Here is a 72,089-nt window from a genome sequence, read left to right as displayed (position 1 = left end):
AGTCAGCAACAAACATCTTTAAAACAGGAACCACATTTTTTCTTCATTTTATTACCCACTGTGTTTAACAATGCCTTGCTCACACTAAAGCTTAATCAATGCTTATCGATTGACTATAGTTAGAAATACCTACTCAGTCATACCTTGTCCAATTCAGCTTTATTCTGTACGGGACTGAGAAAAACATCTTTGTAACAAACAGTTTTATATTTTGTCTGAGATACGAGGTTGTAAAGAAATACTCAGTCTACATAACTTCTCATGGCTGCACCTAAAACCTTCAGAACTTTCTAACTTACCAGAGGTGATGCTGTATGGACTGAGTCAAATCTATTGGGAATAATTATAAGCAGTGAACTGAGGGATGAGAAAGAAAAGGAAGGTAACATGAGTGGCAAAGTTGGAGAGTGTTTCTGTGATGCAGGCTCATGGTCAGGACATTTGGGCACTGGGACTGAACTGATGGATCTGAGTTGGAATGTTCTACTGTGTTCTGGTGGGCTTGGTATAGAGTCATCACATAGAAGCTAAGGTTATATAACTCTTTACAGTGGGATGAAATACTAAAACCAAACCCTTGCCAAGACCTGAGTATTCTTCAGTCACATGCTTAGAATATTCAACAAAAGTGGCCCACATTTTTATCTCAGGGATTCAGGTTATCCGTATGGATCACAGAAAACAGAGCCATAAAGGTAGGCTTCATTACTGTGCTTCCAGATTTACTTCAGAATGATTCAGTTGAGTCTGTAAAGGCATATCTGCAGTCTGAGTCATTTATTCAACAAATGTTTTCTGAGCCCCTACTTTTGGCCAGAAACGATGCCAAAAATGGAAGAAACTATTACAAGCGTTGAAGATAAGCTCTTCCATAGTTAATCAACCACAGAAGGAAGAGATGCATAAATAATTATAATACATCAAGTGATAAAAGAGAAATCTTTTATCTAATGTAAAGGTATTACATTATCACCAAGTACAGAGCAACCAATTGTTTGGGGGCTGGGGGTCTACTGAGTGATGCAACGGGGAGAGAGGGGAGAGAAGCTTGTAGCATCTTGAGACATGCACCAGGAGATGCCCAGTATGTACTTTACAAGGAAGGTCTGGAACTGAAGACATATATTTGAGAGTTGAGGCCATGGCAATGGATAAGACTTCATAGGAAAAAAATAAATTAAATGCAGAGAAAGAGGAAGTGGAAGTGGGGGAAGAAAAAAGGCAGACACCAAGCAGTCTCCCCCATGGAAGGAGCAGGTGAGACAAGAAGAGGTAGTCAAAGAGCCTGGGGATGAGAGAAGGTTGGAGGTGGACCAGGAGAGAATATGGCTCCATTGTGTGTCTACGAGAAAGGAGGGGGTTTTAAGAAGGAAGGACTCATCAACACTGGACATTTTCAAAGGTGAGAGAGGTTAAGAGCATACAGTTGTGCTGTAAGTTCTTTGAATTAAGACAAGTTTGAAGACCTTTGAAAGCAGAAGGGCAGAGTCAGAAGCAAGCCATGTTGTAGAGCAAGGTGGGGAGCCAGGCAGCGAAGACAGTGGAGAGATGACAAGCCTTTCCAGTTGCTTTGCTGGAAAGAGAGAGAAAGCAATGCGATTGCAAAGTAAGGGGAAAACAAGGTGGAGAGAGCAGGTTTTTCTTCTCGTTTTTGTTTTGGAATGGGTGATAGAGGTAGGAGCCACCATTTACATCGTCGAAGGAATTGCTGAATGGAGATTCCCGGAAACTCTGGGCACACTGGGGAGGCTACATAGGAACAAAGTACCCAGAGAAGAAGCCCCAGGCAGGACAGCCAGCACAGAGTCCAGTAGAGCTGGTTTCAAATCCTGATTGGCCATTTTCCTAGCTGTGTGACCAAGCAGATTCAGATTCAAACCTTTGCAGGATTCAGTTCTCTCATGTATGTCCTTAGAACAGAATCCCCCTCAGAAGCTCTGGTGCAAGGTGCCTAGCACAGTGACAACCAGGTACACGAGCTTCCCTCCCTTTCCTTTTGTTCTCAGCAGAAATCAAAAAGGATTTAATAAGAACATGTGTTTACTAATCTTGAAAGAAATATGTACATGGCAACTGAAATTTACAGAAGTACCCACCCAGTAACTTTAGATTTGAAATGTAATAATGGAAAATATAAACATTTGATATTCAGAAAACCACCTGAAACAATGGAAATATATAATAGGTATCTGTAAATTTGATGAACAAATGAAATAATGCAACTATAACTCCTACATGGCATGTTAGCACACAGAGTCTGGAAAAGACAATTTGTTAATGCTTATCCTGGCTAGGGGAGCAGGCTGCTGACTGACAGCCACAAATTCTACCCAAGATAAAAGAGGCTATTCATGGGGCCCTACTTGTCCTTGCTGATACATCCCCGCCTGGTTGGCAGATTGGTGTCCAAGGAGGGGTGTTGCAGAGGTAGTCCTGTGTGGACTGTGGATTTGCTCATGTGATCTGTAAAGTGGGTTCCAAGCCTAAGGATCTATGATATGCAGACTTTGGGGTCTGGAATATGGGCCCCAGTCAGTTTCCCCTACCCAAAAAGGAAGGACAGACAATTGAGAATGCTCTCTTTACCAGCGAAATCAACTGTTGAAATGATTATTCAGATTCCCTGATTCCCTGCCAGCTTATTCAGGCCAAGGCAAGAGGGCTTCTGTCAAGTTACATGTAGGTAGTATGAGTGGTGAGCAGTTACATCCACCATATCAATCCCATTTGCAAATATGTGCAGCATTATTTAGACTGCTAGTGTTCCAATGTCTAATCAAGCATATCATTCCTGAATCCAGATCTCCAACCCTACCTACAGGTTGAGCAACAATCTGCTTTTTTAGAGGCATTTGAGGGGTACCCTCCTGGGTCATCCAATGAAAACATTGTTTCTAGAGGTCTAGAGAAATCGACATATGCCCTCTCCATGAATATATCCCTGAAGACTTGTTTGTCAGATCATCTGGTACTTCAAAAGGCTGAAAAAGAAAGAAGGCACACAAAGATAAGAGAGGCAGGCAAGACACGTGTGTGTGTGTGTGTGTGTGTGTGTGTGTGTGCATGGTGAGGTAAGAGCTGGCAAAAACATAGAGGGAGCAGAGCAACACAATTATAAGCTCTTAGGAGTGAGGGTCAGGAAGAACAAGTCTAGAATATTCACAATAGCCAAACTATTGTGGAAAGCAGTGGTGGAGGGAATCTGGAAATCCACACCGGATTTTTTCTTTTGGCTTTGAAATACATATTATGATATTTTTGTAGCAGATATACCTCCAGACTTTGTTGTGGCTTAACACTGAGGACAGTTGTCATCCACCAAATACATAACAGCGGAATAGGTGGGGGGAAAATGGCTACAAGCATGCTAGATGGCAGTGGAAAATTTAGCTAGGATCCAAAATATCTCAGAGATAATGCAAAGCACAAAATTGCATACTCAAACACTAGTAAAATGGACTGTATTTGTGTGGCTTGTATTTGTGTGTGAACAAAATGCCTGCACTCATTTCAGTGATAGATGTTCCTACATTTTGTGTATGTGTTTTCATGCCCTCTCTTTCCATTATCTAGAGGTGCTTTAAAGAAATAGATCATGTCTATGTAGTATTTCTTTTCTACTTTCCTTAAATACCTAGTTCAGACATTATTAGAGTATAAGTGCCTCAGAACTGATTTTTTTTTTTTTTTTTTTAGTAGGCTCCATGCTCAAGGTGGGGCTTGAACTCAAGTCCCAACATCAAGAGGTGTATGCTCTACTGACTGAGCCAGTCAGGCACCCTTGTGTCCCCAAATTTTAATTTACCTCTTTATGAGCTTGCTTACCTTTATATTTTTCTTTAACATACCAGTTTTTAAATGGATGTATAAGTAATTAGGTAAGAAACAGAAGGAGACATTAATTTGCTCAGTAAATATTGTGTAAAAAACTAGAGATACCCAGGAAAATATGAGATGATCTCTACGATACTCATCACCTAGAAGAAACACAGATGGAATCAGAACCGAGTGCTACAGGTGTGCAGATGGAAGTCAGTACAGGTGTCACATGAACATGGGAAACCTTCTAATTCTGACAGACACACACCTGTACTTGCAGTGACAGTCATCATCTGTGCAGCGGCCAGAAAGGAGGAAATATTTATTTATTTATTTATTTATTTATTTATTTATTTATTTTTAAATTTTTTTTCAACGTTTTTTATTTATTTTTGGGACAGAGAGAGACAGAGCATGAACGGGGGAGGGGCAGAGAGAGAGGGAGACACAGAACCGGAAGCAGGCTCCAGGCTCCGAGCCATCAGCCCAGAGCCTGACGTGGGGCTCGAACTCACGGACCGCGAGATCGTGACCTGGCTGAAGTTGGACGCTTAACCGACTGTGCCAACCAGGCGCCCCGGAAATATTTATTTTTAAGCTGAATGAAAGCCATTCTCCAATTTTTATTTTATAGGAAATGTACACCACATTAAAGGCAGGAAATAATACATAAAAGGGTCAACAAGATTTGGCAGTAGAAATGGGTATGAAAATGACCAACAAAAAGGATTCCTATTTATACCACCAGTCCCAATTTTATATGATTAAATGCTAGATGATTGCATGTGGCGTCTAAGTCAAAATAAGCTTTCGTTTACAGCTACATGCCATCTGTACTACTTCCTATTTTTATAATGGCAACATGTTCGAAGAAGCATTTGGTTTTAAAAGAAATGTCATATCTACTTTTAGAAGTATTTTCCTACATAAAAGGCTGGAGACAGCAAGAAAGCTCAAAGGCATCGGTGGCTAAATAAAATTTTTCAATGAATAGAAATAAACTAAACATCCCTAACATTTCCTTAAAATGTCGTATGTTATCAGAACAAATTGAACAAGTTAATGCATTGCTCATGCACAGCATAATTTACTTGTGGTATAATGACTCAGATTTGGTGCTTGGCTAGTAAATTCAACGTCTGCATTTTTGTTCACTGCCCGGACATATTATTTTTCTGCCATACTGACTTAATCATTCATGAACAAAAGAAGATTAACATGTTCGGAAGAAAACAAAAATAAAGGCTTCTGCTACATAGAACAAAGGAGTTTTTATTAGAACAGTCTTACAAATAGGTGAAAATTATATGCTGAAACAATAGTTAAGGAATTTCATTAATTTCACCATTTATGTTCTTCTGATTAAAATAGCACAATGATAAGAAATGTTACATGCAGTTATTTGCAACACTGGTTCAGAAGTCAGAACAACAGAAAGAATATATATGCTTCCAATTCACCTGTACAGGTGATAATCATGTAGATTGTCCATCAAACATAACGGTAAACAGAATTCCTCTTTTTCTCTTCAGATGGCCAGGCCAGTTCAGTCCAGAACCAGAATATGTTTTTGATCTGGGGTTCCAGGACTGTCTCTGGTTGTTCTAAAGGTTTTTCTGGAAGAGATCGACCATCTGGATCTAGTCTAAAGATCACACTGGCCACCCACACTTCCCTTGAGTGGCACTGAATCCTCAGAGAAACTCTGTAAATTCCTGCTGTTCATAATTCACAGAAGGAAATCAGACTTATTTTTGTGGTAAAGAACACAGGTTCTGGAATTAGCCCCCCCCCCCCCCATCCCCCACCAGATTCAAATCCTGTCTCCACATGAACATGGTTTGGGGCAAGTTCTTTGAGATCTCTGTGTGCAAGTGTACTTGTCTCCAAAATGAAATGATAATAGTACCTACTTCATCGAGTTATTATGCAGATTAATTACATAGTGCATGTAAAACTGCTTAGCAAAATATATATTCACATATATACTTATTTAATGTACACTTTATATGTGTATAGATGATAGATACATGTGTGCATTTATATTTTTTCAGCTTTATTTCACCTAGGTATTCACCCCACTTTGTTCTTGCCAATATTATACACAAAATATTTTCTGATATTTCCTCCAACATTGCACTCCATTTTGTACTGCCCTTTCCTGAATGAACACAAGTAACCTAATAAGAAGGAGACAGAAAAAACAAAGCTCACATCTTAGAAACTGTCCATTTTTTATCCATGTCAGTTCTTCTGACATTTCCCTCATTGCTTGAAATAACAAGAAGAAAAATGAAAAATAGCTTGGGTCACCGATAACGTGCTTTTCCTTCACTGATTCTAATTCTGAGATTCTAGACCATCTTGTAGGACCAGCTTTCTATGGGTTTTCAGAAAACATAAACAAACCCACATAGCTTTTATTGTCTGCAGAGAAAATCCTTTCTCTTATGAACCTCAACTTATTTTTTTTAATCTTTTTAAATGTTTATTTGTTTTGAGAGACAGAGCATGAGTGGGGGAGGGGCACAGAGAGAGGGAGACAAAGAATCTGAAGCAGGCTCCAGGCTCTGAGCTGCCAACACAGAGCCTGATGCGGTGCTCGAACTCACTAACCACGTGATCCTGACCAGAGCTGACGTCAGACACAACGAACTGAGCCACCCAGGCGCCCTGGACCTCAATTTAGTTCAAAAGCCAATCTGACTCTAATCCAAGATAGAACAGGATGGAAAGTTTTTGTTTTGTTTTGTTCTTAAGTTTATTTATTTTAAGAGAGAGACAGAACAGGGGAAGGGCAGAGAGTAGAAAGAATCCCAAGGAGGTTCCAGACACAGAGAAGCTGGGTTCTGAATGCTGCATGTCTGGTGTTACCCAAACTGTCTTGCAGCTTAGCTGCAGAGAGATGTGCTCCCTGGGTTCCTTCTTAGCCTCGCTGGGCAAAAGGGGCTGCATGAATTCTGAAGAGCAAGCTGTCACATGGTGATATTAGTTTCAAACCTTTTCCGGCACAGAGCTTCCAAAATCCTTGGAATTTCCTAGGTGACCATAGCTATAAACGAGTCTTTTGTTATGTTAATGAATGATTGTTGGAAACTCCTAGGTCACTTAAGGACGGGAGCCTGGTTACCAGAGGAACCTACCACGTGATTAAAAGGTTAAAACTTCGGAGCGCCTGAGTGGCTCAGTCGGTTAAGCGACCAACCTCAGCTCAGGTCATGATCTCGCAGTTTGTGAGTTCGAGCCCCACTTCGGGTTCTGTGCCCGACAGCTCTGAGCCTGGAGCTCCTTCAGATTCTGGGTCTCCCTATCTCTCTGTCCCTTGCCTGCTCCTCATGTTCTGTCTGTCTCTTAATAACAAATAAACGTTAAAAAAAATTAAAAATAAAGTAAAAGGTTAAAACTTCTGGGAGAAGAGCGAACAGGAGATTGAGTTCAATCGCCAATGGCTAATGATTTAATCAGTCATGCCTGTGTAATGCAGCTTCCATAAAAATCCAGAAGTCTGGGGTTTAGAGAGCTTCCATCAGCTCCCATAATAGTGGGGGTTTTCGCACGCTCTGCAAACAGGGCAAGAAGAACCTGGAAGAGGAGTCTCTAAGCTAGAGACCAGAGCTTGTTTTGGTCCCACTGGCCATTTTATGGTGTAAAACTTTATTCATTTTCCCAACACCATTAGAAGGGTATCTTTGCCTAAAATAATGCATTCCTTGCTAATAAATTTCTTTCTTCTGCCCCTTCCTGGCTTTAGAAAACTTCCATTTTCTACAGCTTCCTGGAGCTTTCCGCTTCTTGGATCTAGATGGGATCTTGCCTGATTATGAATCATTACATAAAGCCAATTTGATCTTCAAATTTACTTGGTTGAATTTTGTTTTTTAATCAACCCAAAGAGGGAGTCATGGGAACCTCTGGTTTATAGTTGGTCAGAGGCAGAGGGAACAATCTGGACCCGCAATTTGGGCATCTGAAGTGTAGACAGTCTTGTGGGGCTGAGCCCTTAACCTGTGAGATCAGATACCATCTGAACAGAGTTGAATTGTAGGACACCTGGCTGGTGTTGGAAAGTTGCCTGGGTGTGGGAAACCCAAACAATGTGACTGGAATCAGAATCAGAACCATACAAGTCAAGATAAAGAGCTGCTGACCTAAAAGTGCTATAGAAAACTGGGATCAAAAGGCCAAAAACAAGACAGTGGCCCAATGGCAAGGTTTAACACAAAATGAGATACTTATCATCTTCTTCCCAGCAGTTATCATGACTAAACCATGAAAATCTGGACTAGTCAGTTCTGGTTGGAAGAGTGCCATTGGAGGATAATTTAAGGAACCAGATTAAGGAGAAGCAACACCACAACCTGAGAGGAAGCTGTCACAAATTTGCATGTCCTTTTCTCCTCCTGACTGGGCCTGGCAGTGAACCAGTCCTGCCAGGGTTGGGATTTGAGGGGCTAGAAGTACATGTGAATTGCCTGAGAAAGCTAAAGTCAGGAAAGCTTAGAAGAGGAAGTATAAGCCATTGTCCCTTGGAGAGAGTGAGAACCCAGCTCAGTGGCAACAAATACCAAGCAGGGGCTTGAAGTCTCAGTGAGCCAGAGTTCAAAGATGGGCTGAGAGAGCAGGAACAAGGGAGGACCAAATGGAATAGGATGATTGCCAGGAAGGAGCCAAGCTTCCTTTCAAGCAAACAAACTGCCAAAGGCTCTCATGCCCCATGAATCTTCAAGACTAGGTCAGCTGCAGGGTGTAAGGCTAACAGATATGCAGAAATCAAAGACAGTTCAAATTAAACATCAAATTCAAAGAGTCTGTTAATATGATATCTGAGCCTTGCTTCAAAATAATGGGGAGAGGACCCCGTGTGTACAGACTAAACAAAACTAGCCTTCCCAACAGTATGGTATGAGAGCTCTTTTTTCATTCAGGTTACATCATTCTGAATGGAGATGACAGTAGCTAAAAATTAAACACATTCATGAGAGGTATGAGCTAACATTGTTAGTGAGGAAGGAAACATCCTGTAATTCAAAATTTCCCCTCAATTTACATCTACATAAGAATAAGAGAACATTCAAGGAAGGAACCATCTTTATGCAGAGATTGAGAGCAAAATCATAACGTTTCTTTCCTAACACTGACACTTTTAAATAAAGGACAATTCTACCCTTGAAGCTTAAGGTCTTATTTTTATAGTTTCTATTACCAATATTCTATACTATCTTACAGCAGCCCTGTGGGAGAGACAGAGCAGTGCTACTATGCTTATTTTATGGATGAAGAAAGTAAGGCCCAATGGGATAGAAGACCTTGTTTCAACCCAGCTGCCTTCATAAGTAAAATAGTCAGGACTCTTGAGACTTAATTTGTTGGCACCAAATTCAGGCCCTCTTTGCTATGCCATTCTACTTGGCCCAATTTCATGGGATTCTTCTAATTGTCAGTTGGTATCCCAAACTGGTACTTTGCCTTGCTCTGTCTTTCCAACCTTGACCTAATAAATGATTGAAATGTCGTTTTGCAGTACAGCTGACCCTTGAACAACATGGGTTTGAACTGCGTGGGTCCACTTATCCATGGACTTTTTTTTTTTTTTTTTGCTAAACACAGTACAGTCCTATAAACGTATTTTCTCTTCCTTATGATTTTAATAACATTTTCTTCTCTCTAGCTTACTTTACTATAAGAATACAGTAACACATATACAAAATTTGTGTAAATTAATTGTTCATGTTATCAGTAAGGCTTCTGGTCAACAGTAGGCTATTGGTAGTTAAGTTTTGGAGGAATCAAAACTTAAATACAGGGGCGCCTGGGTGGCGCAGTCGGTTAAGCGTCCGACTTCAGCCAGGTCATGATCTCGCGGTCTGTGAGTTCGAGCCCCGCGTCAGGCTCTGGGCTGATGGCTCAGAGCCTGGAGCCTGTTTCCGATTCTGTGTCTCCCTCTCTCTCTGCCCCTCCCCCGTTCATGCTCTGTCTCTCTCTGTCCCAAAAATAAAAATAAAAAACGTTGAAAAAAAAAAAAAAAACAAAAAACTTAAATACAAATTTTCAACTGTGTGGGGGTCGGTGCTCCAACCCCCGTATTGTTCAGTGCTCAACTGCATTCTGGTATGCCGGAATATCAGGCTATTTTTTTGAAAATCCAAGTATCTTGTGGTATTTTTCTTAGTGTAGTCCGATTATTTCAGTATTTCAAAAATCTAACCTCTGAGTTATGGACATTATGATACATATCCAGAAAGTTCTATACTCCATTTACATTTTGTATTAAATAGAGGTGACTTGCTAGAAATCTCTCTCACTGCATCACTTCCCTTTTAAAATCTGTTCAAAAAAAAAAGAAAGGAAAGAAAAGAAAAGAAAAGAAAAGAAAAGAAAAGAAAAGAAAAGAAAGACCTGTTCAAAGTATCCTTTGGTTGCATTAATTTCAATGTTCTAAATTACAGATGAAGGTGAGCACTTTGTATTTCCCAGAGCTAGTTTGGGCCCAGTGTCCAAAAGTCCCTGATGGAATCTGGATGGGGGTGAGGGTGGGGATAGGGAGTTAGGAAGGGGTCCTGGGGAATATGTAGTATGAGGGAAGGCATAGGGTGAGGAGAAAAAGAAAAGATAAGGAAGCTCTGGATTAAAGGTTCCTCCCTTTCTTTCCTGAGAGCACCAAACCCATTTTCATACAAACAGATGGTTCTCCCCTAGGATAATTTATTCTAACTTCTTCCAAGCTTACCCTTTCTAGAAAGATTTAGGCTAGAAGGGCACAGGAACAACAGTCCTTGGCTCTCTCTCAAGTTCATGATTTTCTCATGACAAAGTGTAGATGATGACACCATACAATTATTTTCTTAAATAGAAGACTGCCAGTAATACCAACATTTGTGCCAGTATTTCAGGATTAAGAAAATGTAAATATGGCCAGTCCTGTTATTTCTCTCCAGTGTTGCAGTTACTAAGCCTCAGTCCTGGAGCTTACCAAATCGACTCCTATGGCTCCTCTCATGGCCTCCCTCTGCGTGAGGCCACCTGCCAATGCTGTCACATCCAAATATCGATGGCCCTGATCACAGTTCCCAATGCTTGGCAGCTCTCTGCTGTTTCCACTGCCACAGAGTGGATACTGCTCCAGTAAGAAATACTCCTGCTCTGGGCAAAACTGGGATTCTGATATAACCATCCTATTCTCATTCTGTATACCTTGGTACATATAATGCAATGAATTTTTGCAAGAGCAACTCAAATTTCCATTAACAAAGGACGGGTCGATTCATTTATAGTACATTCACACAGTGCATAATTATAAATCATTAAAAGAGTGAGTTACACTTGTATGTACGGACATGAAAAGTCAAGCTGGACTGTTCTGGTGAAAAAGGCAGGTCTGAACAGTTAAGCCCATTCATGTAGTTAAACATATAATCTCATTCATGTAACTGAAACTTCATAACCAGTGTTCTGCCAGGCTTCTATTTCTCAATCAAGTTGGTTTTCTCTATGTCTTTACAAAAAGAGTTCTGTAGAACTTATTGGTCTGCCTGAGAATACTTAAATGCACATAAAATTTACTTAGCACACAAATAGATATAGTATCCGATTTCTTTAAAGTGTAAAAATAAATTAGGAGGCAAACTATGAATTGAATCCAAAATAGTTTTTTGGCAGGGAGGAAGCAGGCTGCCAGCCAGTGCAGTGATGCTAACTTCAAGGAAGCCAACAAAGCGAGGAAGTGTCTCTAAAAGAGTGAAGCCAACTGCCCCGTCCATAAGGCGACTCTTCCCACAAGGGACCAGGTGCTCAGTGTCCCCATCGTGATAACAGCAACACAGCTGCCCTCTTTTGTTAACAGTCCATTACTGAGTCATATTCAACTGAATCCAGTGGTTCTCTCACACCCTTTCTCTCCCCCTTCCTTTTATGAAGAGTCAGTGACAATTCTTTAATCTCTGGCTGAGGAAAAAGAGGAAGCAGGTCAGAGTGATCATTGGCCATTAATTGCAGCATTGCTGCTGGAAAAGGGGACATTGGTACCCTCTTTTCAGTAGCTGCCACTGCAGCACGCTGAAGGATGGGCCACATAACTTGACCATCTCACTCACAACACAAGGAGGTATTTAACCTAAAGTTCAAGGTAGGAGTCATAATATAACAGATTTCACAGACACTAATGTCCATTAATGTTCATGCTTATTATACATATTTTATGATTTGCTTGCTAATTTTCTTAATGACTGCTAAGAACTTAGTCTTTTTTTTTTTCCTGGTAAATTCTCTCTCTCTACACCCACCCCCAATTATTTTAAAATAGTCCTAACTTTTACTCTGTATCCTAAGTGTTTATTCTATCAATAATGTTTCTATGTACAACAAAAAGTTATACAGCTTTATTTGTTAGTAGATTCTTACTTTACTTTTTAAAAATGAAGACAGAAAAAAATGTAAATGTGTTATTCTCACATGTTGTGTCTATATACCTGAAAAACCCAAGATAATTAACTTAAAAGCCATTATAAACAAGAAGAAAATTCAGCAAGCTGTCTAGTACAAAATTAATGCAGAAAAAAACCAATAGCTTTGCAGTGTGCATATAATAATTAACTAATAAATATTTTAACCCTATTGGGAAACAAAAGCAAAAAGAAACTATTGGGACCTCATCAAGATAAAAGCCTTCTGCACAACTAAAGAAATAATCAGCAAAACTAAAAGATAATCGATGGAATGGGAGAAGATATTTGCAAATGACATATCAGATAAAGGGTTAGTATCCAAAATCTATAAAGAACTTAACAAATTCAACACCCAAAAAGCAAATACCGGTGAAGAAATGGGCAGAAGACATGAATAGACACTTTTCCAAAGAAGACATCCAGATAGCCAACAGGCACATGAAAAGATGCTCAATGTCACTCATCATTAGGGAAATACAAATCAAAACCTCATTGAAATACCCCCTCACAATGGTAAGAGTGGCTATAATTAACAACTCAGGAAACAACAGGTGTTGGCAAGGATGTGGAGGAAGGGGAACCTTCTTGCACCGTTGGTGGGAATGCAAACTGGTGCAGCCACTCTGGAAAACAGAGTGGTGGTTCCTTAAAAAATTAAAAATAGAACTACCGTACAACCCAGCAATTGCACTACTGGGAATTTATCCAAAGGATTCAGGAGTCTTGATTCAAAGAGGTACATGTACCCCAATGTTTATAGCAGTGCTATCAACAATAGCCAAATTATGGAAAGAGCCCAAATGTCTATCAACTGATGGATAAAGAAGATGTGATATATATATATATATATATATATATATATATATATATATATCCACACACATACATAAATACATACATACACACACACACACACAAAATGGAATACTACTCAGTGATAAAAAAGAATAAAATCTTGCCATTTGCAACAATATGGAAGAACTAAAGGGTATTATGCTAAGCAAAATAAGTCAGTCAGAGAAACACAGATATCATATAATTTCACTCACATGTGGAATTTGAGAAACTTAACAGGTGATCAAAGGGGAAGGTAAGGAAAAATACGATAAAAACAGAGAGGGAGGCAAACCATAAGAGACTCTTAAATACAGAGAACAAAATGAGGGTTGATGGGGGTGGGGACAATGGGTGATGGGCAATGAGGAGGGAACATGCGATGACCATTGGGTATTGTATGTAATCTACTCCTAAAGCCAAGACTACACTGTATGTCAGTTAATTGAAAATAAATAAATAAATAAATAGCATGAGGCTTCCAGTTTTGTTCCTTTTTCTCAAAATCATTTTGGTTATTCAGGGTCTTGTGGTTCCATATGAATTTTAGGGTTGTTTTTAATCTATGTCTGTTAAAAATACCTTTGGGAATTTGATAAATTGCACTGAATCTGTAGATTTCTTCGGTTACTTTGGATCTTTTAACACTATTAATTTTTCTAATACATGAACATGACAAAGCTGTCCATTTATTTGTCTGTTTAAATTTCTTTCATCAGTGTTTTATACTTCCTAGTGTATAAGTCACTCACCTCCTTGGTTAAGTTTATTCCTAAGTATGTTATTCTTTTTGATGATATTGTAAATGGGATTGTATTTGTAATTTCCTTTTGGGATAGCTTATTGTTGGTGTGCATAAATGCAACTGACTTCTATGTTGATTTGTGTTCTGTAACTTTGCTGAATTTGTTTATTAGTACTAAAAGTTTTTTTTTTCTGTGTGTGTGTGTGTGTGTGTGTGTGTGTGTAATCTTTAGTATTTTCCATGTATAAGATCATGTCTTCTGAAAATAGAAACAATTTTACTTCTTCCTTTCCTATTTGAATGCCTTTTCTTTTCTTGCCTTATTGCTCTGGCTTGGACTTTCAGTATTATGTTGAATACAGGTGATGGCAGTGGGCATTCTTGTCTTGATTTTGAAACCTATTAAAATGCAATAGTAATCAAATAGTCTACTACATGCACATAAAGAAATATACAGATCAATCAACAGAAGAGTCAAGAAACATACAGATACTTATGGGGACAGTTTTGAGACATGAACACTTCAAATCAATGGTAAAGATGAATTGTCAATAAATTAGAGAGTTTTGGGGAGCCATCTAGGAAAAAAATACTCTGGATTACATCAAAACAAATTTTAGCCGGATTAAGTATACTAAGGGGAAAAATGAGATAATGAAAATACTGGAAGGAAATATGGAAGAATTTTAAAAGCAGTCTCAGACTTGGGGACCTTTTAAAACCTGACATGATGTGGCTTCTCAGCCTTTTAGCTAAGATCAAGCATACTATTTGTTCTTATCAGTTTAATCTCTGGTATGTCCTCTATCCAAGGGCAGTATATCAAACGGATTTTTGGAGCAGGAAATGGAATAGGAGCTTGCTCTGTCCACTCCACGCATCAATCTGGAATTGCAGTACCTCCAGTAATGGTGTACCCCCTCAGGGGAATAAAAAAATAAAATAAAATAAAGACTGATAAAACACACAAAAGCCATATAGGAAAAAAATCGATAGTTTTGCTACATAAAAATGTTAAATTTATGCTAATAAACTCAGGGAAATTATTTTCAACATATAAAAACAAAGGGCTAATTTCCATATTCACAAATATCTACAAATCGTTAAAAAAATGCCTTACAACTATATGGAAAAATGGGAAAATGGACAAAAAACATAATCAATTCACCAAAAATACAAACGGTTTTAAAATAGGAAGATGTGAGGGGTGCCTGGGTGGCTCAGTCAGTTGAGTGTCCAACTTTGGCTCCTGTCATGGTCTCATGGTTCGTGAGTTCAAGCCCTGCATAAGGCTCTGCGTTGACAGCTCAGAGCCTGGAACCTGCTTCAGATTCTGTATCTCCCTCTCTCTCTGCCCCTCCCCCAGCCATGTGTGCTCTCTCTCTCTCTCTCTCTCTCTCTCACAAATATAAATAAACATTAAAAAAGTTTTTAAGTAATATAGGAAGATGTTGAAGTTTTACCCATATTAGGAGAAATGAAAGTTAAAAATCACAATAAGAGTCTTTTTTTCACCCAATATATTGGAAAAGACCAAAAAAAATTGACAAAAAGCAATCTTGGAGAGAGTGTGGTGTTAATATAAATTGCTACATCCCTCTGAAGGACAATTTCAGCACTATTCACACACAACATGCTCATAACTTTTGATCCATCACTTCCTCTTCCAAGTTGCTATTCCTAAATTATATTCTCACAAAAGAAATACAGGTACACAGCAAATCACTTAATTATTGTGGTGATAGTCAGTGCCTGAAAACAACCTATATGTGTTTCAATGGGAGACTAGAGAAATCAACTCTCGTATGGTCAACCAATGGAATACTTTGTAACCACTAAAAAGAACAAGACATACCTCATTCTGTTCTAACTGACCTGAAATGAAAGCCAAACTACAGTTGGCCCTTGAACAACACAGAGCTTAGGGGTGCCAACAACTCATGCAGTTGAAAATCCATGTATAATTGTTGACTTCCCCAAAACATAACTGCTAGTGGCCTGCTGTTGACTAAAAGGCTTGCAAATAACAAGAACAGTCTGGCTCACTAGATTAAGCATCTAACTCTTACTTTCGGCTCAGGTCATGATCTCAAGGTTTATGGGGTCAAGCCCCTCATCAGTCTCCAGGCTGACAGTGTGGAGCCTGCTTGAGACTCTCTCTCTCTCTACCCCTACCCCACTCACACTCTCTCTTTCAAAGTAGATAAACTTGAAAAAAAAAATAAAGCAAGGTATGGAACAATCCCTATAACCATACTACCATTTCTGCAAAAAAAAAAAAAAGAAAGAAAATTCACATGAATCAGATAGGAAGAAACTGGCAATAAAACGATAGTTTTTTCCACCTCTGGAGAGTGAAACTAGGAGACCAGAGGGTGGGGGTGGAGACAGAAGGATAGTGTGCTTTCAGAGAAAATAATTTTCTGCTTATTAGTTACACATACAAAATGACCCTTATCAATTAAGAGTTAAAAAAATAAACTTTATGAGCTAATTCGTGGCTTTCTTAGTACTCGTAAATGTGTTCTTACAGTTGTACATCCTGCTTTTGTAAGTACTAAACTGAAAGTAAACAGAATAGACATTAATTCGAAAGTGTTTTATAATGTAAATTGTCATGTTTAAGATGTGTTTTAGCTGATCCTTAAAATTTTACCTTGTCTTACATACAAATATAAAACTTTCATGCATTTGTTTGAATTCACACACAAATCGCTTCTTAGATCATGTCATTTTGATTGAATTCACATGCAAATTGCTTCTTATAGCATGGGCTGTCATATTTGATAGGAGATAGCCGCCGCCTTTAGGAAGGGACACCCCAGAAACCAAGTTCCAACCTGACATATGCATCTTTGTATAATAATAGTGCCTTAGGGGTACCTGGGTGTCTCAGTCGGTTGAGAGTCCGACTTCGGCACAGGTCATGATCTCATGGTTCACAGGTTCGAGCCACGTGGCGGGCTCTGTGCTGACAGCTCAGGGCCTGAAGCCTGCTTCAGATTCTGTGTCTCCCTCTCTGTCTGCCCCTCCTCCACTTGTGTGCTGTGTGTGTGTGTGTGCGTGCGTGTGTGTGTGTGTGTGTGTGTGTCTCAAAAATAAACATTAAAAAAATTTTAGGGGTGCCCAGGTGGCTCAGTCGGTTAAGCAACCGACTTCAGCTCAGGTCATGATCTCTCAATTTGTGAGTTCGAGCCCCATGCCAGGCTCTGTGCTGACAGCTTGGAGCCTGGGTCCTGCTTCGGATTCTGGGTCTCCCTCTCCTCCTCATGCTCTGTCTGTCTCTCAAAAATAAATAAACGTTAAAAAAATTGTTTTAATATTTAAAAGAATAATAGCACTTTATTTTCATGTTGTTTTCCATGTGGGCCATGATTGGATCTTGATCCTTTCTTCCAGGACTAAACAGAAGCAGCTCTCTTGTGTAAAGAACTGTCTTCAGCTGTCCTTTTGTATCTTCCTAAATAAAAGACTTGCAGCCTTGGTAATTGATTATCCTTTCTCTTCTGCCTTCCTCATTCCCCTCTTTCTCTTCCTCCTTTCCTTCCTCTGTGGAGTTGTCTACTTTTGTGTCATAAGCATGATTTTAAGAATTTTAATGGGACTCAGAGAGGAAGCATTTTTCAAGGATTGCTTTAAGGTCAGCATGGACCTTTTGTACAGATTGCCTCATTGGAATTAAAACACCGATTTTTTTTTTTTTTTTTTTTTTTTTTTTTTTTTAGCTTGAGAACAGCTTTTGACTTGGTTGTTTGTGTAGAAGCTACAAAATATGAAGCCAGGAGAGTTCCCTGCCTTTTCAGAGCAAAGAAGGGTAGAAAAGTAGAAAAAGTCATTACTGCTGTTTCTCATTACCTATCTCTTATTTACTAATGTTTTATGTAGATTTTGAATAGAGGTTGAACCATTTTTATTTTTATTTTAAAACTAAAACTTTCTTGGGGTACCTGGGGTGCTCAGTCGGTTAAGCATCCAACTCTTGGTTTCAGCTCAGGTCATGATCTCACGGTTCATAAGTTCAAGCTCTACATCAGACTCTGCTAGCAGCTCAAAGCCTGTTTGGTATTCTCTCTCTCTCTCTCTCTCTCTCTCTCTCTCTCTCTCGCCCCTCCCCCACTCATTCTCTCTCCCTCTCAAAAATAAACATAAAAAAAACCTTTAAAACTAAAAGGTTTTTAGTTAATTATTTAAACATTTAACTGCTTTACTTGTATTTTTTGCTTTTATTTTTTTCACTAAAAAAACCTTGGAATTCTTTTGATGTAATTCGGTAGCCTTTTCATTTTATTTAGATCTTTTCACATAGTTTCCAGGCATTTAATTTAAATGGAAATTACTTATTTTTAGCTACTTTCCTCCCTTTCAGAGAGGAAAGGATGAGTTTTAGGAAGGCACATCAGTTTCTTTCAGGGAAGTGTTGGCCCCTAGTGGATCAAAAGTGATAACACACTTTTTGAAACAACTGGCTGGCATATTGGGAAGACTGTATTTGGGGAAAGCAGTAAAACAGATAGATTGCTAGTGCAAAGAAAACATAATTCACTTTGCCATATGTCATAAATGCATTGGACAAAATCACATAATACCATTAGTAGAAGCAGCTACCTACTAATTTAAAATAGAAATGCATAAAATAGCATGACAAAATTAAAAGTAAAATGAACTGGATGAAACACTTCTAACAAATATGATGTACAAGTAGAGCAAAACATACAAGAGACTTGGAAATCTACAAAAAAGAAAAAAACAAATACATCAGAAAATATTTTAAAAACTGCAGAAGTTCTATGATTAGGCAATATACACAAAAGAAAACCCAAATCGAGATGCTCAAATTCATTAGCAACCAAAGAAAAGCAAAGTAAAATAATACCTTATTACTCTCATCTGCTAGAGTGACCAGTAAGTATGGGAAGAATGTAGGGATTTAGGAATTTTCATGCACAGCTGGTGCGAATTAAGACTGGACTAGCCTTCTAAAGACCACTGGCTCAATAGTCACATTAGGTATCACCAAGCAATTCCACTCCTGTTGAATATGCACATATTCACCCACCATGTAGTGCTTTGCAGCAGTTAGAAGTACCAGATACACACAGAGCAACATAGATGATCTTTAAAATTGCTGTAAGTGAAACTGAGAAGCAGACGTAAATGTAATATGCAATACCATTTCATTTATATCAATCTAAAATATATGCTTATAATAGTATCTATTTTACAACACACATGAATGCGTATACTAGGAAGCTTACACTGGGTGTGGGGAGAGGCAGTAGTAAGATGGGAATCAGGAATCAGGATGAAAGGGAGCAATGTCCATGAAAAGAGGAGTATCACTAACTCAACTCTCTCTGAGGTCCAATATTAAAAGAGAAAGAATAGAAAGAAAAAAGAAAACTTGAAAACTAGTAAAAAAAAAAAAAAATAAGCAGAGGACACAACGAATGAACATAGAAAATAAATGCAAATAAGGAAAAACCATACAAGAAACAATGCTCAACTTCTTAGTAACCAAAGAAGTAAAGGAAGTGTGTGATAACATCTTTCAGCTAGCCCACAGTCAAAATGTTTCTTAATGAGAATGTCCTATATCATTGGGAAACATTGGAAGAGGAGAAGCACTCATAATGAGTTGGTGGTTTAAATTGCTAATCGTTTGTGGAAAGGCAGTCTGTACACATCAAGGACATTAAGGATAAAGATAATCAAGTTCTGCAATTCCTCTTCAAGGAATTGATAAGGATAAGAGGATAAAGATATAATTATGTCCACCATATATAAGAAAAGATAAAAACAAGCTAAATATCCAACAATAGGTAAAGAGTTAAATTATTATGATTCATTTATAAGGAAGAAATATATAATACGATGTGTTCAAAATTATTACTGCACAGTAAAATGCTCATGAGATAATAATGTATGGGGAAAAGATGAGATTATGTACATATATACATATATACAGTGCCAGAAAACACATTAAATGTTAACAGTTCTCTCTGAATATTATAGTCTTCCTGGGAATTTTTGTTTTCTTCTCCATACATTTCTGTATTTACCTAAGGTCACTACAAAATATACAATACAAAAATATGTGTTTCTATTATAATTAGAAAATACAAAATAATTTAAGAAGCACAAGGACATCTTGACTTGTCATGAACAGATAATCTGAGGAAGAAGGACATGACATCTGGTCTAAGCAGAAATACTACCCAAGGATGACAAAGTGATTGCCAGGAGCATTTCTGCAGTTTCTACTTTTTAGGAGCCAGATCTTTACAAAATATACAGTGTAAAAAAAAGGGATGAGCAGGACTTGTGGTGCATTAGGATTCCCACTGCCACAGCCAGATCATTTAGAGGAGATGTGATGTGCAGAGTAAAACAGAGGCAATAAATGGTCTGCAGTCCACTCAGGTTCACTATCAAAAGGTCACTCAACCTGAGAAATTTTGATGGATAAAGTCAGTGTCCTTTTCAAACATAAGGTTCTTTATATCATTACAGTTTGAAACTCAAAAGGGATTTCTAGGGAGTTCTGATAATTTCTAGAAAGCTACTAGCCACATTTCACCAGTATCAGTTACAGATATAACTGAAAATTCAAAGTTTCAGAAAAAGTAATTATATCATTTGAAGAGCTATTGAAGACAGGTGTATAAAGAGAAAATGGTATGGAGAACGGGTACTGTATCTGGGTTATGCAAACCCAGAAATGCCAGAAATGTCAAAAATATTTATAGATTCCACACTGCTTACAGGAATTTTGATGCAGAAAACCTAAGTCTATGCCTAATGGAGACAGTCTCACAGTGGAATGGGGTGGATTCACTATGACTGACACAATTCTTGAACCAAGCCTCAATAGTTGATGATCCACTCCTACCTAAATCCTTAAGCTACTCCTGCACTTTTCAGATATAAGAGGGTGTATTGCCTTGCTAGGGCTGCTATAAAAAAGTACACGGATCAAGTGGCTTAAACAATAGAAGAAATGTATTAACTCACAGGTCTGGAGGCTAGAAGTCCAAGATCAAAGTGTTGGCAGGTTGGTTCCTTCTGAGGGCTGTGAGGGAGGGCTGTGTTCCAGGTCTCTCTCCTGGGTTTATAGATGGTAAACCTTTCCCTGTGTCTCTTACATTGTCTTCCCTCTGTGCACATCTCTGTATCCAAATTCCCCTTTCCATGAAGACGTGTCACATTGGATTCTGTCCCACCCTAATGACCTCATGATAACTCAATTACCTCCGTAATAACCCTATCTCCAAATAAAGTCACATTCTGAGGTAATGGGGGTTAGAGCTTCAACATATCTTTTTTTGAGGGGGACACAATTCAACTCAAAACAGAGGGAATACGTTCCCTTTTTACAAGAGCTAATTTAAGTTGGGCTTCTGTGATTTGCAACTAAAAGACTTCTGCTCACTAAATTTCAATTTCCTTCCCTTACATAACTAAGTATTCCTTTAAGCCCCTGCATATTTCCAGAAATGGGCGACAATATGCACAGGCACAATTTTTATTTAACCAATTCAGGTCCTCTGAGTAGTTCTTGAGGGAATCCGGAAGTTCAGGATGAGTTCTGGCAGGAGGAGACCTAGGCTCCTCCTAGTATGAATGAAGTTGGCCAAATCAGCTACAAAAAGAACAGCAATTTCACTTTAAGGGGAAGTAACATAAAAGTGTGGAAAAGCCATTAATCTAAGGATTAAAATGTCTTTTTCAGAGAGAGAGAGAGAAATAGCGAGAGAGAGGGAAAGATAGAAAGAGAGGGAGACACAGAATCTGAAGCAGGCTCCAGGCTCTGAGCTGTCAGCACAGAGCCCAATGTGGGGCTTGAACTCATGAGCCATGAGATGATCACCTGAGCCGAAGTGAGACTGTTAACTGACCAAGCCACCCAGGTATCCCAAAAATGTCTTGTTAGATAAAATATTCCGAATCTACCATTTGCTCTGTGGTATTATGTGAGCCCCTGAATGGAGCTAGAAACCTCCTACCTTTTTATGAAAAGGACAAACCTGGACTGTCTCACTAAGTCATTGTGAAAACCAAATAAAAATTGTGTGTGAAGGCTCTCAGCACACTATAGATCACCACACACTATTAAACATTGTGGGCTTTTTTTTTTCACTTAACCAATTATCGAGACATTATATTTGCTTTACACAAATCCTCTCACTTAATATCCAAAATCCTATGAACCAGTTAACCTAGATCTATTTATCCATTGCAGTTACAGAGAAACTGAAAAATAAGGAGACAAGGAAATTTTTCCCAAGTCAGCTAATTAATAGCTAACAGGTGGTATAGTCCAGATGTGAATCTGAGTAATGCATGTACAGACCTTAAGCTCTTAAGCAAGGGAGGCAGTATGTAAAGGATAACAGAAGGCAGCTGGATATCGATATGCCTCTAGATATACAAAAGAACAATGGAAAAATTGGTCACAGATGTTTGGCAAAAATATTTATTAGATTTTAAATGGTGAGATTAAAGCATGTGTTTATCCTCTGCTTCTGAAAATAGAACTGCTGGCTGAGTAAGTGCCCTGGAGGCTGAAAGACCAATAAATGGACAGGAATTCATTATTCTTTCATTCTGACAGCAGCTGCTTCATGCAGAATCTGGCTCTCTAAACACAAGGACCACTCTGCCTCATAATCATTGTGACTCCTTTGTTCAAGCTCAGCCTCTCCATCTTGTATTTCTCCTCACTCAGCAGGCTGTTTCTGGTTGTTTTCTCACTCCATTGATGTATTCTGCTTCTTGTTCCAGGTTGCATTTCACTGAGTTTTTCAATACAAGTGTCCCTTCCAGCTATGTGGTGAATGAGTGTTCCCCATCAGCTTACCGCCTTGGAACTGTTATTCTGACATCCTACTGCAACTCACACCTTCCCACTAAAGTCGAAAAAGCCATATCTATTCTGTGCCTATGGAATGACTGATCCCAAGCTCACCAGGAAAGGGGATAGCATTCTCTGAACTTTTTTTTTCTCATTTTGTTTTCAAAACAAAACCGAAGAGTTGAAGTGTTGAGATGAGTGAGTAACCTTGGGCCATGAAGAAGTCATGGTAACAGTGAGGATCATTGGAGGTGTGATTGCCACTCCAATGGCAGGAAGAGGAGTTTCCTCAGTCTGAACCACTGGACCCAGTGTGTGTGACTTACTAAAGTCCTCCTCCCAGAATGAAGAGTTAGCTTGGCTGTGATCACAGGGCCCCACTCCACCTACTCTCCTAGCACTCACGTGGCAAGGAAACCCCGAGGGCCTGGGTCAGGAAAAGGCATCTGTTTGACCCAGACATTCTCAGCTGAGATTGTGTCTTCTGTCTTCCTGATTCTTCCTGTCTTCCACGGCCCCATTACAGCCTGTTCCCAGCTGGAACTGTGTGTCACTCCCCCTGTCCCGGGGCTCCACTGTTTAGTGGGTAACACCAGTTTTCCTCCCTGTAAATCATGGTGAGGAGTATGGGTTTTTGGAGACCTAGGTTTGAACCACATTTGAGTCACATCACATAATAATAGCTTTAGGAGTAGGATAAGCTTATCTGCTTCTCTGTGCTTTAGTTTTCTCTTCTGTAAACAGGGCAATAATAGTCATCTTCCAGAGCCATTTTGAGGATTAAATGAGGTAACATACAAAACATGGTAGATTCTAAATAAAAGTTGTTCTTTTCCTTTCTTATTCCCAAAACAACTAAAAAAATTAAAATAATAACTTTGAAAATGTAACAATATCTATGTGCGTGGATAAGCATCTATAATGGCCGTCCAAAGGTAGTGGGTCAAAGCACAGGCTCCAGAGTTAAGCTACATGGGGTTCAGATCCCTTTGTAGTTCAGTTGTTTCATTTGTAAAATGGGGATCATAAATTTACCAACCTCATAGTATTGTTATGAGTGTTTAAACAAGATAAGCAGGTAAAACATACAACAAACTTGAAGGATACTAGGTGCTTCCTAACTGTTATAATTAGTATTCTCATAGTAAAACTTTTATTTAGGGGCACCTGGGTGGCTCAGTCGGTTGAGCGTCTGACTTCGGCTCAGGTCATGATCTCATCAGTTGATGAGTTCGAGCCCGCGTCGTGCTCTGTGCTGACAGCTGAGAGCCTAGAGCCTGCTTCAGATTCTGTCTCCCTCTCTCTCTGCCCCTCCCCTGTTCATGCTCTGTCTCTCTCTGTCTCAAAAATAAATAAAGATTAAAAAAAAAGATTAAAAAAAAACTTTTATTTAGACAGACAGATAGACAGATAATGTTTCTTCTGATGTTTCAATCCCTAAAAGAGAGCTTTGCCAAATATCTATGCCAGCTTCTATAAAATGCACATTTGGGGATATTATTTGTTGGACTTGTCATTTTGTGTAAATGTATTACATAGAAAGGCCATTTAAAGTGTTTTCTCTCCATAGTAGGGAATGAGAAGCAACATTTATTCTTTCTGCATTTTATGTACTAGATATTCAAATAATACTTGTGTTGATAACTTTTTGATTGTTCAATTTGACTGTAAAACAGCTTTGAGGGGCGCCTGCATGGCTCAGTCGGTTGGGCAGCCGACTTCGGCTCAGGTCATGATCTCGCGGTCCGTGAGTTCGAGCCCCGCGTCGGGCTCTGTGCTGACCGCTCAGAGCTTGGAGTGGAGACTAATCGGATTCTGTGTCTCCCTCTCTCTGACCCTCCCCCATTCATGCTCTGTCTCTCTCTGTCTCAAAAATAAACGGTAAAAAAATAAAATAAAATAAAATAAAATAAACAGCTTTGAAAATAGCTACATTATTCAAAGTTCTAAAAATGTCAGTGACTACTTTAGATTCCGACTGGTAGTTAATTTTAATATTTACTCTCTCATTTATTCAACTGGTATTTACTGGGAGTCTACATGTCAAGCCGTGTTATAGAAGAAAAAAAAAATCTCTACCCCTGTAGAGATTTCATTATAGTGGGGTTGAAGACAGTCAATAGACAACTAAAATGCACAAATATGTCAAACTACAATAAGTAACATGGAGGAAAATAAATCAGGGGGAAAAAACTGAGTGTCCCAAGGTAGGGACAGGAATTTAATTTTAATGTAGGTAGCATGGTTAGAGAATGCTTACTGAGAGGAAGTCTATCAGCAAAGGCCTAAGAAAAGTGATGGAGTAAGTCATGTGAATATCTAGAGGAAGAGCATTCTAGGAGGAAGGCCAAAGACCTAGAGGTGGGCATGTACCTGGAATGTTTAAGGAATGGCAAGGATTCTACTGTAGCTAAAATAAAGTAAGCAATTGAATTACTATGTTGTGTGTCAACTACACTCAAATGAAAGATAGATAGATGATGATAGATAGATAGATAGATAGATAGATACATAGATACATAGATAGATAAATAAAATAAGCAAGAGCAAAGGTAGTAGTTGTTCAAGGAATGGTAAGGACCCTGGTGGGGCTGAAATAGAGTGAGCAAGTGCAAGACTAGTGGGAATTGAAGTCACACACCAAGTCACAAGAATGTTCGTAGGAGCATTATAAATAGCCCAAACCTAGAAACAACTCAGATATCCATCAATGACAGAATGAATTAATTGTACATATATGTAACTGAATTACACATAAAAATGAAAAAGAAAGAATATAGGTTCTCTCAACAATATGGATGAGTGTCATGATGTTAGGTAAAAGAGGCCAAGTGTTAAAGAATAAAAACTACATGGTTCCAGTTCCATAAACTTTACAAAGAAGACAAAACTAATGTATGCAGTTAGAAGACAGATCATAGTTAACTTTGAGAAGAAAAGAGGTATTTGCAAGTGGAAAGGGGGAACAAGGGTCTTCAGGGAGGGCTGAGTGAGGGTAATATGTTGTGTTCATCTTGGGATCACTGGCTTAGCATTTCTGTATTTATATATGAATTAAAAACAATACACAATAGTGAACGGAAGAATTTGAGAAAGCAAGAACAGACAATTCTTTTTTTTATCCCCCCACCCCAGACAATCCTGTCAAGACATTTTACCATAAGGGGAGCTGAGAAATGGGACAATGGCAAAAGGGTTATTCTGAGGCTGGGAGAAATAAATGACTGTTTGGGAAACTCCACTTACTCATATTTGCCGCGAGAGAGAAACACCTGTCCCATTATTTACTTAACTACGTTTTCTTTAAACTGACTCATTTTCAACTTAAATTTATTTCAAATTATAAGTGTCACTTGCCATAATAGAAGCAACTAAAAATACAAGGAAAGCATGTCATTCACTTGAAATCATTAAAAAATGTAAAAACAAAGAAATGTAAATAAAAATCAATCGAACTGAGCTACCAAAATGAACACTTAAAAACCATCCCATCGGTCAAAAAACTAGAGCTGTTAATGACCAGAGAGAGGAGCACTGTGTCCCATGTCTTTACAACAATCACCACCATCGTCTTCACCCTTATACTCTAAGCATCCTTTTTCACACATTCATATTGAGTTCAACCGAGGACCGAAATGAAAATGCAGTCCCCACAACTCTATGACAAAGGATGCTGACTTTCCCAGCACCTCAGGTCATTTTCAGTTCCGTGTCTCCATGGCTTGGATGGAAATTTGGTGCTGAGAAAAAGCCTCCTGTGCTGCCAACAAAAAGAACCCCTGTTCCCACATCTTTTCCTGGAAAGCGCTCACTTTTCTATGAGTGGTGGGGGTGGGGGTGCCAGTCTGCTGTGGCTGTAGCAAGCCTACCTTAAACCAGGCAAGGGTAGGGGGACATCCCAGAGGGGCCCCTAACAATCACCCCTGTTCCTCATTTTAGAAAACACTGCTCCGTAACAACAGAGGTAGTATTTTCTAAAATAAAAATCAGAATGCATGACCTTTCAACAAATTAAAAATCAGAGCTGCAGGGGCTCTGGCTGGCTTAGTTGGCAGAGCATGTGACTCTTGATCTCAGGGTCATGAGTTCAACCCCATGTTGGACATGGACCCTACTTAAAGAAAAAAAAGGGGGAAGAAAGAAAGAAAGAAAGAAAGAAAGAAAGAAAGAAAGAAAGAAAGGAAAAAAAAGGTTAAAAATCAGAGCTTCCCAGAAAATCTAGAATGCATAGTGCTGTAGCTAGGACATTCATTTATTAGTCCATAAATTCAGACTTTTTTTTTTTTTATCAATACCAGTGCAAAACACCAGGCATATGAAAATTAGGTTTCCAGATAAAAATAGAGAATACCAAGTTAAATTTGAATTTCAGATAAATATGGATTTTCTAGTCTATGTCCCAAATATCGCAGTAGACATAACTAAAAATGTCTCCTATGTTTGTTTGAAATTCAAATTTCACTGGGTCTATATTATTATTACTTGCTAAATCTAGGGGCAAAGTCCATAAAATAGAGAGTATGAAAAGCATCGGGGCAAAGTGGTCATCACAGGGTGTCTGGGTGCACGTCAGGGAAAATTTCAGAAAGCCGGTGGCATTCAGCAGAGTCTTCAGCTGAGAACTTATGGGCTGTACCATTCACTGCAGATTTTAATAACACACCATCATGGTTTGTTCCTCAACTTTTTCATGAATACATGTTTTGTCTGCATAACTAGATCCTAAGTTGCTTGAGGACAGAGACCATTTCTTTGTGTTCCGCTACCATTAGGATGACAGGCACACCTCGGGCACATTACCACATGGATTGATTCAAATGGTTTTATCCCTTCAAAAAGTTAAAAACATCCTGTTCAATGAAATCATTTTCAAATTCATGTTTTCTTTTTTAGTTTCAGCCTTCACATGCTGTGGCCAATTCAAACGCTGCAGCCAAGAATCCAGTCTGACACTAAGGAGTCAAATTAGCAGTAAAGGTATGAGCTGTTTACAGTGCAGCCATCTTCTATGTTCGCTTCATGATGGATTCAGCGTGGCTGGAATGGGCACCTTTCTGATGCTTGGGTGTCAGGAAGGGACCCATATGTGGTATATTCTTGGCTGGATCTGATGTATGAAGCAGTTACTACAACTCGATAGTCCAGTGACTGTTAGAACGTTTCTCTACAAACACACCCCACCCACCCTTAAGTTCCTCTCTACCCTATTGCAGTTTGGAACTGACCCCCAGCTTCCCCTACAGTCAGCTCCACGCTGGTCCAGGATGAAGTCTACCCATCTCTGTTGGAAGCACAAGGAAAGCTAACTTTTCTGACCTCCTCTCCTAGCCTCAGCTCTAAAGACCAGACCGGGGAAGGAAGCAGCCCTGAGCACATAACCCAAAAGTGGCACCGTTTCAGCAGTTTCTAAGGGAGAATGTTGGCATGATTGATGTTAAATTGATCATGGAAAGACCTTAAAAGAAGGAGGGAACCATGTAGAGAAGCTCATCAAATGGGGAGCATTTTGTTAAACGTGCTTAATTCTTTCCCATCAGCTCTTTAAATTGAGCAGGAATTATCATTCCTCCCCATCCCTGGATCCAGAACACACTTCGTGGTCTGGTCTAAGGTTCTTTCCCAATTTTTTACCACAGTAGCTCTAAGAGAAGAGGACAGACACAAGGTCTAGAGTGTTATGAGGATAGGAAGCCTCACCCAAGTGATTACCAGAGTCCAAACTGTCTTTAAGTTCTGCAAACCATAAGGCTCATTTCCATGATTATTTGGCAATAAAGATTCCCTCCCGCCCCTGACTTAGGTCAAAGATGAACAAAGCTGGACACCAGATAAAGTGGTAAGGACAGTTTTAATCAGCATTATGCTATTGCAGCAGGATACAGTCCAGCTTTTAACTTTGATTTGTGTTGAGGTGGTGCAAGGGGAGGGCTGTTTTAAAGAGAGAATGAGGGAGTCGCCTAGGTGGCTCAGTCAGTTAAGCAGGGGACTTTTGATTTCTGCTCAGGTCATGATCTTACAGTTGGTGAGAGGCCCACGTGGTAATGTGTGCTGACAGCTCGGAGTCGGCTTAGTATTCTCTCTCTCCCTGTCACTCTGCCCCTCCCCTGCTTGCACTCTAAACAAACAAACAAACACACTTAAAAAAAAAAATAAAATGAAGACAGAGTGAGGGAACAGGGAGGGGTGAATGAGGGCTCAGTAGAGTCCGGGAGGTGAAAAATGACAAAACCCAGGACGGGAGAGTAAGTGAGTCACCTGGGACTGTTACCAGCCTTGTAGAAGTTAGGCTCCTACAGACCCTGGGAGACAGAGATCCTACTATCAGATGTGGGCTGGAACCAGCAGTAAATCCTAGGGATGTGGCCTTGAACTGTTAGAAACTGTGTTAGTGTTTTGTTCAAGTCTTTATGGGCCGAGGAAGGGACCCAGTAGAGAGGAGGGCTCATAGCAGTCTGGGCTGAGTGTGGTCAAGAAGCAACTCTTTGTCACTTCCTAGTGACATTGTTTACTAACCGCTCTCCCCACCACCCCCCCCCCAACCCAAAGTCTACAGGAAGGGTCCAAAAAATATAACTCAAGAGGCATCTTGTTTCCCTGGAGCCCACCGCGCATCTGTCTCTGAAGAGCCTCGGGATTTACAGCACACCACAGAAATTAAGGGAGACTAATTTGCAGCAGGATCTTTTTCAGGTTTAAAAAACTCCACACAAACACGCGATGGCGCTCTTTAAACCTTAGCAGACCCGACCTCAGGCCGCAATCAGCAGAGAACTACAACTCCCAGCAGCGCCGGCGAATGAAAATTACCAACTTCCGGGGACTGTTTCTCGTGGTTCAGCTGCTCCAGCTCCACCCGCGCCATCGGAAGGCAGCACAGTATGCAGGCGGGAGGCGGCGGCCGGGGTCGCGGAGTCGCGGGGTCGCGGGGCCTCAGGGTCGGGGCCGCCATCGCTTCCACGAGGAGCGAGGCTCACGTCCCGGAAGTGGAGGCCAAGAGAAGCGGCGCCGGCATCGCGGAGGGGCGTTCTGGCGTCACTTCCGCTGGGGCGGGGCCTCGGGCTCTCCCGCGCAAATTGAAAAGTCTTTGGTGCCCGGCTGCCATCTGGCCCTCTGTGTTCCGAGCCGCCTGCCTCGGGCGAGCTGGCCCAGGGTGAGTTGGGCGCGTCGGGGGTGGGTTTCGGAGCCCATTCACGGCTCCCTTGGGGCGGACGGGGAGAGCCCTGCCCGGAGAGGGAGCGGAGCGGGCTACATATCGCGGTGCAGGCCGGCCCGGGGCTGCCCTTCGGGAGGGCAGGGAGGGTCCGCGAGCGCAGGCTCCTGCGTGCGGGACTCCTGCAGGGCTGCCGCCGACCTAGCAGTCTCCCCTGGCGTTTATATGTGGAAAGTGAACTGTCTTCTTGATGTCGTGCAGGCGAAAGGAAGCGTGTTCTCTGGAATGGGCTTGCGGGCCGCTTGTGCACAGCCTGTGAACAGGAGTGGGGCGGCGAGGTCGCCGGTGTTGTAGCTGGCGTGCCGCTGGCGGGCGCCCTGAGATGATGCCTGCGCAGCGGCCCCCGGCCATTCCCACCACGCTCCAGAGGAAACGTTTATGCGAGCGTATTTACCCAGCTTAGAAGAGACATCAGCTTCACAGAATGTGTGTTACGTCAGTTTTCCTCAAAGTGGAAGAAAACTCTTTTTAGAGGCATTGTCTGAGAGGTGGGGGAGGCTGATTGTTTTTCTCAAACTGCGGCTTGAGGAGCACCTGCAGCCAGATTACCTGGATTTAAACGTCGGAATCCCCCCACCTGGCTCCGCAGCTGGTGAATGCGCTGCTGAACTAGAGCATCCGAGTTTTGATACAGCATCAAGGTGAGGCTGACTTGCCACCCTGTGCTTTCTTCCTTTCCTTCCAAACGTAGTTTGGTGGGAGAGGTTGATGTTAGGAAACACCAAGCAGCTGTTCAGCCTCATTGCTTTCAGTTTTTATCATGAGGAGTGGGAGTGGGGGGGTGGGTAGGCCGGCTGACCCTTGAACAACAGGGGATTGAACTGTGAGGGTCCACGACAAACAGATTTTTTTCGATACAGTACAGTACTGGTGAAGTTCCTGGGTGATGGTGTGGTGGTCCAGAGCTGATGGCCAAGAAAGAATTCTTGAAGAAGTCTTTGGTACAAAAAGATGATTTTATTGAAGCACAGGGACAGGACCCATGGGCAGGAAGAGCTGCACTGGGGTAACTTTGGGGGTAACTGATTATATCCCCTCAGGTTGGGAGAGGGTTAAGGATAGGGTAGGTCTCTAAGGAACTTTGGAAGCAAGGTTACCAGGACTTTGAGCTGCTGTTAGGAAAATGCCATTAATTACTGCAGTAATACCTGGGATTAGTAAAACCTGGGACCCTTCAGATGCATGTCAGGGGAGGTCATAAGCTTGGAGTATGATTGCCAGCATATATCTTGGGGGAGTTGAGATGAAGGACGTTTCCCAAGGAATTTTTATGCTAAAGTAAACTGACAGTGTCCTCCAGGTTGGGGTAATGTTAAGCTAAGATTACCTTTTGTCATCATCAAGGCAGCTGAGCTCCTTTACTGTTCCCAGGACTTGTCAATGATCTGTAAGCAGTAAGGGAATTTAATTTTTCATTTGCCTTAGTTTCCCACATCACCATGGCAAGCACTTACACCCCTTTCCTTTGTTCTTGGGTAGCCAGGAGGTCTGAGGAATATCACACATATTCCACCTGGCGGGGGTGGGGCGGGTGCTAATAGCCTGTACTTAGCCCTCAGCTTGCCCCACACTCCCTCGTCAGTACTGTAAGTGTGGCTTATGGTTTTCTTAACATTTTCGTCTCTCTAGCTGACTATAAGAATACAGTATATAACACATGTAACATATGAAATATATGTTAACTGACTTTATGTTATTGGTGAGGCTTTAAGTTTGGGGGGAGTCAAAAGGCATGTGTGGATTTTTGACTGGGTAGGGGTGGGTGCAAATAATCCCCCTCCTTGTCCAGAATTTCTGTATAGAAAGGACTTAGGGGCTTCTTTCTGGGCGGGACGGGGTAGGAAGCGAAAGAAGCATTCGTCTGAAATCAGTATTTTGCACAGCAAGCACACTTTCACATTTCTTTGGAGTAACTTTCAGAGAGTCTGATGGAGTTGTCGCTGGGCACCATTGCTGCTTATTAACAGAATGTTGGTTGCTTGGAATAAGACATTCTGATGGCAGCGAATTTAAGCCCTAAAAATGCACCAATTTACTTCTGTAATTCTGTTTATTTTCTCAGCTGAAATGTCTACTTTCCTTCTGTTTGGAGTTTCCACTCCTACGCTGATGTGCATGCGGGCTCTTAACATGCTTGTGTAGAGGCAGTGTGATGCGTTAGCATGCACAGTTTTGTGGCTTTTAGCAATGCCTTTTTGGAGAGAGAGAGAGAGACTCATGCTCTTTTAGCACTTTCTGTGTGCCTAGTAGTGTGTTAACAGCTTGAAACATACTTGATGATTCCAAGTGAGAAAGCACTTTGGAAAGAATAAATGTTAAGGAACTATCAAGTGACATTAGAGTTAGTGTTAGCGATTAGCGAAAGTATTCTAGATTATGGAAATTGTTGGCAGGGAGGAGCCCAATTGAGTATGAAAGAGGTGATTCTCAAATAAGCAATAACAGTCGCTATATCAATTTCTGATCTCTTATTTTTCTAAACCTTTTGGATAAATATGTTTTGCTTTGAATATTGCTGTTTTCTCTTTCTCCCCTCGTATCATGCAGTTAACTTGGCACAATGGGGATACAAGGATTACTGCAATTTATCAAAGAAGCTTCTGAACCAATCCACGTGAGGAAGTATAAAGGACAGGTAGTAGCTGTGGATACATATTGCTGGCTTCACAAAGGAGCTATTGCTTGTGCTGAAAAACTAGCCAAAGGTGAACCTACTGATAAGTAAGTCTGCACCTTGTATTAACTCTTTGCCAGTCAAGACTGAGACTTATATTAAATATCCTTTTGTTTATAAATGAGGGAAGTTGTGATGTAGCTCTTTTTGTCCAGTTAATTGCTTTGCCAGAATAGAGCACTAAATGCAATACCTGATCCTTGTTTGGATCCTGGACCGTTGCAGGGTAGGATGTAGCAATGCTGTGCTGCAGCCAACTCATCCAAGTTCACAGTGCGCCACCGTCTTCTCCCAGTTCAGCATTCCGTGACCCCGCATTGGTAGTTTAGCCACCGTTGTAATACATTCATGTCAGGGAAATGGACAGATGCTACGGAACAGGCGCCTCCTCTCGCCAAACTGGTTGTTAAATCTTCACCAGAACACACTGGTTATAAGAGCTGTTGAGACAGTTGGACAAAGTTTAGTACAGACTGTATGTGAGATGATATTTTGTTGCTGTTAAATTTCTTGGGTGTGATAATGGTATGGTTGAAGGGATCAGGTATTTACTGTACTATTCTTTCAACTTTTCAGTAGATTTGAAATTTTTCAAAGCAAAAAAAAAAAAAATGGGAAAAAGGCAAGATTTGGAACCACAAAATATCAGAACTGGAAGGGATGTCAAAGCCTTTTAATCTATAGATGAGAATGTCAGTAACTCATCAGCTGTCACATAGCCCGTTAGGATCCAAGGCAGGATTTGAACCCTGAAGCCTAAATTAGAGTTTCCATGTCCTGTGAAAACATTTTGCTTTAAAAAAAGAAAAGAAAGAAAAAAACTTCCCTGTTCATAATCCATCTCCTCTGGTTTTAAAGAGTATTACTTTATAATACGCAATGCACCTAAAATTTTTTTTCTTTATTTTCATAGGTATGTAGGATTTTGTATGAAATTTGTAAATATGTTACTCTCTCATGGGATCAAGCCTATTCTTGTATTTGATGGATGTACTTTACCTTCTAAAAAGGAAGTGGAAAAGTCTAGAAGAGAGTAAGCTGATTCTCTATTCACTCTAATTGCATTAAGGTCTGATGCTATAGTCTATACCAATTTTCTTGAATTTTAATTTATTGAGGCTTGCTTCATAGCCTAGTACTTCAACAAATTTCTTGAAATGTTTCATGTGTGCTAGAAAGGAATATGTATTTTCAGTTATTAAGAGGAAGATTGGTTGTCCAGTAAGTCAAGCTTATTGATTATGGTGCTCAAATCTATCTTTGCTGTTTTGTTTGGTTTTGGTCGTGGGGGGGTGGGGGTAGTGGAATTGTCAATTACCTTATAGTTCTGATCATTTTTGTTTTATTTTGAAGCTATTTTATTGGTTGCATTCAAGTTTAGAATTAGTTACATTCTTGTGGTAACTGTTTTACTAGTGACTCTTAGTCCCTAGTTTTGCTTTTTTGTTCTAAAGTCTTCTGTCCGATTATAACCGTAGCCATAACTTTTCCTTCTGTATTCCCACTGTCTTTTTTTATTTGTTTACCTACAGCTTACTACTTCATTGGTTTTAAGGTTTGTCTCTTACAAAGAACACATTACTATGTTTTGTTTTTGTTTTTTTATCCATTCTGTCAATTTTTGCCATTTTTTGAAAAAAAAATTTTTTTTTAAGTTTATTTATCTATTTTGAGGGAGACAGAGCACGAGCAGGGAAGGGGCAGAGAGAGAGAATTCCAAGCAGGCTCCACGCTGCCAGCACAGAGCCAAATGGCAGGGCTCAAACTCCTGAAACTGTGACATCATGACCTGAGCTGAAACCATGAGTCAGACTACTCAACCGGCTAAGCCACCTAAGTGCCCCTGAAAATCTTTTAAATGGAGAGTTTATTCTTTTCACATTGACCATTAATTACTAATATATTTTAATACATTGTTTCTCTTACTTGGTATTTTATATTTGTCCATCTCTCTCTTTTTTGGGGGGGGGGGAGGTTAACCCCTGCCTTGCTTGACTTCTGGATTGTTTTTTCTACCTTGATTGTCTCTTGTTTCTAGTTGAAAAGTAATGTCTTCTATTTCCCTTAATAGTTAACCCAGAAATTTTATCATTCATGTGTAACTTCACATATTCTAGTAAGTTTCTAACAACAGGCCTCAGAAAGAACTTCTGTATTTTAATAAAACAGGTATCCTCCCCATATTCATCTGCTCTCATTGTCCCTCCCCCCCCCCCCACACACCCCCTCCCATCTGTGTTTCTAGGTCCCAGAGTCCTTGTGTTGTATAGGAAAGACCCCTGGGCTTAGTTGTCAGAGCTAGTGTGAATCACACCCAGACAGAAGTAAGCCTCGCTGAGGGAGCCATCTGTTAGGGTGCTGCTGTCCTGGCTGTGCTCTCTCTCAGCCTAGATAGGTTAGAGAGAGTTTTTCAGACCTAGGTTTTGGAACCTAGCTGTACTTGGAGGGCTCTGATTCACATACAGAGTCAAATCAGTTTCACGCTGGAGGGTTCTGATTCTTAAAGCCAGAACTTTATAAAGACTGTTTATAAAGGAATAACAAACTGTGTGAGCCCACGTTCTATTACAAACAATGTACAGTTTACCAAATATACTCTCGATAGAAGTTAGTTCATTCTAGGTTAGTTCTGAAAGGATTAATGACAGACCTAAACCAGAGCGGCTGAGAGACTAGTCCAAACCACATCCTACCCAGGTGTTGCCCACCAGGTCTTAATTCTAATTGCAGATACTTACTAATTTTCTCTTGCTAAGCTCAAGAATGGCTAAAAACATGTCTCAGCTGCCTGTCTCTGTCCTGCATATTCTTTTTGTCTTTGTAAGATCAGCTTTTTCTGTGCCACTGTAGCAGTGAGAGGGGGCGCTTAAAATCCTTTCCTACAAGTCTCTTCCTCCATGGAGCCCAGTCTGTGGAACTAGGGAATTTGTATATGTATGCGCACATTTACCTAAAGATAAAAACCTCATAAGTTCAGACTGATTCTTCCAAGTCAAACTCAGGACTCAGGGTTTTTACCTCTTCTGCAGTGTATCTTCACCTCCTTTCTTCATACCTAGAATCCTTATTTTCAAGGGTAAAGGGATGACGAAGTTGGAGTATCTTATAATTACTCCTTTGTTCTATCCCAAAATAAATGCACATATTTTATTATACTCAAGAATAGATTCAGAATAAAATACTGATACCCCTACCAATATGATTATTGAAAACGGTTAAAATTTCTTTCTCCTTTTGCATATGCTTTCTTCCCATTTAAAAATAGTGGTTCCATATTGTTAGAACGTGTGTTATCACTGTCTCCGTTTAACCTGTATTTAGTATTCTACAAATTACTACATACTTGATTATTATTGACGGTTTTTATGCAGATGTTATTTTGGTTTTTCTGAAATTTGTTGTCTAGTAGATTCCACAGAAAAGCTCAGAAACAGTATTTCTCAAGTTCTTTATATTCCATAAAGGTGCACGCTTTATACTTAAAAGTTTTGATGGTATAAAACCCTTGATTCATATTTTCTTAAGTGTCTTAATTACTGCATTTTCCTTTGACATAAAGCGTGATGTAAAGAAGTCTGAGGATATGCTTGTGTGTGCGTACATGATAAATCACCTGTGTTCTTTTTGACTCGAAGCCCAAAAGATCCAGATTAATGTTCTCAAGCACCTGGTACACACTGTCCAATGAGTCAAAGTTTTTTTTTTTTTCCCCTAGGAAAATTTCTTGAATTTCTTGAAGTCAGCCTCTTAATATTTTTTTTTCCCCTTGCAGAAGACGACAAGCCAATCTTCTTAAGGGAAAGCAGCTTCTTCGTGAGGGGAAGGTTTCAGAAGCCAGAGAATGTTTTACCCGTTCCATCAATATCACACATGTGATGGCCCACAAAGTCATTAAAGTAAGCCCAATAGGAAATGAAGCCAAAGAGAACAAATGGCCAACTTCATCGAAGCTAGTTATGAGTTGTATACTGATGGGAGAGCAAGAAAATGAAGGGACGGAAATTACTTTCGGTCTAACCTCAAGGAAGTGGCAGGTCTCAGGAAGAGGAAGCAGGATCTTTTGACAGAGAAGAGTCTACCAGTCTCCAGGGGGAGAAATCCTAAGGACTAAGAGACACTCTCCCTTTTTAGATAAGTGACTTAATGAGCTCCATGGGCACCTTGTTCCGTAGAGACGGAAGTGTTAATTCCTGGAGCATCAGTCTCACCCCACTGCCCTGTAGTCTTCAACATGTATAACCTTCACTTCTGTAGGCCGTCAGGTCTGTAGAACCAGCCTCACTGACTCCGGAACTCTCCGACCCTAGTCTTCCTCAATCAGCTTCTGCTTAAAAGCATCTTAACAACCATAGACCTACTTCAATGGCCCAAAGTCCCAGCCCTCACTTACCCTCCTTCAGGCCTCTGTTCAAACTGCTTGGTAAACAAATAGGAAAATAAATATAGTGATTAAATTCTGTAGTTTTATCAAGACAGTGTCAGGTAGACTTTTGTAGTGTGAAAAGAAAATATATTTTCATAAGGGAAAATACATCCAGAACTCCAAACAAATGTCTTATATGCTTTTGGAGCATAGCCATTCTGAAGATGCAAGCTTTCTACAACTTGAAATAATTAAAGTTTTCTGGCTTCTATTTTTTTTTTTTCTCCCTCTGAATGTACAGCTATTTTCTCCAAATTTATAAAGTGATTTTTTTAAAAAAGAATTTTTTAAATTCTTTGTGGCTATATGATTAGTTCAATATTTGCTAGGACTAAAAGTAGAAACACTTCAAAGGAAATGATTTCTGAAAACAATTATCAGCATGTGCATGTCGAGGCTGGTAGTAAAACAGGAAATTGTTCAGTGCTCTCCAGATGCCATCCTGGAGATTGACCATGATCCTCTCTGGCAGGCTGCCCGGTCCCAGGGAGTAGATTGTCTTGTGGCTCCATACGAAGCAGACGCGCAGCTGGCCTATCTTAACAAAGCTGGTATTGTACAAGCCATAATCACAGAGGACTCTGATCTCCTCGCTTTTGGCTGTAAAAAGGTACTTTACTACTACATACTGTTTTCTGTGCAGTTGGCAATGGTGTAAATCAAGGCACTAAGGTTTTTCTTTTCCAGGAATCATCACTTTATTTTACTTAATACCTACAGTTAATATCTACTTTACAATGTTAATAATTATTTTATTTAAAATGCAGGGTTTTGCTGCTTGACATTTGTGTAATCTTGACACTTTTTCAGAGTAAGCTCTTACGGTTAAAAGGTTTTGTTTTATCCGAATTCTTCAGTAGAGTGTAGACTTGCTATTCTTAATTTTGGTAATAATTTATATGCTTTATTTTTTTTCAACTAGGTGAGGTAAATAACTTACCTAACAGGATGTTTTGCAGTTACTTAGAATTATGTATAAAACTGTTGAATGGAAAATTTTATCATGACATAGTAAGGGAGGATTAAGATACAAAACTATAAGATGATCTCATTTTTGTTACTGCCAATGTTATTCATATTATCTACATATTTTATAGATGACTAGAAGGATCTGTTGAAGGGTTAATGTTGGGTAACAGTGACAAGTGAGAGGTGTCAGGCAACTTTGGTTTCCTTCTTCCTGAATTTCCTTGTTTTCCAAATTCTCTACAATGAACATATATTACTCTAAGAGAAAGGATTTCTGTATGGATTGTTATTTGATTGCCATGACAACTCTGAATGTCAGTAGGGGGTAAGAGACACTCTTTCTACCAGAGTCAGGGCAAGGGAGTCCTGGTGCAGGACCCTATCTAGACATAGTGTATGTTTCAGTTTAATTTATTTACAAATTGCACAGTGATTACCTGGCCTATCTCTCTTCTCAATGTGATGCTAAATAACAAGAAAGAATTCTTAGGAATATTACAATGGGTTAGATCACGAAACATTAAAATGACCCTTACAGGTACTTAGGTATTTAACAATTTCCCTTCCTTTTGAAGGTGATTTTAAAAATGGACCAGTTTGGAAATGGACTAGAAATTGACCAGGCTCGGCTGGGAATGTGCAGGCAGCTTGGGGACATGTTCACCGAGGAGAAGTTCCGGTATATGTGCATACTTTCAGGCTGTGACTACCTCTCCTCACTGCGTGGGATCGGGTTAGCAAAGGCCTGCAAAGTGCTCAGACTAGCCAATAATCCGGATATTGTAAAGGTGGGAGTGATTCACCAAGTGCCATATTCAGTTTCCAAACCATTTCTTCCATCATAGATACACCCCTCAGAATATGAATTTTAAATATTCTATCCTGTCAACAGCCCATGTTATGTCATTGAAAGGAAAAAATGACTAAAACACTAGAATTTTGTTTTTGGCAACTGATGGACCTGTTTTAAGCAATTGATAAATTTTTTAAATGAAGACTTATATAAAGTGACTTAAGGGTAAAGTGTTCTAGATAAAATTAATGTTAAAATTATCTTTCAGTTTCTGTCCTATTGTCTGTTGTAAGTGGTTCTCAAACTTTTTGGTCCACTTATGCTCTTTTTTTTGTTTGTTTTTTTTAATTTTTTTAAGTTTATTTATTTATTTTGACAGAGAACAGAGCACACAAGCAGGGGAGAGGCATAAAGAGAAAATCCCCAAGACTTTGCGTGCTAGCAGCACAGAGCCAGATGTGAAGCTCAAACTCACAAACTGAGATCATGACCTGAGCCAAAGTCAAGAGCTGACACTCAACTGATTGAGCCACCCAGGTGCCCCACCACTTACACTCTTAAAAGCTCTTCGTGGGGGCGCCTGGGTGGCGCAGTCGGTTAAGCATCCGACTTCAGCCAGGTCACGATCTCGCGGTCCGTGAGTTCGAGCCCCGCGTCAGGCTCTGGGCTGATGGCTCGGAGCCTGGAGCCTGTTTCCGATTCTGTGTCTCCCTCTCTCTCTGCCCCTCCCCCGTTCATGCTCTGTCTCTCTCTGTCCCAAAAATAAATAAAAAATGTTGAAAAAAAAAATTAAAAAAAAAAAAAAAAAAAAAGCTCTTCGTGGCAATAATTTTTGTTTAATGGGTTATAGCTATTGATATTTACTGAATGACATTCAAACAAAACTAAAATGTCTATTAATTTTAAATTAACAATAATAAATTCATGGGGCACCTGGGAGGCTCAGTCAGTTAAGTGTCCAACTCTTAATTGCAGCTCAGGTCATGATCTCATGGTTTGTAAGATCAAGCCCCACATCGGGCTCTGTGCTGACAGTGCAAAGCCTCTTTGGGATTCTCGCTCTTGCTCCCACTCTCAACATATATAGCATATTGTAAAGAAAAATAGCCGTGTCCTCTAAAAACATGAAAATGACAGGAACTGCACATTTATGTAAATCTCTAACATGGCTTGATAGGAGACAGCTGAGTTCTCACATCTACATCCTCATACAATCTGATGCAATATCATGTGCAGGGTATCCTCTGGAAAACTGAGACTCCTCCATCACCACTCTGTCATTTCCCAGATAGCTTTACCTTAAAAAATAAGTATATGTTAAGCTAATTTCCGCCACCCGCCTTGGGCAATTCTCATCAGGAGTTGGTAGTAGAGCTGGGATTGGAGCCGTGGGCACTAAGTAGCCTGTGACTCCCAGGCCACTGATTCTCACTCTCTGGCTCTTCACCTGTGAGTGTGATGCGATGATGACTCCATTTTTAATTCTCAGGTTTTGTGTGTTGTTTTGCTTTTTTAGATAAAAGGGGCTTTGAGGGTGAGGAATGTGTCTTAACATCACACATGGGAATATAAACTTGACGTTGTAACTGAATTGTTCATTCTTTGGGTTAACAGAAAAATCAAAGAAGATACTGTCATAGAGACAATTTTTAGTACTGCAACATGATTGTGTTTTCTGGTAGAGGTTTTTAACGTAGATAAAATTAGTTGATTTTCTGTCTCGCCTCAGCCTCCTGTAATGTGAACCAGTTGGTCTTGGAGATGATACATTCCCTATTCTGTATTTGTAGATAACCAGTAAATATTTTTACATCCATTATTAGGTCATCAAGAAAATTGGACACTATCTTAAGATGAATATAACGGTACCAGAAGATTACATCAAAGGATTTATTCGGGCCAACAATACCTTTCTTTATCAGCTAGTTTTTGATCCCATCAAAAGGAAACTCATCCCTCTGAATGCATATGAAGACGACATTGATCCTGAAACACTGAGCTACGCTGGGCAGTATCCTTTCTGAACCAGAATAGAATTTTGTATTTCTTTCTTATTTTTATGGAGATATTTTTAGTGAAACATTCAGTAAAAAGCCTGTAAATTGTTTTCTGCTTTCTTTTTTATAGTGAAGCCTATCTTTTGTTAATTTTAAATACCATGCTGGTGAAAATTTAGAGCAGCTTTTTGTTTATAACTTGCTAATTACTTGGGTTGACTTGACAGAAACATGTACCGAGTCAGTCACTTAAGGTACCCATGGCAAGGGCGGCATTTCTCGGCAAACAAGCTCGATTTATTAGGAGGGCCATCCTGGGCACATGTGCACGCCGTGTGCCCTGCTCCTAACCCGGGCTACATACACTCAGTGTGGTTCAGAGCCCTGGGTCACATATGTGATCTACTAGTGACAAGTAGACACTAGTGAACGACACCTGTGGTTTCAGGAATGCTGAAGGTAGAAAGTCAGGATCTGCTGGAGCCCTAAACCTGAGCATTTTCTGCAATGATAGGAAACACTTTTCTATCGTAGTTACACTCATTTGGTTGTTAATGAAAGCATTTTTCCTTAATCTTACCAACCTAGGTATTTTGATGATTCCATAGCTCTTCAAATAGCACTTGGAAATAAAGATATAAATACTTTTGAACAGATCGATAACTACAATCCAGACATTGCTACGGTAACATCTTAATGAGCTTTTTTTTTTAAGTGACTTCACTTTTAGAGAGCATGTTTTAGTTATGTCTTAGGAACTGTGACTAAAGGCAAATCTTCATGTAATAAACATCTTCTAAGGATTGCTGTATCCCAGCTGTTTGCACAATGTGGGTTTAAAACAACTTGATGCTAGAGAAATTGTCTGTCTTAGAACATAGGTATATTGGTTAATTTCCTTAAGTTAAAAAGCAATCACATGATATATTACCAGACCTTTAGATGTGAACATTTCTTTTGTGTCTACAAGCCTCTCTTCTCATCCCATTCCATCCCATTCCATCCCATTCCATCCCATTCCATCCCATTCCATCCCATCCCATTCCATCCCATTCCATTTGCCTTTGGCCTTTGGCATTTTGAAGATTCAAACCTAGAAATGCTACCATTAGAAGGAAAAGCTGGTTTTTTTGCTCGTTGAGCAAATATTGAGTGCCTCTGAGCTCTGTCCTTGAGCCCCTCCATGTTTTCTTCTACTTTTTCCCAGTTGTGTATATCCCTTCTGACAACCCCCCCCCACCAACCATTCTCTCCTTTCTCTGACTGTTCTCTTTTCTGTTCATATCTATTCCTAAAATAAGTTCAGATGGCTTTACTTACTCATGCAGAAACCTCGCACATCTTTAACCCTATCTCCAGTCTAGTACCAGCCACGTAATTCTGAATGTTTCTTGGATTTCTACGTAAATGTTTTCCTAGAACCTTAAATCCATCCACAGTCAAGAACAAACTCTTTGGGGTGCCTGCGTGACTAGTCAGTTAAGCGTCCAACTTTGACTCAGGTCATGATCTTGTGGTTTGTGAGTTCGAGCCCTGCGTTGGACTCTGTGCTTATATCTCAGAACCTGGAGCCTGCTTCAGATTCTGTGTCTCCCTCTCTCTCTGCCCCTCCTCCACTCACGCTCTGTCTCTCTCTCAAAAATAAACACGAAAAAATTAAAAAAAACAAAAACAACAACTCTTCATTCCTTATCAGCTTTCCTTAATAACATTTCTCCTTTTTCTTTTTTAGCACTTTTCACTACATAAATTACATCTCAATACTTGATTTTGTGAGTCTTCCCAGCAGAATGCAATTTTCATAAAGGCAGGACATTAAGAACTTCACTGCTATATTATTTTTACCATGTTTATGGAAGGAATGAATATCAACTACATGATCTCTTTCATTCTCAGACTAGAACACTTGGAAATAAACTTCGGCTGCTCTTTCATTGCTAAGTCCTTTTGCTTTTAAGTTGTCCTCCTGAAGGATAGTTTCTTCTTTCACAAAGCTTCTGGTCTAATCCGGGTCTTCCCACCCTTGCTCACTAATTCAGTTCCTGACTTAGCATTTATTAAGCACTGTAATTAGCATAGGTTAGCTAGTGTTCTGGAATATAAACAAAAATAAAATCTAATTCTTCCTCTCTGGTGCTCATTCCTTAGGGGAGGGAGACGTGGTTATATCAATAGAAATAGTAAGTTCTGTAGTAGAGATGTATTCTAGGCTCCATGAAAAAAAAATAAAAAGACCATGCACCTAACTCCACTGGAGAGAATTCTTCATAATAATAGTAGCAAATATTTACGGGGCATTACTATGTTCTAAATACTATTCTAATAACCGTATGCATAGTGACTCATTTACTCTTCAACAAGCCTGTGAGGTCAATATTATTATTCCCATTTTACAAATGAAGAAACAACAAGAGGGAGGTTAGGGAAGTTGCCCAGATCACACATTTAAATAATTGGGGAGTTATGATCCCAGGCCAAGCTTTGCTGTCTCCTTGTGGAGAAACGTGTCCTGGGTTTGCAAATGTCAGTGGGGATTTTCAAGATGATGAGTGACTCCAGGTTGAAGCATGAGTGGAAGAGGGTAGTAAGCAGTTCATTATGGATGGCCCAAGAATGTCCTAGTGTTCCATGTGAAGGAAGCAGAGGGCCTTGAGAAAGAAAAAGAGGTGAACCTGGAGAAGGTGGCTGCTGATAAACTGGCGACCAGTTGAGCATTGAAAAGAAATCATTACTGTCAGCTGAAATAAACCAAGCCTACCAGGAGGACACAAATCCCTAATGATACTAGGAAAGAACCTTATGTTGATCATCTCAAATCATGTAAACCTTCCTCTTTTCTGTTTTCCTAGAACCTCTTTATTAATTAGATGTTATTTCTTAGTCCTCTAGTTTTTCTTATTCATGTCTTTGTCCTTTGTTTTTTTCTGGGAAACGTTTGTCTTCCAACTTTGTACTATCCAGTGTAGTAGCCAGTGGCCACATGTGGCCTGTTAAAGATTCTGTTTCACGGATCTTTCTCTGAGAATACCAATTATAATTTCCTACACATTTTCTGCTGTTGTCTGCATTTTCTGCTCTGAATTGTTTTTGGTTTTTTTTTTCTACTTGTTTTGGCCTTTTCTCTTTCATAGTGGAGACTTTTATTCAAACATCTGAAGCTTCTTGTCTATTTGTTCCTATTTGAGAGAGGCACTGAGAAGCTCGAGAAGATTTGTGTGAACAAGTGGGGCCTACAGTTTTGGGCTTTACCCTTGGGTGATCTGGTTGCCAACAAGCTGGCTTGATTTTGTGAAGTCCCAAATGTCAGCATGTTTTCTCTGCACAGTTCCATTTTTCCAAAAAGGGATCCTACAATTTCTACTTGCACATGGAAACGTGGCAGTTTGCATTTTTTTTAATGTTTAATTTTGAGAGCGAGAGACAGAGCATGAGCGGGGGAAGGGCAGAGAGAGAGGGAGACATAGAATCTGAAGCAGGTTCCAGGCTCCGAGCTGTCAGCACAACCCGACATGGGGCTCGAACTCCCGAACTGCGAGATCATGACCTGAGCTGAAGTCAGACGCTTAACCAACTGAGCCACCCAGGTGCCCCCATGGCAGTTTGCATTTTAAGAGCAGGTTAGGGAAAGTGAGTTGGGGTGAGCCTTTCATTTGATATCTGTCTTTAGATAAATGGATCTTCCCACCTTCTGAAGTGCCTTCTGTTTCTGGGTTTCAGCTGAACAGTTGCTCTGGTTCTGAAGGCAGGTAGGTGTGAGTTGACTGGTCACTTGGAAGATAAAGGCCCAAGGGTCAAATAATCTTCCTTTTCTTAGCCCTGCCCCATGTAAAGCCTGTGTGGTAACTGGTGCCTTCAATTCCTGAGCTTTTCTCATGTGTGTGCAGGTGAAGTTGACTTCTCTTTGGTATTTTCTGCAGACACTTGGGCTTGATCTCTCTTCTGCTGAGTTCTTAAAATTCCTCTGTCTATACTCTTGTTTGATCGACACAGATATCTCCTAATTTTACTGCAGATGGAGTTTGTGTTTTGTTCTGGGGGATAATAATCAAAAGAAGGGGACTGAAAAGTGTATACTTTGCTATCTTTACACATTTGAATTATTGATATTATAATTTCATCAGGAATGTTTTTTTTTTTAATTTTTTTTTTTTTTAACGTTTATTTATTTTTGAGACAGAGAGAGACAGAGCATGAATGGGGGAGGGTCAGAGAGAGGGAGACACAGAATCTGAAACAGGCTCCAGGCTCTGAGCTGTCAGCACAGAACCTGACGCGGGGCTTGAACTCACGGACCGCGAAGTGATGACCCTAGCCTAAGTCGGCCGCTTAACCGACTGAGCCACCCAGGCGCCCCTTATCAGGAATGATTCTTAAGTTGTTTCTTTGTCTCAGAAACTCTATAATATTTGGCTGTATCGAATCTATCCAGTCATTAATGAGAGTATTATGGCTCACTAAGATGTCCATCCCTTTATAGAGAAATTTCTGTAGGAATCCTTAACTGTACAAGCGAATTAATCCTTTTTATTTAAAATTTAGTCTTCCCAGTCTGGTTTTCTACTTGCGTGTTGTCTTTTTCATTAAAACTGTCAATGGGATCTATTGCCATGAGCCGTTACAATTAAGCTGTTTTTTATAACCATTTCCTCATTTATTCCAAATTACCTTCCTTGTTAATTCTCAAAGCGTATCCTGAATAATGTCACCTTGTTTTATTTATTTTTATCCATTCTTTGAGAGCTTAGATTCATTCCAAGTTAGGTGGGATTTTTGTTGACTGGAATTCATGCCCTGAGTACCAACATTTTTTATGCCTTTGTTAATTTTTCCCTTTGCCTCTCTATTAGAGTTTTATTGATATCCTCTTAATATATCCATGATGCCATTGTGAATAACTTATATTAGCATTAAGAATGACTACTTACCAGCACTTACTGTCAGTAAACTCTTTGTCAGAGAAAGTTTTATGCAAGACTCCGTGTAGACCAAAGTAGCTTTCTGTTTCTCCAGATTGTCCACTGAAGACGGTACCAAGTATGGGTCTAATAGAAACTAGAGTTTTATAAATTAGATTGTTTTGGTTTGAATTCAACCATTTTCTAGAGGTGGGATGGTTGATTACTTTAAATACACTGTTTTATGGTTTTAACTTTCAGGTGCTTTGTAAAGGGTGTGTAAATGACTATTCAGAGGCTTATTACCAGATGCTTGTTAAACTAGTTACTATTTTTTGAAATAATACTGGAATTTTAAAAGTACTTTTTTTTGGAGCGCCTGGGTGGCTCCGTCTGTTAACCATCCAACTCTTGATTTCAGCTCAGGTCATGATCCCAGGGTCTTGGGATCGAGTCCTGTGTCAGGCTCTGCACTGAGCATGGAACCTACTTAAGATTCTCTCTCCCTCTCCTTCCCTGACTCTTGCACACACACCCACATGCTCTTTCTCTCTAAAATAAAAATAAGTAAAATGTTTCTAAAAAATAAATTTAAAAGAAAGTACTTTTTTTTCTGGCTACATTTGTTCAATTTGTTCAAGTGCATTTTCATTTCTTGCACTGTTCATCTTAGGAAGATTCACTTTTTCTTAGAAATGAGCTAACAAGGTCACTTGAGTTTCATTACGAGAAGCAGACCCAGGAATACAAGACACATTTAATGGAAAAGTGTAGTTCATCAAAATAGAAAATGTTATTAAAGAACAGATACTTCCTCAGGGTGCCTGGGTGGCTCAGTTGGTTAAGTGTCTGGCTTTGGCTCAGGTCATGATCTCACGGCTCATGGGTTCAAGCCCCACATCGGGCTCTGCTGATAGCTCAGAGTCTGGAGCCCGCTTTGGATTCTGTGTCTCCCTCTTTCTCTGTCCCTCCCCCACTCACACTGTCTCTCTCTCTCTCACTCTCTCAAAAATAAATATTAAGAAAAAAAAACAGATAGTTTCCTCAAAAACTATTCAAAAGAATAAGTTAATTATTTACTTATAATTTATGTTGATAAGGGAAATGATTTGGCTATTTTCCTTCTTCAAGTAACCCTTTTCCTTTTTACTATTTCAGCCTGCCCAATCAAGAAGTCATAGTTGGAATGACAAAACATGCCAGAAGTCATCTAATGTTAATAGCATTTGGCATAGGAATTATTGCCCTAGACTTGAACTGAATATGGCTTCAGATGCTATAAGATTGAAGGAAAGTCCAAGTACTGTGGGCATTGAACAAGTGATCAGTGTTAAAGGATTAAATCTTCCAAGGAAGTCATCCATTGTGAAAAGACCAAGAAGTGGTATGTATTTTGCTTGTGGTACATATTGTGAAATATTAGTGTTGATCACATTTAAGAACTCTTTGCCAAACCCAAGGTCAGTAAGATTTAATCCTTTATTTTATTTTATTTTTTCCTAGAACTTCTATAGTTTTAGTTCTTAGATTTTGGTCTTTGGTCCATTTTGAATTAATTTTTTATATGGTGTGAGGTAAGGATCAAGGTTCACTTTTTGTGTATGTGGCAATCCATTTGTTACACCACCATTTGTTAAAAGATTGCCCTCTCCCCATGGAATTACCTTGGCACATTTGTTGACAATCAGTTGACCTTAACCATATATTTGTGAGTCTGGTTTAGACTCTATTATTCTGTATCATTGGTCTTTTCCCATCTTCATGCCGGAACATTGTCTTAGTTACCATAGCTTTATAGTAAATCTTGGAATTAAGTAAAAGAAGTCCTCTAAGTTTGTTCGTGTTTTGCAAAGTTGTGGCTATTCTCTGATTTTCATAGTTCCATACAATTTTTAGAATCAGCTGTCAATTTAAAAATAAATAGGGGCACCTGGGTGGCTCAGTCAGTTGAGTATCCGACTTTGGCTCAGGTAAGATCTTGTGGTTCCTGAGTTTGAGCCCTGAGTCAGGCTCTGTGCTGACATCTCAGAGCCTGGAGCCTGCTTCAGATTCTGTGTCTCCCTCTCTCTGTCTGCCCCCCCCCCCCCAACACACTCAAATAAATAAACATTAAAAAAAAATGTTTTTTAATAAGTAAAGCCTGCTGAGATTTTGGATTAGAATTTGGTTGAATCTATGGATCAGTTTTGGGGAGAATTGACTCCTTAACTATACTGGTTTTTTGTTTGTTTTGTTTTTTAATGTTTATATCTTTGAGAGAGAGACGAGTATGAGCAGGGAGGGGCAGAGAGCGAGGGAGACACAGAATCTGAAGCAGGCTCCAGGCTCTGAACTGTCAGCACATAGCTGGACGCGGGGCTCAAACTCACAAACTGCGAGATCATGACCTGAGCCAAACTCGGATGTTCAACCAACTGAGCCACCCAGGCACTCCACTATTTTGGATTTTCTGATCTGATTAGTGAAGTCTTTCATTTTTCTTCAGCAGTGTGTTGTAATTTTTAGTGTGCGGGTCTTACAGACATATATTGTCAAATTTATCACTATGTTTCAGATTTTTGATGTTATTGCAAACACTTTTAATTTTGATTTTTAGTTATTCATTGCTAGAAATACAGTTGACTCTTGAACAAGGATTTGGACTGTCCAGTTCCACTTATATGTGGATTTTTTTTTTATAAATACAGTGCAGTAAATGTATTTTCTCTTTATGATTTTCTTAACATTTTATTCTGTCTAGCTTTATTACAATACAACACATAGCATACAAAATCTGTGTTAATTAGCTATGTTATCAGTAAGGCTTTTGGTCAAGAGTAGGCCACTAGTAATTAAGTTTTCAGGGAGTCCAACGTTATACACAGATTTCTGACTCTGGAGGGGGTCAGTGCCCTTAACTCTCATGTTCAAGGGTCAACTGTACAATTGACTTTTGTGCTTTAATCTCCTGTTTGACAACCTTACTAAATTTATATATTGGTTCATAGTGTCTCTTCTGTAGACTCTGCAGGATTGCTGTATAGATGACCATACTGCCTGCAAATAATGGTAGATTAGTCATGCTTCTCCTTTTCCACTCTAGATGCTGTTTGTTTGTTCATTTGTTTTCCCCTCCTTCTTTTATTTCTTTTTCTTGTCTTCCGGAACCTCCAGTACAATGTTAAACAGAAGTACTGAGAGTGGCTTAAAAAAAGAAGTACCTATGGGGCGCCTGGGTGGCTCAGTCGGTTGGGCGGCCTACTTCGGCTCAGGTCATGATCTCGCGGTCCGTGGGTTCGGGCCCCGCATCGGGCTCTGTGCTGACAGTTCAGAGCCTGGAGCCTATTTCAGATTCTGTGTCTCCCTCTCTCTGACCCTCCCCTGTTCATGCTCTGTCTCTCTCTGTCTCAAAAATGAATAAAGGTTAAAAAAAATTTTTAAAAAAAAAAGAAGTACCGAGAGTGGCATACTAAGTCTTGGGCAAAGAAAGGTGTTTTACTTTTCTCCTAGAAGCTGTGTAGAAGTAGAAAGGATGATTGCAATCTGTCCCCTCTCTCTTTTCCTCGGATAGCTACATGAATGAATGAAAGTCTAACAACAAAAATAAAACAAGCCCTTTGTAAATTCAGGTATAGATTATTCATCTTTTGTCAAAATGTATTGATTCCTTCTGCACCTAAATCTTTTCCTGATAATATCTCTGGAGCTTTGTTTCCTTTTCTGAAATGGGAACGATGTTGCCTATTCACAAATTTTTGTATATGTTCTATAGGGTAACCTCTAAAAGCCCCTGGTATGTATCAAGTACAGTATACATGTTAGTTCCTTCCTTCCCTTCTGTTCCCATGAAAATCAGCTATTCATTTTATGTAGGGAGCTTCTTATCTGTAAGTTCTTTATGCTATAACTACCAGCTATCACTGGATTTTGTGCCCTGGACACACATCTAAACACAACAACAGAACAGAAAACAGTAAGTTAACCCCTTTAAAAAATGCTTTTCAAGGTTTTTGTTTGTTTGTTTGTTTGTTTGTTTGAGAGAGAGACAGAGCATTGAGTAGGGGAGGGGCAGAAAGAGAGGGAGACACAGAATCTGAAGCAGGCTCCAGGCTCTGAGCTATCAGCATAGAGCCTGATGTGGGTCAAACCCATAGACCATAAGATCATGAGCTGAGCCGAAGTCAGACTCAACCGACTGAGCCACCCAAGAGCCCCATAAGTTTACCCCTTTTAGTCAGCAGCCTGTCATAGATTTAGAGACAGCCACTGTGACTCTCCTAAATTTCTTTCCCAAGCTGTTTCTTACCTACCATGTTGTGTTTTGGATACAATGTAGTTTTTAATGATTGCGTGACTATTATAGTCAGTGATTGTTGAAATACAGTCTTCTTACCACAGAGCACAGTAAAAATTAAGAATTATGTCACTATTTCAGCCCTTCACCCAGAGACTATGCTTTAATATTACAAAATAAGATAGCATTAGCTTTTATTAACATTCCTGTCATTTTGCTGCATTTACTGTTTATAATCAGAATCCACTAGTTGTTAAACTAGGTACAGTTATATTTTTAAACTTGAATGTGAAGTAAATTATCTGTATTGAGGCAATCTTCACTATAATCCATTGTTCTGCCTTTATTAAAAAAAATCTTTGTATTGTCTACTAATATATGGGTATTATCTGTGTCACCTGGAAATTAGAGAAGTGTGGCTCCCTGTGTTAAAATGTGTTTGCTTGTGTAACATTTGATGGAATCAGCACAAGTAGAGACACTGAGAGAACGTACACTAGATTCCAGACCGCCGTTCAGCCTGCAGTCTTTGGGGTTCTTCAATTTGCTGCAATTCCACATAATAGCTAATATACAGTTATTTTGCTCTGCATTGTCCTCCAGGATAATATGAGACACACTGAGGTGTCCTGCTCAATTCAAAATATGCTAAATCCGTGACATTCCCCCAAATAGCTAGTCTAAAACCTTATCACAAAAGGAAAATGAGGCTAGCCTGCCTAGCATGACTGCTTCTTGGAGAAACCTTGCTGAGGATCCTCAGCGTTTGTTTCCTTCTTCCATAAGGGCCCACAGTTCTCTGCGTAATAAACAAATTTAGGCTTTTGCCAGGAATCAAAATCAAGTTTGCAGATCTGTGGCTTCTTAAAAATCTATAGGTTTTTAAATTTGAGGCATCATCGTCTCTCTAGCGTTTGGTACTTGCAACCAGTTTTCTAACCTCATAAAGTAGTGAGTACTTATTCCTACGTGAGTGAGGCTGTTCAGAAAGAATTAGTTGGACTGATTTAAAGCACCTTAGCACTGTCTCTGGTGGCCTATGTCAGGCATCAACCTATTGTATTATTTAGTCTTATGATTTATTCTAATGCCATAGAATACATTTGTCACACAGGTTTCTAGGGCCCCATAACTCGGTAATGAGGATCAGAACTGGAGCATAGATTACTTCACAACATGACAGTCACATATACTTCCGAGACTGTAACGTATGGACGGTGTGTAGAAATGGCTGCTGGTTTTATTGGAACATTTTATTTATTTAGTTAGTTAAAGCACAAGCAGGAGAGGGGCAGAGAGAGAGGGAGACACAGAATCCAAAGCAGGCTCCAGGCTCTGAGCTGTCTTATTGGAACATTTTAAAAGTCAAACAGTAAATCATATATTGGCATGTAAATTGCCTTAATTTCTTTTTTCATTCAAAATCAAGCCTTTAGTATAATAAGTATATAGCCTTACAGAATTGATCGTATCCTGAAATTTTGGTTTCAGTAATTTCACATAAAATCATAAAAACAATGGACATTAAATCTTAACTAATTTGTGAAATTGTAAACCACAGCTTAAGGGAATTTCCTTTTTCTTCTAAGTCATTCTTGTATCTCCTTTTGGGATGCACTGTTAAAGAAATAAGACTTCATCCTTAAGACAGTGAGATGTGGGCTGTAACATTAAGGCTGAGTCTGCACACGGCAGGCACAAAGATTTACAGACTGTTTTTGTTTCTGTTTAGAGGAGCTGTCAGAAGACGATCTGTTGAGTCAGTATTCCCTTTCATTCACAAAGAAGACCAAGAAAAGTAACTGTGAAGGTCATAAATCATTGAACTCTGAAATGCTCATGCCTCACCTGGTAGATGGAACTACTGTTAAAAAAAACATAAGCACACCACCTACGACAAGAAATAAATTTGCAGCATTTTTACAGAGAAAAAATGAAGAAAGTGGTGCGGTTGTGGTTCCAGGGACACGAAGCAGGTACAGTTTATCTACAGGATGTTGTGTGTCTGTTGTATTATCTACTCTGTTGATATTTATTTCAGCTGTCTTAAATAAGCAGTCCATGGAGTAGGTGTGGGCTTGGCTTAATCCCTTGACCATTTGTATCATGTGTAGCTGTAGTCCTGACGTAAATGCACAGCTATTGTCATGCGGACGCAAAATAAGAACTGTCAACTTATTATATTTTGCATTAGAAAAATTCTCTTGTTTTGGAGGGTCCCCTGCTTCTTTGTTTCTACTTTTTTTAAGAGCTAAAAACAATTTGGCAGGGTATTTTTATTATTATTTTGAGCATTTATTTTTTTTATTTTTTTAATTTACATCCAAGTTAATTGGCATCTAGTACAACAATGATTTCAGGGGTAGATTCCTTAATGCCCCTTACCCATTTGGCCCATCCCCCCCGCCCCAACCCCTCTCTCTAGTAACCCTCTGTTTGTTCTCCATATTTAAGAGTCTGTTTTGTCCCCTCCCTGTTTTTATATTATTTTTGCTTCCCTTCCCTTGTGTTCATCTGTTCTGTGTCTTAAAGTCCTCATATGAGTGAAGTCATATGATATTTGTCTTTCTCTGACTGACTAATTCATTTAGCATAATACCCTCTAGTTCCATCCATGTAGCTGCAAATAGCAAGATTTCATTCTTTTTGATCACCGAGTAATACTCCATTATATATTATATATACCACATTTTCTTTATCCATTCATCCATCGATGGACATTTGGGCTCTTTCCATACTTTGGCTATTGTTGATAGTGCTGCTATAAACATTGGGGTGCATGTGTCCCTTCGAAACAGCACACCTGTATCCCATGGATAAATGCCTAGTAGTGCAATTGCATCTCTCTGATGATAAATGATGTAGAGCATTTTTTCATGTGTTAGTTGGCCATCTGGATGTCTTCTTTGGCAAAGTGTCTATTCATGTGTTTTGCCCATTTCTTCACTGGATTATTTGTTTTTTGAGTGTTGAGTTTGGTAAGTTCTTTATAGATTTTGGATGCAAGGTATTTTTAGAAGTACATTTAAATACAGATGACTATAGAGCTCTAATATTAATTGAAAACCAATACCACACTAAGCATTGGGTTACAAAAATGAGAGACCTAGTATTTGTTGAGAAGCTTATAGTCCAGTTGCAAAAATAGATCCGTAAAGGAAATCTATACAGTGTGGTGGGTACAGTGACAAAAGTATCCCTGAGGTGTTCTGGGGGCATTAAATGGACGTCTCATGCAGATTGGGTGGTTAGGAAGGGGCAGGGGTCAGGTGCCATTACAAAGAATGCAGCCTCTACCTTCCCAGTAGAGGCAGGCAGCTTGGGCAGAGGCATGGAGCTGGGCAGCGGCATGGGGCAAGCATGGGGACAGCTTCTTGCTGTCAGTCGCTCTTATTAGCTGCCAAAATGCAAGTCTAGAAGGATGCTGAGGGAGCAGAAATAGGCACAAGGCCAGTTCAGTTTGCAAGCCAGGCTAAGGAACTTCTCATCTTTAGAGGTGACAGGAGATATTTGGAGGGTTTTGGTCAGGGTAGGGTATGACTTGATCATACCTGCTTTTGATGGACCACTCCAAGTGTGCCATGAAGGATGGATTCTAGAAGACCAAAGTGGAACAGAAAGATTGGGTAGGCTGTTCTGTAGTCCCTGTGAGTGATGATGAGATTTTGGGGTCAGGATAATGTAGGGGTCTGGAGTTTATACCCTGGGATTGGACCACCTCAATTTGAATCCTATCCTGTTCACTCATGAGATGTTTGACTTAGGTAAGCGGACTTCTGGGTGCTTCAGTTCCCTCTTTTTTTTTTTTTTTTTTTAATGTTTATTTTTGAGAGAGAGAAAGAGAGCATGTGCATGAGTGGGTGTGGGGACCAGAGAGAGCAGGGAGACAAGTCCAAGCAGGCTCTGGGCTGTCAGCCCAACACGGGGCTCAAACTCACAAACCACGATATCATGACCTGAGCTAAAATCAAGTCTGACGCTTGACCGACTGAGCCACCTAGGGGCATCCTCTTTAAAAAATGGGACCAACATCTCTGACAACCTCAGGGCCACTGAGAGGATTAAATTAATACTGTAAATAAAGGTGCCTAAAACAGTACCTGACAGATGATCAATACACAATGAATAGCTCTTCTTCTGTTGTCTGGGTGGTGAAGTTACAATGAGCAACAGGACGTCTCAGTGTTGAAAGTTATGTGGGCACATGAGGTAGCAACTCTGAGAACCGAGCAGCCCCCGCATTCCCCTAGGAGACTTGGAGAGGCTGTTGTCTTCAAGTGTATACACCAGGCTGATCCAGGCTGTCTGACCATGACCGTGGGAAGTGGACAGGAAGGAACCACCCACTGCTCCTCTCCCATCAGGCCTTCTCAAGGGAACAGCCACGTCCCAATTAAAGGATCATTTTGATTCTGCCTTTCCTAGTCACTGTCATTAAAGATGGCATTACCAGTGCAGCGATGAAAAAGGAGGCTGCCAAAGATGAAGAAGGCTCTAGATGATACACACTGATTAATAACATCCTAGAAAGTTGGCTTTTCTTACTTGGAGAAATTTTTAGAACTTGCGTTTTGTTTTTCCATGTGGGAGAAAATAAAATTTCCCTTTTCTGTCACTCAGTGCCCACCTCTTCTTCGAGGACGGGCTAATGAGAACAGAGTTCGCATATCTCTGCCGGCCTCACCTAGTCACCAGCGAAGCTTAATCAAATTTCCATTCACAGCTGCACATCGCTGCTTTAATAGTTTAGGTAGATGTGGCACTGATAAGTTGTTGAGAGATGTTTGGAAAAATAAAATTTTTTTTCTGGCACTTTCATATGAAATAATAATTGTAAGTCTCTACAGTTTTCTGACCTGGGTGGTATAACAACATCTAATAACAACTAAGTGTTAGGAAGTTGGTATTCGTAGCTAATTTTCAAAGTTCTTTAACATACTCTCTTCCTCCTTTCAGCAAAATTATGAGACATTCAGGGTTGGTGTTGTTTTCTCCATTTTGGGTTAAGACATTCAGGCTCCAAGAGGTTTTAAAAAAAAAAAAAAAAAAAAAAAAACAACTTTCCCAGGGTGGCAGAGTTAGGACTGGCGATGGGAGAGGTCCTGGTGCTCCTCAGCATGGTGGGTGGAAAGGAGCACGTGATCTGATCAGCCTGGATGTGAATTCACACTGTGTCATCACATTAATTGAGTGATCCAGGGCACCTGGGTGGTTCAGTCATATGAGTGTCTGACTCTTGGTTTTGGCTCAGGTCATGATCTCACAGTTTTGTGAGTTCAAGCCCTGCGTCTGGCTCTATACTGACAGCTCAGTGCCTGCTTGGGATTCTCTCTCACCCTCTCTCTGGCCCTCCCGTGCTTGCACTGTCTCTCTCTTTTTTTTTTTTTTTAATTTTTTTTTCAACATTTTTTATTTTATTTTTGGGACAGAGAGAGACAGAGCATGAACGGGGGAGGGGCAGAGAGAGAGGGAGACACAGAATCAGAAACAGGCTCCAGGCTCCGAGCCATCAGCCCAGAGCCCGACGCGGGGCTCGAACTCACGGACCGCGAGATCGTGACCTGGCTGAAGTCGGACGCTTAACCGACTGCGCCACCCAGGCGCCCCGGCACTGTCTCTCTCTTAAAATAAATAAATGAATTTTTTTAAAAAATGTAATCAAGTGATCTTTCACACCATTGAATTTCCCTGAGCCTATTTCTTTATAAAATATGTATCAGCTGTTCTGAAGACTAGCAGAAGTATATCAAGCACCTGACACAGTGCCCAGTCAGTAATATATCTGCGAGAATTTATCATCACCCCACTCTTTAATGTGATTTGTATTTAATGTAATATCACCCCACTACATTAACCTAATGCAACAGGAGGTATTAAATATGCCAAAGTTTGTCTTCATCCTGTCTGCTTTTTTAGAAGTCTGTTTTAACTCTTTTATTATATAGATACTTTATCCTAGAAACATGCCAGTTTATCTTTTCAGATCTAGAAATATAAGTTAAGCAACAACATACACTAATTGGGAAGAGGTAGCCATGATCTGGGAGGAGTTCTGGGTTTTAATTCTGCTCTCTTGCTGATTAATTTTATAACCTTGGGCACTGTTACTATAACTTTTCTTACCTATGAAATCATACCTGGAAGAATACTTGGATATCATAGGGGTTATTATTTAAAAATGAATTATGTAATCAGATCTAGGAGCTGTTTTGTGCTTAGTGACTAGCCTAGTAAGACCTTTCCTTCCTGCCCTGTACCCACACCTCAGCTGGGGATTAGATGAAGGATAGAGAGGGTATTTTTACTCTCTAGCATTTAGTAAATATTCTGTTTATCATCTTGGATTTGAACTAATTAAAGCAGTAATTTCTTTTTAGGTTTCATATTTATCTGATCATATACTCTGGGAATTTCCTTTTTAACCTAAAAACTCTCTGAATATATCTTCTCTATAAGGATACTCATCTTTCTTTTCTATTGGAGTGTTTATAAGTGGTGTTTTAAAGCTACCAGACTGAGTAAACCTCTTATTAATACAGAATTTAATGATTGATGGTGAGGGGCGCCTGGGTGGCTCAGTTGGTTAAGCGTCCGACTTCAGCTCACGGTCCATGAGTTCAAGCCCCCAATCAGGCTCTGTGCTGACAGTTTGGAGCCTGGAGCCTGCTTCAGATTCTGTCTTTCCCTCCTCCCTCCCCGACTCGTGCTTGGTCTCTTGGTCTCTCTCTCTCAAAAATAAATAAACATTTAAAAAAAATTATAAAAAAAATGATCGATGGTGAAAGTCATAACCTCACATATTTAAAATAATGTGAAAGTTTATAGGATATTTATTTTAAAAGCCAGTAGAGTATGGACCACTACAAGTTCCCAGATGATTCACTACGATGGACTAAGCCAAGATAAAGAGTAAATGACTAAATTTTTTTATTTTGCATTTACAAAGTAAGAGACAGTAGTTGTAAATTGTCCTTTCTGTCGCATATTTCCATATCTCCTCAAATATTTGACTGTCAGCCGTGTGTTAGCCACTATTGTAGGTACTGTGGAGGACACAATGGCTTGGATGGTAGCTGTCCTCAAGGAGCTTCTGGTCTGTTGGGAGTCTATTCAGTGAAGGTTAGGAGAAAGGATACCTATATGATGATGAGGTATAGATAAATTATGCCAGTTCCAAATACACCTATGTAGAGAGGACTGCTTTTAGGAAATCCTGTCTACAACTTCAGGATTTCAAATAAATTTCTAAATGTGTGAATGTTGTTATAATCAAAATTTAAACTTTCAAGAACAGTTTTCTCTTTATGAAATTATGTATTTAGGAGAGTTTTTCTTGAAGAAACAAGACCATTTTTCCATTTTTCATTATCTGAATCTTATCACCTTTGTGAGAAAACTCTAAAACATTTATGCATTCTTTGTATTATTTTTTTTGTTAGATTTTTTTGCAGTTCTCTGGATTCCGCCAACTGTGTATCAGCGAAAGCAGGCGGTGAGCCCCCAGAAAAAAGTTCTGTCACAGATGAAGAGGCCAGTGTAGCTGAACCAGATCATCAGGATGGCAAGAAGCTGGCTGGTCCGGATGGAGCATATAATTCAGATGATGAGGTTCCAGATGAAAGTTCTGTCACAGATGAAGAGGCCAGTGTAGCTGAACCAGATCATCAGGATGGCAAGAAGCTGGCTGGTCCGGATGGAGCATATAATTCAGATGATGAGGTTCCAGATGAAAGTTCTGTCACAGATGAAGAGGCCAGTGTAGCTGAACCAGATCATCAGGATGGCAAGAAGCTGGCTGGTCCAGATGGAGCATGTAATTCAGGTGATCAGGTTCCAGATAATGCAACTATGATTGCTGACGACTCTCTATGTTTGGAGACCAGCAAATTCACAAGGACCATCTCACCACCCACCCTGGGGACACTCAGAAATTGTTTTAGCTGGTCTGGAAGTCTTGGAGATTTTTCACAAACTTCAAGCCCCTCTCCAGGCGCAGCACTGCAGCAGTTCCGGAGAAGGACCGATCCCCTCACTGCGGCACCGGACCAGAGGGAAGCGTCTGCTGTGTCCCAGTTAAAGAGCGAGGAGTCTGGTGATGGAGCGCCTCCCGTGCAGGCAGCGGCTTGGTGTCCAAAGTCTCAAGGAAGCCCAGAACTGTCACCACACAATTTAAATGTGTCAAAACTGTCTCAGCCTTCTAGTAAGGATTCCGACTCAGAGGTAAGTCACATTATGAAGCCTTTGTTTTCAAATCCATACATAAGAGAAGATCTGGTATTAATCAGATCACTGGGGAAATTTTGCCTACGTTATGGAAATAATTGGCTGTCTTAACTTTTTTTTTAAGTTTACTTTTTTATTTTGAGAGAGAGAATGCATGCAAGTGTGGGAAGGGCAGAGAGAGACAGAGAGAGAGTCCCAAGCAGACCCTGCACTGTCAGCACAGAGCTGGATGTGGGGCTCAATCTGAAAAACTGTGAGATCATGATGTGAGCTGAAATCGTGAGTCCGAGGCTTAACTGACCGAGCCACCCAGGCACCCCTGCTGTCTGAATTTTTTATTCTAGGTCTTACTGTGTAGAAACTTCACATTTTATTCATTGTAAGGACTTCTCTGTATGTTTAATACTTTAAACTCTTGTACATTCAATCTAACTCTATCTCCTGAGTTACATACTGTGGAACAGTTAAGACGTAAGCAGAATGGTAACTTACAATACATTTAACATTTAATTCCTTAATATACTTTTGGATTCAAATAACATTTGAAACCTTATAAGTAAATGGCCTTATTAATTTGATGATGTTCATCTTAAGGTTTTAGTACTTAGAAATATATTTTCATTTACCCTTCTTAGTCCTGCTAAACTTCCCCTTTCTAACAAAACAAAATGGTAATGCATGTGATTTTGTCATTCTGTTTTAAGTTAATAAAAGCATCCTAACCATTTTTTCCCTTGTTTATGAAATATCTTTTAGTCTGACTTAAAGCTTCAAGTATGTACTGCTCATAAGATGCCGTGATGTTGTAAAATGACATGACGACAGAATAGCTTCCTTTACATCTGAGTTACCTCAGATTTACCAATATAACATACTTCGTTTTATCTTCACCACCTGTAATTACCAAGTTATAAGAACAGTTATAGCCGCGGTACTACTTGAGAGAATTTTGATAATCCTCAATTTTGGAGTGTGTCTATTAGGATAGCTTGTATTTATCAAAAGGAAAATATTTTATTCAAGTTTCCAAAGGAAACCTGAGTTGTACTGGACTCAAAGTGAAGAAAAAAGCTAACTTACAATATGAGAACAAATTGTCTTCATTTAGAGAAAGCTGAAATCAGTTAATATGTTGAATTCAAACTGTTCCCTGCAGTATTGGAGTGTGAAGACTAGGCCAGGCCACCCCTGGGCTGCCTTGGAGACGTGTGCTTTTCTTCTTCCTTTCATTTGCTTTGCCCTCAGTTCATCCATACTGGTCTACAACACTCTTTCTGTTTCTTTTAATATCCATTTTAGGGGCGCCTGGGTGGCTCATTTAGTTAAAGCATCTGACTCCGGCTCAGGTCGTGATCCCACGGTTCGTGAGTTTGAGCCCCACATCAGGCTCTCTGGTGTCAGTGCAGAGCCCGCTTTGGATCCTCAGTCCCCCTCTCCCTCATCCTCTCCCCGCTCATGCTCTCTCTCAAAAATAAACATTTGAAAACAATACTATAGGGGCGCCTGGGTGGCTCAGTCGGTTAAGCGTCCGACTTCGGCTCAGGTGATGATCCCGCAGTCCGTGAGTTCGAGCCCACATCCGGCTCTGTGCTGACAGCTCAGAGCCTGGAGCCTGTTTCGGATTCTGTGTCTCCCTCTCTCTGACCCTCCCCCGTTCATGCTGTGTCCTTCTCTGTCTCAAAAATAAATAAACGTTAAAAAAAAAAAAAAAAAAAACGATACTACAATTGTCCATTTTAACACCATCCTTTTCATTTTGTACTGCATACTGCATTTGCCCTTGGCCCCATTTGGGTGCCAACACAGTAGCTGTCTCTTGAACATCTTTCATGAAAACATCATCTATTTATGAGACTACTCTTAGGTCTGCTGAGCTCTTTCAAGGCAAGTTCTTTCTCCTTTTTCAATAGACATCTTCCTGTTTCACTTTGTAATCTTTTAGCCATGTGTTGCTGAGAAGCATACCAGTTCACAGGCTGTGGGCTGGTCATGCTGATGAACTTTCCACATTTCTGTCTTCTAGCTAACCATCTTTTGTATTAATCAGTTATAGAGACATGAACCCTCTTCTCCCTTCCTTCCCCACAAAAACAACTACCCACCTAAACTAGAAATGATTCATTAAGTCCTCTCTTGCCACCAGATGGAGTAAACTCCTGTTAGGATAAATGAATTGTTAATTCTCAAAGGATTAGAACACTAACAGTTAACATAAAATTACATAATCTTTCGTTGATTCAGAAAATGTGTCAGAAAGCCACAGTGCCACTGGGCTTCATCTTTAATATTAGTTTTTACCGTGTGGCTCTGAAGAAAATATTTCTGTATTGGGGCCTTCCATTGGTAGTTCACTGTGAAAAGCAACAATCTTAGATTCTGTGTGTATTGAGTTCACTGACCCTATTTGAGGTGAATTAATCTTATGACCTTACTCATGACCTTTATTTTAAGAAATGATTTAACGTCTGAAACTAATGTAACATGTGTCGACAAAAAAAAAAAGAAAGAAAAATAAGCAAATGATTTATCCCTGAGTCACCACTACTGTTAACTATGAGCAAGGAATATTAGAGTTTCTGAAAATTACAGTCAAGTTAATGGAGTATTTTTCACTTTGGGATTATTTTTTAAGTATATAATACTCTAAAGAATCCCAAAATAAATTGAAAAAAAAAAATCCTCTTGAAAAATGCAGAAATGTAAAGTCTTCATTCATTGTCCTTTTTTTATTTGAGTTTCGTGGGAATCCAGATTTTTCTGTGTAAAGAGAAGCTTTATATGATGGGATAGGGCAGAGGTTAGATCTCAGTGGCATTGGGAAAAGTAACTGCATTTGACACAATATTACTCTACTTCTTGAAAGCAGATGCCTTTTTTTTTTTCTTTAATGTTGAATGTGTTCCACAATTAAAGATTTGGCTGTACTGGTTCAGCTTTTTGTAGCTAGTAGTTTACAAAACCTATTAGCCGAGCTTGGGTAAGCAATGATACTACATCAGGAGACTTTTGTCTAATCAGAGTCAGCATTTTGACAGGCTCCTGAAAAGGTTAGAAAAAGTCTTCAAATTCAAATGTATCGTTTCTTTTATACACTTTACTTGAGGTAAAACATTTTGCTAGTTTATTGAATATTGGTTAGTTGTCATAAAAAAATCCATAGTAAAAATCTAATTTTATTTTATTTTTTTATTGGGGAATCTAGGAATCTGACTGCAATAATAAGTCATTTGAGAATCAAGGTAATCTGAAATCCAAGCTACATTTATCTCAGTATTCAAGAAAAGTCACACTTCTCAAAAACAAGGTAAAACAAACATCTAATTTTTTTTAAGTTTCAGAAGCAGTATATGTTTATTACCAAAAAATGAGAAATATCAACAGAATTAGAAATGAAAATGTGTATATTTTAATTTACAGGAGAAATGTTTACTTTCAGTCCTTCTAGGGCCATGTTTATGCCTGATTGTAGGTGGTAAAGTTGCTGAAGAAACCCTTATCTTCTGGACTATAAAGCTCTTTTTCTCATGTGCTTCTACAGCGTTACTTATGATGACTGAGTAATAGCCATTGGATGAGTGTAGCCAACCCTCTATGTTTGTCATTTAACTAAACATTTTTTGCGGTAGCAGACAAGACTGCAACCAAGAACTTGTGGATAAATATTTATGTGCCGTTCTTGATTATTTCATAGGGATGAATTCCGTGGAGTGGTATTGCTAGTCTAAAGGCACCAGAATTAGAGCTTTGATATATATTGCCAAAAGACCTTCTAGAAATTGTATATCCGAGAAGCCAGGTTATTTTTTTTATCAAGATACATAAATATTTGCATGACTGCAAAGGGAAAGCTCATAAGCTAAAGCATATTTTATGTATGAAGTGTTCTACCCATTAATATGAAAAATGCTAATTTCTAACTCAGAAATGTACAAGGGACATATATAGTACAAAAGAAAAAGTATAAACGGTTGGTTAACACATAAAAGCATGTTCAACCTCATTAGTAATCAAATAATGCAAATTAAAATAATGAAACATAATTTCTTAATGCTCAGATTTTCAAAAAATATTTTTAGTTGTACTCATTTTTATGAGACTATAGCGAGACAAATAAACATATTAATTGTGTATAAATTGCTCTGCCGTTTCAGGAAAGCAATTTGAATGAGTTTAAATAATTCAACCCAATTTAAATAATTCAAGTTCCAATTCTAGAACTTGTCTAAGGAAATCATGAGAGTTTAAGTACATGAACACTTGGGGCACCCGGGTGGCTCGTTGGTGAAGCGACCAACTCTTGATTTCAACTCAGGTCATGATCTCATCATTTGTGACTTTGAGCCTCAAGTCGGGCTCTGTATTGACAGCATGGAGCCTGATTGGGATATTCTCTCTCTCTCTCCCTCTCTCCCTCTCCCCCTCTCCCCTTCTCCCCCTCTCCCTCTCTCCCCCTCTCTCCCCCTCTCTCCCTCCCCCTCCCTCTCTCCCCCTCCCTCTCTCCCCCTCTCTCCCTCCCTCTCCCTCTCTCCCCCTCCCTCTCTCCCCCTCCCTCCCTCCCTCCCCCTCTCTCCCTCCCCCTTATTTTGAGAGAGAAAGAGAGAACAAATAGGGGAGGGTCAGGGGGTTGGCAGAGAGGATCCAAAGTAGGCTCTGTGCTGGTAGCAGAGACCCTAATGTGGGGCTCGAACTCACAAACTGAGGTGACCTGAGCTGAAGTTGGACTTTTAACTAACTAAGCCTTCCAGGCACCTCCATTTTATTTTTGAGTAAAGAGAAAAAACATGGAACGTATGTATGACACGGTATTTTTGTTTAAATATTCACAAATACTCAGGCACACTGTGTTATGTTTACATAATCACAGTAGAAAGTCGGAAAGATACCAAAATTATTTACAGCGACAGGACTGGAAATGTAGAAAGTCCTTTCGCAAAAGAAGTTATGTCTGGACATTAAGCCATCTTTTTATTATTATTCTTGCTCTCAGAAGTTGTCAGGGGTCTGTCACTCCTGTTTTAGTGAAACTCCCCAGAATTTTCCCCCTTGCTCCCCAATATCCATCTTTAATATCTAAAATAAAACCTTTTTTTTTTTTTTTAAACATTTATTCCTTTTTGAGAGAGACAGAGTGTGAGCAGGGAAGGGGCAAAGCAAGAAGACACAGAATACAAAGCAGGCTCCAGGCTCTGAGCTGTCAACACAGAACCCGACTCGGGACTTGAATTCACAAATCGTGAGATCATGGCCTGAGCCGAAGTCACACACTTAACCAACTGAGCCACCCAGGCACCCCAAACCTTTTTTTTTCTTAACCTCAAACCTCTCAGAACATTTCTATCTGTTACATAAGTTATATTATTCTCTTTGCCATTTAGTTCCAAAATCTTAGGGTTATCCTTTTTCTTTCTGCCAGCTCGATCCTTCTGCAGGAGATAAAGAAAAACCACCACACATCTGCACCTATCCAAGTTCTAATCTTTCTTTCTTTGTCTTGTTTCTTGCTCTCTCCCTTTTCCCCTCACCAGCACCCCAAGACAAGATTTCATCTTTCATGTGTGAACTTCTCCATTCTTCATACCTCCTCTGGTAGTTGCATCATTCTGAAAGCCTTGTTTTATCTTCCTCACTCTTTACTATCCTAAACAGCAACAAAATGTTGATGGCTCCATGTTTCCCACAGGATAAAAATCAACCCTTGGATAGAAAAAGCTAAATGTCATTAGCGATGTGTTTGAACAACTGACTCAAAACAAAATTCACTTCTACAGGTAAAAAAGAAAACTATCCAAGATACATTACCAAGTAGAATCGAAATATATTAAGTGAACATTTTTACACATTGCTTATCAGTTATTTTTCTGTTCTACTGTTCTAGTAGAACAGTATCTAGTATCTACAGATACTAGTTCAAAGTTAACTAAAGGTAGTTGCCTGAACAGAACAGTATTAAAAGGACCATTTATTCTTCAGATTCCCGGGCTGTATAAATCTAGTTCTGTGGACAATCTTTCTGCGACCAGGATCAAGCCTCTAGTTCCAGCTCGAGCCAGTGGGCTCAGCAAGAAGCCATCAAACATCCAGAAGAGAAATCATCATGATGCTGAGAACAGGCCAGGATTGCAGATAAAAATCAATGAGCTCTGGAAAAATTTTGGATTTAAAAAGTGAGTTGCCGTGTTACTTCTTCTAAGATAGGATAAGTTATTGTTTTTTGTAACTTCAATTACTTTCTCCCATTTCTTTCTATTTTCATATGAGTCAGTTTTGTTTTCTATTACCCTATAAGAATTATTTTTCTCTATTCTCTTTAGCTCTTTTTAAGTATATTTAATTTTAGTGTCTATGCCTTCTTGTGAAAAGGTGCCAGACTGAAAATCCTGAGTTCCTGGTCTGGCTTTGGGGTCTTTTGTTGAAGCAGATTACTTTTTCTGGCCTAAGTGTCTCAGCTTTGTTCTGTTGTCACTCAGGATTGTGATGAGAGTAGGGTTGTTCTAGACACGGGGGTGGGAAAATAATGCTGCATCACACTTCTTGATTTAAAGCAATTTGTTTCCCTAGATCATCACATCTAAAGTGGGGAGAATCATCCAGTGTCTATGATGAATGTAGGGGGCAGACACTATTTTAATAGAATTGATCTTCTGTATATGTATGTTTTTTGAGCCATAGTACTTCCTTCTGTTAGACTACAAAATTAGCCTTGGAGTAGCTGTGATTTATAATTAACTTATTCTCTTGTTCTTCTCAATAAAGCAAATGTGCTAAGAATAGAGGGAGGGAAACTTGCATGGGTGGTGGGATTAAATCTTATCTAATAGAAATGTTGTCACAGTCAGATGAAATGGATGGTATGAGGGGACTCACTTTAAATAAGCAAGTGCCAGACAACTATTTTTTTATTTTGCATTGTGTAAAGTCTAGGATTATACCATATCGCAGCAGTTCTCAAACATTTGCTTCCGGGCACCCTTTACACCCTTAAAAATTACTAAGGGCCCCATAATACTTTGGTTTACGTGATTATACCTGTCAGCACTTAACTATCTTAGAAATTAAAATGGACATTTTAAAATATTTATCTTTAACAGTGACAAGCCCATATTAAAATCAATAGTATATTATTACATAAAATAAGTATGTTTTTTTTGCAAATCTTTACTGTGGTTTAACAGGATTAAACTGGATTCTTATGTCTGCTTCTGTGTTAGATCTGTTATGGTAGATTGTTTTGGTTGAAGTATAGGAATAAAATCTGGCTCCATACATATTTTTGGCTGGGAAACATATAATTTAATAGACTTTTTGTTTAGTTGTAAATTTTATACTTTGACATGATACCAAAATTCAACAAGTGATGGTTTCTTAAAGGTTGCAGTGTAGAGTCTGAAACTTGTCAGCCAACTTTGCATATTGTTACATTACCATCCATTGGTCCAGATTGCACCTTGAGTGCCTCTTTTATTCATGCATGAAGTGGTCATTTAGGAAATGTTGTCTTACTGAGTTATCTTCCAAATATTGACACATTTCATTTTACAATATAAAGAAATCACAATCTTACCAGCAAAGTCTTTAAGTATGAGGAAGTTTTCCAAAATCTTAACTTTCTCTTGAAAGCGTGAATTTTATCCTTGGCAACAAATACTGTTAGTCGATTACCTAAATTTGAATAACCCTAATAGTGTCACACGTGCTTTTTTTCCTGGAGATAACCATCATCCTTCAGTACCAACAAAAGTGCCTCCTTGGTTTCCCATTTTCTCACACTAAGAGGTTGAAGGTTGAGATTTAATAAAATTAATGATTTTTACTGCTTTTTTAAGAACATTCTTAAGCGAGACTGGCTTTTTTTTAACTACAAGTGCATGGAGCTGGAGAATACAAATACTGCTTGTATTTCTTGTGTAGTTTGGGGCCGCTGTCTTGACTCGTGCTAAGTTGCCAGTAGCTTCTACGTCAGTTCAGCTTTTGGATGAACACATGTCAGCACGGTGGAAAAGGCAGATAAAGTGTAAATATTATTATGAAATAGTTTTGATCTTGTAAACCCCCTGAAACGGTCTTGAGAATTTTTAGGAGACCATGGGCCATATTTCGAGAACTGCTACTAAAGAGAAATTGAGGGTGCAGAAGCATTCCTAAGTGTGTTCCTAATAGGATGTTTATAGACCTAGAGATTTTCAGCCCAAAAAAAGAAAAAAAAAAAGTTGTGAGGAGGCAGGAGTAAAAGATAGGGCTTAAACCTTATTCATGCTTCACTTATGTTGGTTCTTAGCCAGACTGGAGAAGGGTGCTAAGAAGGAGAAAGGAACTAAAGGTTCTTTATTGGAATCATTCTTTCTTAGCTAGTACATATTTAGTAGTGGCCTTGCACCTGCTTTAAAAGGTAATTTAGGAAGCAGGAAGGGGGAACTGAGAAGCAAAACTCACATTTTATTGGGGTACTCAGAGACAAATTAGAAGGTCTTGTCTTCATATATCTCTTTTGTCTAGGTAGACTATTCTCTAATAACTAGTACCCTAAAAACCCCAAATTCATTTTCTTGTATTTTACAGAGATTTTGAAAAGCTTCCTTCTTGTAAGAAGCCAGATCCCCTGTCGCCAGTCAAAGACAACATCCAACTAACTCCAGAAGCAGAAGAGGATATATTTAACAAATCTGAATGCGTGCGTGTTCAGAGAGCAATATTCCAATAAATGCAGGCAGCTGGGAGGCTATTGCCTGCAAGACAATCTCTATCAATTTGAAGTGCTGTTTGGGAATGAGGCAGTTACCAGACTGAAAGATTTATGCATAGATGTAATGCCATTTTTTAAATAGAGTACATTTTGTATATTAACTGTAACTATTTCTTTGTTCAGCTTTTTATATTTTGTAAGAAGCTAAAATAGAGAAATAATTTTATCTTTGACAGTTTTTGGAAGTTTTGATGTTTTGGGGCAAGGCCCCTGGAATTTAGAAAAATCTACTCTGAAGGTTTCTGTCATGTTGTCAAATGTAAGGATAGTAAATGAAAAGCCACAATTCTGTAATCATTTTATCCTGGAGGGAATCACTGTATTTCCTCTCAGGGTTGAATTGGAAATAAAGTTTCTGGAATGGGAGGGGTAGCTGGAAAGGTTAAAGTGTGAGCTGAAAATCCCTTAACTAGAGTCTTAGGTGTGGTGTAAGATACTAAAGCATTAGTGTCTGTGAAGAGTACACTTGACAGAGGTGGTCAGGTGTCGCAGGCTATGAGTCTGGAGTTCTCTTGTCCAGAAAGAGAGTGGACGCAGAATTGAATACGAGAGGCTAATGTCCAGGAGGAGACAAGAGCCCAGAACAGGGGTTTCGTCTCCATATTTATTGAGCTCATAAGGTATTACCCATGTGGTGAACGTGAGTAAAACAAGACCTTATACGTGTGAACATGGAGAAAACAATCAGACCGTAATCATTAACTTGTATGTGTAAGAATCAAAAGGTCTAGGGGGCAAGTGGAGTTTGTGATCAAGGTATATTGGCTTCAGGTGGAAAGCAATTTCCTGCAGGTGATAGAACAAGTTACTTGTGATCCCATTACAGTATGTCACTAGCTAACCTTGGGTGCTTTCGCCCAGTGGTGGCGGCTTTCCACCCTAAGCTGTTTTTCTAACCCATTTATGTAAGTAGAACCTATTTCCCCACAGTCAGGTACCTAGAAAAAACCAGCCATGCAGGTGAATATCTGAAGGAAGGAAAAATCTGGCAGGGGGCAGAGGGTTTACCTGAGATACAGAGGATAAATGAAAGAGATCCAAATTATTTTAATTTTTAAATAAGATGTGATAGAGGACTCTTGGATAAAGAGTCAGAATGGAAAAAAAAAAAAAGTTGTAAGAAACACCATAAACATTTTTAAAAACCAACAATCTGGAAAAAAAAAAAAAACAAATTTGAACTCTATGAATGTTTCCTGTTATAGAACAAATTAAGAATGTGAGTCAAACATTGTCTACAAATGTTTATCTCCTTGCCCATTTAAAATGCCACTTAAATGACAGAAAAGGAGTAAAACAGTTTAAATCCATAAAGGTTAACCGAGGAAGAGACATCAGGCAAGGAAATAGATGGATAAGTGGTGAGTGATTTAGCAAAGAAATGATCAATTCTGCAGTGGTAGAAGCCAACAAGAGGCAGACTTCAGATGGGCTCAGCAATTGGCAACGCAGCTTCCTTCAAAACCAGGGGCTGGAGGTAAATCTGAAAATGGAGCTGGCTGAAAACATTCAAAACTGGTATAGGAGGGTGGGGAGATGGCAGCCATGCCATGGATTATCAGCCTCCAAATCCCCATATAACCAAGTGGGTATCAAAATCAAACACTTACGAACAGCATTACGATACAGGTGATGGAGTTTCCTTAAATCCCAAGATACAAGTGGGTGAAGACAAGCTCCCAACAGCAAGACCACAGGATGAGAATCAGGAAGGCAACAGGGAGTCTACTGGAGGTGAGAACAGAATTTCAGAATAACCATTAAAACATAGTAAGTCATGTTGGACCCAGGAAAGCCTTTCCCACTCCCGTGGTAAGTGCTCGGGGCCTGTGTGACCTCTGAAGGAACTAATGCTGACTGGTCCACGTGAACTGTTGCAACTTAGCTGCCGACTTGGCCAAGGCTCCTTCTGGGACAGGGTCCCCCATGGAAGAAAACTGGTGAGAGGAAGCCCAAAATCGAGCAGGACAAACAACAGAAGCAAAGGAGAGAGAGATGGTTGAAATAGTGGGAGGAGCAAAGGGTGACCAAAAATCTCCACAGAATACCTATTTTTGAACACTTAGAAACATTTGATGTTCAAGAAGCTCCCATGAACTGTACTTCCTTCTCAAAGAAAACTAATTTTACTTGAAACCACGAGAAAGCTTTTGGATCCATCTCTTATGATAATTTAAAAAGAGCAGAATAACATCTTTATAGATATTGAAAATCTACCAAGAAAAGTCCACAGAGCAGATGAAACACAGTCCGTTTGAAAAATGTAAAAATTAAGAAAAAGGAATATAGATATGAAGGAAATTTAGAATTGGAAAAATTTAAGGTAAACCCAGAAAAGCATTAGAAATGGACATTTCAGAAGTGAAAAGTAAACCAGAAGTAATACAAGATAACAGATACTACAGATAATACCTTACAAAATGGGAAGTAAAAATCTGGACAAAATGGAAAGAAAAAAAAAAGACAAAGATTAGGAAGCAACAAATATTGAAGATAGGGACAGAAGGTGCAATATACAGGTAATAGTCTGTATACAATACAAGAGAAATACAATACAATACAATAGAAAAAAATGTAATTTCAGAAAACTCTCCTAATAAAAAAAAAATTTGAAACTTTTTAAAGGGCACTCTCATACCCAAGATTATTGATCCAAAACGTGCAACACCAAGACCTAAGTAACAAAGTTACTTAAAAAATCCTTGGGGTAAGCAAAAACAGATTTTTCCACAATTACTTTTTACTTGAAGAAAATGAAGTAACATTTTGAACATACTCCAGGCAAGAATTTGGGGAATAGTATTCCCTTAAGTTATTCCTAAAGAACCTATCAGAAAATGAGCTCCTTTACAAAACCAAAATAACTAGAGAAATAGCATCATAAAAACTAGTGGGCATTTAATATAGCAGCCTGTATATATAGAATTTGGAGTTAAGGGGCCCCTAATTGTCTCGGTTAAGCATCCGACTTCAGCTCTGGTCATGATCTTCCAGTTAGTGGGTTGGAGCACCACATCCAGCTCTGTGCTGACAGCTCAGCCTGGAGGCTGCTTCAGATTCTGTGTCTCCCTCTCTTTCTTGCTACCTCCCCCCCACCCCCCACCGCCACTCATGCCCTCTCAAAAATAAAACATTAAAAAAATTTTTGTATTTTAATTGGAGTTACAAGCAAGACAGTGTGATGTGCAACAGCTTCATGTCCAGAGGATAGTAAAACTAAAAAAGAGGAAAGCAGATGCAGAAACATTTGGCTTAGCTCATGGTATCTGATAGTGTTGTTAGTTTAGACTGTTGGGTGTATAATGTGGACATTTATGGGATATTTTTAAAAAAAAAAATTCAATGTTTATTTTTGAGAGAGTGTGAGTAGGGAAGGGGCAGAGAGAGAGGGAGACACAGAATTCAAAGCAGGCTCCAGGCTCTGAGCTGTCAGCACAGCCTGACGTGGGACTCAAACCCATGAACCATAAGATCATGACCTGGGCTGGTCAGGCACCCAACTGACTGAGCCACCCAAGCGCCCCTTTAATCCCTATAGTTATAAATTTGAGTTGGAAGTAGTGATAGAAACTTAAAAATATGTGTATGTATACACTCGTTATATGCATATATGCTGCATGTATACATGAAGAGACCTAGGAAAAATTAATCTAGTACTAATAAGCATTGCTCAGCTTTCAGGCTTTTTTTTTTAGACAAGTCTTTATTTTTTTTAATGTTTATGTTTAACAAGTCTTTCTAAAAAAATTTTAATGTTTATTTTAAACAAATTAATTTTTTTTCTTTTTTTTTTAATTTTTTTTTAAGGTTTATTCATTTCTCAGAGACAGAGGGTGAGTGGGGGAGGGGCAGAGAGAGAGGGAGACAGAATCTGAAACAGGCTTCAGGCTCTGAGCTGTTAGCACAGATCCCGATGCGGGGCTTGAATTCATGGACTACAAGACCATGACCTGAGCTGAAGTCAGATACCCAACTGACTGAGCCACCCAGGTGCCCCTATTTATTTATTTGTTTGTTTATTTATTTATTATGTCTATTTGGGGAGAGAGAGTGGGTGAGTGGGCAGGGACAAAGAGAAAGAGGGAGAGAGAGAATCCCAAGCAAGCTCCTTGCTGTCAGCACAGAGCCTGATGAGCAATTCAATCTCACAAACAGATCATAACCTGAACCAAAATCAAGAGTCGGATGCTTAACCCACTGGGCCACCCAGGTGCCCCACTCAACTTTAAGTCTTAAAATACTATTTTTTATCAAAGGAAACCAGAACATTGTGGGGGGGGGGGGGGAGGGAATTACCTGGCAGAAAATATATAAGAAAGCCCTGGAATATCTTATTAACCGAAGCTAAGACAGGAGCCAACTTGAAGAGGCCCAAATATGGTTAAAGTTGATCTTGAAAAAAGGGTAATAATTGCAACTTACTGAAATGCATCAGAAACAGATTAAAGACAAATGATCACCTTCAGAGTGATAGGGTATCCAACTCATGATCTTGAAAACAGGGAAATAAAGGAGAAACATCAATCATTTTCTTCTTTCCTCTGAACCGCACCACTGTGTAACCAAACAGATGAAGGAGGGAAAGAAAACTTTTTAGTGTTCCAATAATGAAAAAGAAGTGAGATCATAATCACCATTTTGCAGCCCCTGGTGGATTAATGGATTTACACATTGAGCGTCAGCTGCAGTTAAAACCCCAAGAGACAGCTGGACACATCATACCTCCTAGTGAAAGAACTCAGCATCCTCTTACAGTCTTGCCAAGGGATGGGAGGGGAGTCTGATCATGCCTCTAGGTGCAGCTGCCAAAATGTAGGAACAAGGAGGACAGAGGAACGTGTGGAACTGTATCTTAAATGTGTAGTTAGCACAGTCCAGAATGGGAAGCCACAGATTTAATACGCTGGGATTTTCAACAGGCGAGCTAAGGGATAAGGAGGGGAAGTCCATATTTTTTTGAAAGCTGGATAAAAACTGAAATAGACTGTTTAGGGATGCACACTGTTGATAAAGCAATAAAGATACAAGGCAGTGATAACTAAAATTCAGGCGAGTGGTTACTCCAGGGAGGAGGAGGGCATTGATGTTAGGAAAAAGCACACGGAGGGGATTCTGGGAGTGGCTGGCAGTTTTATAATAACTTAAGCTATTTAGCTCTTTTGTGTAGTTTACTGTTTTATGATATTTTTTAAATAGTAATTC

At 39.5% G+C, this 72,089-nt stretch overlaps 1 protein-coding gene and 1 non-coding gene across 4 annotated transcripts; both read left to right on the top strand.

Annotated features, from left to right (window-relative positions):
- The first annotated feature begins 14,571 nt into the window (after positions 1-14,571).
- Positions 14,572-14,761, top strand: LOC131496683 (U2 spliceosomal RNA). Its single transcript, XR_009254619.1, has one exon. It is a non-coding gene; the product is annotated as a U2 spliceosomal RNA (small nuclear RNA).
- A 14,597-nt stretch (positions 14,762-29,358) lies between these two features.
- EXO1 (exonuclease 1) lies at positions 29,359-67,274 on the top strand. Of its 3 annotated transcripts, XM_058700473.1 has the most exons (15): positions 29,362-29,840; positions 30,102-30,541; positions 32,448-32,621; positions 33,488-33,607; positions 36,347-36,470; positions 37,470-37,607; positions 38,542-38,754; positions 40,583-40,770; positions 41,345-41,441; positions 46,810-47,035; positions 51,657-51,900; positions 57,364-58,144; positions 61,350-61,451; positions 64,118-64,311; positions 66,704-67,274. In XM_058700473.1, exons 3-15 carry the CDS (start codon positions 32,461-32,463, stop codon positions 66,843-66,845), a joined length of 2,730 nt encoding a protein of 909 aa, XP_058556456.1. In that variant the 5' UTR covers positions 29,362-29,840; positions 30,102-30,541; positions 32,448-32,460; the 3' UTR covers positions 66,846-67,274. The 3 variants fall into 3 exon arrangements, with proteins under 3 accessions (XP_058556458.1, XP_058556456.1, XP_058556457.1); XM_058700475.1 differs by lacking the exon at positions 38,542-38,754 and having other exon boundaries at positions 29,359-29,840; XM_058700474.1 differs by lacking the exons at positions 29,362-29,840; positions 30,102-30,541 and having other exon boundaries at positions 32,536-32,605.
- Positions 67,275-72,089: the final 4,815 nt, after the last annotated feature.

The sequence above is a fragment of the Neofelis nebulosa genome, chromosome 15, assembly GCF_028018385.1.
Source record: "Neofelis nebulosa isolate mNeoNeb1 chromosome 15, mNeoNeb1.pri, whole genome shotgun sequence".
Lineage (NCBI taxonomy): Eukaryota > Metazoa > Chordata > Mammalia > Carnivora > Felidae > Neofelis > Neofelis nebulosa.
Note: the sequence above shows the minus strand (reverse complement) of the source record. Positions and strands in the feature narration are given on the sequence as shown.

Excerpts from the sequence above, each read along its gene's own strand:
- EXO1 (XM_058700473.1), top strand. The coding sequence starts at position 32,461 with ATGGGGATACAAGGATTACTGCAATTTATCAAAGAAGCTTCTGAACCA. Across the intron at positions 38,755-40,582 it reads ATAATCCGGATATTGTAAAG|GTCATCAAGAAAATTGGACA; the intron begins GTGGGAGTGATT and ends ATCCATTATTAG. Across the intron at positions 58,145-61,349 it reads GTAAGGATTCCGACTCAGAG|GAATCTGACTGCAATAATAA; the intron begins GTAAGTCACATT and ends TGGGGAATCTAG.